Genomic DNA, 72,089 nt, shown 5'->3' on the forward strand with positions numbered 1-72,089 from the left:
ATGCAACATATATCTTGGTATTGTCCCAGACTTCCATAATGAAGACCCTTTCAATTCTCTTTGAACCAAAAATTTAAAAGCAAAACAAAACCAAACATACTACCTAGCAAAAAAACTAAGGAAAGAAAGCTAAGCACTGTGAATCTGGCACCTCAAAAAGTAGGATTGTAACATGAAATATATTGGAGTACAGCATATTCACAGTGTGGTCACTTTGCGCAACTTTGAGATGAGACAAATTTCTGAATCCTACATCACTGATTGAAGAGGAATTGTGTAGTGCTTGGGCACCAATTACATACCCTACTGAGATGATATAAAGAGCCCCAATTATAGTGGAGTACTTTGTCAGTTAAAATAGCATACGCATACCAGAATAAAAATCAGTAAGGCACTATTAAATGTATAAAAGGTATTATACAGTCTTTCATCTTACATTCCATTTTTGTGAGTACTGCATGGTAATGTACTAACAATTGCTATAATAGGTGTACATAAAATAAGAAAACAGGATTGTACACAGTGTTTTATGAAGTGTGCTGAACTGATAGGAGAATTTGGATTGTTCAGCCAGGAAAAAAGAGCTTTTGGGTGGTCTAACTGCAGCTTTCCAATTACTTGAAGGGAGCCTAAAAGGCAAATGGAAAGAGATTATTTACAAGGTCATATAATGATGGAGAATGGGCTTTAAGCTGAAAGAGAGGAGGTTTAGATTAGACATTGGGAAGCAATTCCCAGTGTGAGGGTGATGAGGCACAAGAACAGGTTGTCCAGAGAAGTTTTGGATGCCCCACCCCTGGAAGTGTTCAAAGCCTTGCTGGATGGAGCTCTGAGCAACCTGATCTAGTTGAAGCTGTCCCTGCCCATGGCAAGCAGGTTGGAATCATATGATACTTAAGGTCCCTCCCAACACAAGCCATTCTATGCACCTATGACTAAAAACCATAAAGACATTAACAACTTCTAATCTAATTAAACATCTGCCTGTTTTGCAGAATGATAATTCAGAGAACGTTGTCTTTCCAACTTACAGTAGCAATAGCCCATAATATTAACGATTTCTAAAGGAGAGAAAACGCATCCTTTTATGACACTAGCGCCAAATCACTGGTAAATAGCATAAGGAAGTGTTTAAGAGTAGGCTAAACTTTGTACAAGTAATCAACTTCACATTCAAGTGCATTGAGCACACTCAACAAGTGCACCTTGGAAGTGAGTGCAGCATATTATTTTTACTGAACTTCTTTCATTGTTAAAATTGAGTTAAGGTCTCCCTGCTCTCTTTGGAAATGCTAAGAGCTGGCAAAAGGTTCAGAAGGTAAGGGAAAACACAAGATTAATGTTTGTAGGATTCTAGAGCTACTACTGTTACCATCAACACAATGTCGAGTTTTCCAGTGCGTGGTGTACGCACTCTAAGACAAAACACTAGGGAGATATTTCTCTAATGTTTAACTTAATTTTGGCGCCAAGAGTAAGGTTTCAGATACATCATTCATTCTATGATCTGTCTCTTTTTAGAAAGTTACAAGACTAGAGACAATAAAAGCTTTAACATGGAGATACATCAATACAACTGGCACTGCTCTCCAAGAATATACATTAAATATTGCAACCATTAAAATAATATGAAAAACAGCCTAAGTGTGTGAAGAGCTCAGAAAATTTTCTCATTTAAAATATTATAAAATCAGTGATTCATCTAAGTCATCACACAGTTCTTATTAAGAGAACTATGACTGAAATAGAGCCATTATTCAATAGCAAAGCTCCTGAATGATCCTGATCCTTCTTCACAGCAGCCATTTTTTTCTAGAAATCTTATGTATTAAGGATGCTGGCTAGAGCAACTAAAACAGGTGTCAAATGATGCTGTATTTCTATGCATTTATCAGTTCTTTTACCAAAACAATTATTTTGGTGCACAGTCTCAATGCAAGACTTCATGATAAACACTCAAACACAATTTCTGCCAGTTTTATCGTCTTTCCTCTGCAATGGCCAAGAAGCAAGTTTTTTTGACCCTCTATGGCAATATAGATGTAGAAAAATTAGTGCAAAAGACTGCAGACATACAGTTTCTGCAGTTTTAAAGTAGTATAAGGATGTTCACCCTTAGCTTAAGCCAACATGGAAAAAAAATCATATGAATACTAAGAGCTGATTACACTCTTGGTTCAGCTTGTTTTTAGTAAACTGAAGACTTGATGTGGATGTATTAAAATAACTTTTATTTTGATAGAATTTAATAATTACTGTAATTTTACCTAATTAATCCAATTTTACCAAGGAATTAATTTTCCCTCTTAATGACAAACTTTTTTACTACTAGAGGTTCATGCTAGCATAGCTTCTAGTGTCTGAGTTGGCTGAGCTCCACTTGTAAGACAACGTGTACACTGGTTCACCCTCTGTGCAAGTCACCCAAAGGACAACACCTCTAGGAAGGGTTAAAGTAGAAGAAAAAACACACAAAGAGTAACAAGGCAAGACTAGAAAAAAGTTACATCCAATAGTTTCAAAATAAAGATCTTTATTTCAAAATAGTGTTTGCAAGTAGCACATCCAATTGATATAAAATACAAACAGCACGTCTTTCAAATGGGCCAGTTTGCAGAACTATAACATGAAACACTGTACAAGTTCACAAGAACTATTATAAAATAGACAAATTCTAATGTTTTCATTTTATTTAAACTCTATTTTCACATTTGACTTCTGATTCTGCTTTTTTTTATTACACAAGGTGTTTACAAAACTAATTATAGAGTGAAAATTACAAAAGAGAATTTAAGGATGTAAATATAGAAAGGAATTCCTTAAACTACATGCTAATATTCTCTGCTACAAAGATACATTTTTCAAAAGTGCTAATATCTCTATGACAAACAGTAGCAGATTACATTTAAATGTCAAACAAAATACATGATTTTTTAATTTTTTCAACTGTCTGTAATACTTTGATACTTCTAATCATTATGAGGTTTAATAACACTATTTTTATTTCCTAGTATTTCACAAATGAAGTGGGAAAAGACATATCTGTGTGTGTATGTCCATGTGTGTGAGAAAAACTATATACACTTATACATGAACAAAGTTCTCATAATTATTGTTTTTATAATTACAATAAATCAAAAACCCACTAAGTTCCAGTAAGTAGAAACAAGGGCTTGTGCAGGACAAACTCTGTAGAAAACTTTTACACAGGAAAATAACTCCCTAGATTGGTATTTTTAAATTTGTTTTTTAAAACCATATTAACCTGTGGTAAAAGTAATTTTTAGTAAGATCTAGCATTTACTAAAAGCATGATACACAAATGTGCATTTTCCAAGCACAGAACTGGACCTGTTCCAGCAGGGCATGGATATTGGGGCCGGACAAGTGACTGGAAGTCCTCTTCCCTGTCCCAAAAGCACAATCAGACAAGAAACAGCCATAATTCACCCCTCTGTGACCAGAAGGACATGAGGAAAGACAGTTCAGGGTGCTGTCTAGCCCCAGAGAACATGTTCCCACAACCACGGTGTCAACCACACACCTACAATGGACAAAGTACTGTCTAGACTTTTTCCAAGGTGCATTGAGTCCCAATGCTCACTGTGATGCCCCCAATTTCCCCAGAGGCATTATGCCTTACAAAGACAAAATGCCTCCAGGCAATGCCACTCAACCAAGGCACCTCTTCCCCCTTCCCAATGTGGTTCAGCCTTTTAGGAGTCATAATTGAGCCCCATGAGCCTGATTCTGAGCACTGGGAATTTATCAATTTAACTATATTATTCCTTATTAGCCTGCCTATTACCATAATATTATTGTGCTCTCTAACTGGAATTTAACCAATAGAAAATTCTGACATGAATGGAAATGCACTTAGTTTACGGAATACAGATCAGAATCTGGCCCAATATATGGAAAGAATAAAAACCATAATAAGAATAATACTTGTAGTAACTATCAAAAAACAGATTAGGAAAACCTCTGAGGATGAATCTGCATTGCATCAGAATACACCACAGTATTGCATATGTTAAGGCAAAATGTAACACTTCCCAGCTCCCTAGCATAGTTAAGGATTTGGCTTCAGTGATAACTTGCAGTAGTAGGCACTACTAGTCAGTGTTCACAAGAAGAAGCTTTGGTTAATATCAGACCATTTGTCGACTTAGCTTCACACTCCTGTGATCTTTAGCTTGTCACATTTGCATAAATTGAATTCACTATATAGTATAAAGTGACATTTATGGCCAATTCACTCAACACATGCTATTGGCTATTGATGACTCCTGTAACAAGAACTGAAATTAGGAGATCTGCAAATCTATGCTCTACAAATGGAATACCTGGAGTGTAAACAGGAAAGTTTCAGTATGTGAGATCAACATGTGTGGGAGGTTTACAAAGAACATTTTGTGAGCTACAGACATGGAGGGTAGAAATTAGCAGATGGTAAAGAAAATGGGTAGGCTGATTTCCTAAATCTGGGAATGCCACACACCTCTTTACGTGTTCCACAATTACAATTACTAAAGAGAGATATTTCTTGGAGAACCTTAATGGTGTAATAGGGAATATACAGTTAGGTCCAACAGATCCTAACTGTATTTTTCAAATATTTTAAATACCAGTCCTTTTATTTTTAAAGCATATATGTTTTTTTAAATTATCTTTTTCTACACAGTTATTTAAAAATAACATTTAAAATTTATCTGAGAATAAACATTTTTTCATTTGCTTTTTGCATTTAATGACAGAATTCCTTGATCAAGTCAATTTAAATTTGTTTTTATACCCTTTTTAAATTCTACTACCCTCTGCAGATATTTCTTACACCATAAAGAAATAAATAGTAAGTTATATGACACTGGCTCCAAAGCCACAAACACTGACCAGGCCACTTCATGTACTAGCTTAGATTCTTGAGTTAACATCTAATAATTTTCCTCTTACAGCCAATTTTTGAAGTATCGTTAGTCTATCAGTTTGTTAATCTGAGGATATATTTCATGTATTTCCAAAGTCTCTTTTAAGAGAAAGCATTTCAAGTAATAATAGTACTGAACTAAAATGATATGGTGTCTATTCTGTCTTGATTGATGACAAAGAAATCCTGGTATTCTTCTAGCCCAGGGGAAAACTTATATTTTATTTTAGATTCTCAGATATGGAAAATACCATAGATTCTCAGCAATGGAAAATACCAGGAACTGCTCTCTAATCAATGAGATATTCAAAACAAAAGACATATTGCTGACACGACCATTTGTAGCAAAACCAATGGAAGATTTCTAGATTTCTGATGCTAGTTTTTTAATTAACTTTAAAACAATAGAGCAAAGTTGCTTTCAACCCAAAGAGAGAGAAATAGAAATATCTTGATTTTCAGAATGCCTGTAAAGGCATGTTATGCATGGATGCTTTTGAGTGTTGAAACATTAAAGTAGGTAAAGGCAAATACTTAAGGTTTGCCTGGCAGTCTGTTCTCTGACCAAAACCTATCACTCAATTCAAATGGGAATTTTGCCTTCATATGGCCTGCAGTATCAGGCCTATAATTCACTTTCAATAAACTCTTCCATTTGCAAAGCCAAAAGGAAGCTGGAATGTAGCTTTAGTTTCACATAAAAAACTATACAATTTGCGTTAGAATACAGATCTGAGGATTGCTTTTAAAAAAATATTTATATAAAGGGAATTAACAGTGCAAGTGTGAAAATCTTACCTTGACTTTCTTCAAATGTATTTAAAGAAAAGCTCTCCAGTTTTACAGAGAATAAAATAGAAAGGGATAAATATTTCATGATGGGAAGCAGATCCCACAGCATTCCATGCAGATCTCCAAGCAATCTGCAGATTCACAACAGGCATCCATTATGCCACAGTCCATGTCACAGGGGCAGTTACAGTCATCCCCCATCTCGTCCCCACAGCAACAGCAGCATGCTTCCGACGTGCAGATGCCACAGGATGCTTGTCCCAGAACAATGTTACAGAGGGTGAGAAATTCACAGAACAAGCAAGCCAGGATACAGTGAACACAGCAATCTTCATAATTGTTCAGAAGCATGTCAGGAACAAACAAAACAATAAAAAAAAAAGGCAAAGAAGAAAAGAGAAAATCATTAATATGTAATTCTAAATCCAGATACATCACAATGTCATATAAGTAGCTGAATGAAAATGGTTCAGAGTAGACAAAATCTATGGCAAAAAAACCCCATTTTCTATCTTCATGGTCACTTCTACAGTACCTACATTCTACTTCTGAAGTATCTACATTCTACTTCTACATCTCATCTCCAACTCCGTGCAAATTTCCTGTCACCACTTCACTTCATACAAATCTCAAGTACTAAACTGCTCGGAGCTGCTTAGAAAAATCTCACTAGTCATTTATTATGTAAGTATCCATATATATTATCTTCAGTTATACATTCCTATAAAAACTGATAAAAAATAATTTTAGAAACAACTAATGAGGGAAACTAACTAATTTCCAGCCCTTCCCAGTTCATCTTGCCTTTCTGAAACTATTTTGTTTGCTTGATACATGTGAAGAAAAATGAAGAAGTTGCCTAAACATTGTTGCTTTCTTTATTGTTTTTTGGACACATTAAAACCAGCATAACTGCATGTCATATGCATTTTTTACTTTCAACAATATATAAAATATTCAGTCAAAACACAGATTCTTCTCTTGCTTTAATATACAAATCTACTAAATAATTGCCATTCTTTTAATGTACTACTTCAATCTTCAAGAGGTCTTAACTATACCTGAACATCAATATCCAGCTTTTAGAAGTATTACTAAATTATATAGATAATTAAAGTGTCCCCGAAACTATCTGCAAAAAATACACCACCCAAAGAATAAATATATGGAATAATTTCAAACAATAATACATCCATGAGACAAGACAGGAAAACAAGGATTGGAACTAAACATGTGCCAGTGAGAATGAAACTGCAGGGATATACTCTACTTACATAATGTGTATAAATTCATATGTATAAACATATTTAATTTGTAAGAGGCAGTGAATAGTCATTCAGAAACAAAACAAAAAATTAAAAATACAAGATCTGTTCAGGATAGAGAAATACATTTCTTTCTTAGCCTCAGTTTTTGTTCTTTTTACTGCCTGCAAACTTTGAACTCTTCAGCCACAGACAGGTGAAGATTGCAAAAATGTTCTGGGGAAAACATCCTGCACAACCTCACCCTATCTCTTGTCCCTACAGTCGAGTCCTGCAAGTCCCCGCAAGTATCCTCTATGAGAGTCTGTTAGGAACAACAGGATATTGAGCTATGTGGATGGCTGGTCTGAGCACCTACAGACACTCCGTTCTGTAGAGGTTAAGTTCTTACAGTTCACAGGCGAAGACTGCTGTCATAGGGGAAAATTCGCAATTACTTGCAAAAGTAATACTATATATGTAGACCTTCTAACCAAATTTCTAAATGTAAAAAATTGTGCAGTAGTCATGACAGGTATGTTGATTGATTCCAAATACCACTAACATTGCAGAAACTCTGACTGCATGATACTGCAGCGATAACTTACACAAGCAAGCATGAATACTTACAGCAATGCAGCAACAGAAGCTCACACTAGCCAAATCTGTCCCAAGAAGCAAAGGAACTACTTGAACCCTTAGCCCACTCCCAGTAACTATACTACTTCGATGCAAACTTAGCTTGGACATTTCTGTAGTGCAATGTGGCCACAGTCATAATGCACTACTGAACCCATTTGCACAAAAGGAAAAAAATGGAAATTTCAGAAAAAGCAAGAAGAGGAGAAAAAAAACCCCATAACTCTAACCTTAAGATCTCCCCACTACTGCGCAGGAAGCAAAACTGAGAGGAAACCACAGGTACATTTAAAGTGCTTTAAAGAACATTGTTTCTTGTATTAAAAAGCTTCTATTCCCAAAGACATAATGTCACTAAATAAATGACCTTCATAGAAAATACAGAAGATATGTGAAAAAAAGCTGGAGAGTATCAGTTCACTGAAGAGGACCAAAGCCAGACTGATAGCGATTAATTAGCTGGTTGTCATGGAGATGGTGTTAAATATACTCAGGTAAAATCTCCTTTCAGATTTTCTTTTAATATGAAGGAAAAAAATGAAGAAGCCAAGAGTTCTATCTAAGAAACCTTCATATTTGAGGAACTAAGGTTTTAGTATATCACGTCTTTAAAATACAGCTTGAAGAAGCTAATACAACAACAAATGTTGTTCTAAAAATTTTTTTTAGTACAACATAATGAAACTCTGAGTGTATACATATTGTAAATAAGATGTCTAAAAAAATCTTGCCTGCTTCATGCATGGATATGTAAAATTGTAGGAAGAGGAATACACATTCACAGACATTATAATATGTTTCTATTGATGGGCAAGGAATAGAGTTCATAGGTTATAAAACAGAGACTGTACTCAGAGAGCATTTTCTGGACCCACAAAAGAACTTTTCCCTCCGAATCTACAAAACCCATCAAATGAAGAATTAGAGGAAGAGGCCATGTTGATTGAAATGAACGTATTTCAAAGGTAAAAGGTATGAAAAATGGTCCAAGACACAGTAAAAAATTTTGGCCAGCAGTACTATTACAGAAACTCCACAGAGGGTCTTTTTTCCCATCTCTTCTTCAATGACTGAAACACTAAAAGGATTTATTTACCTCCTCTTTATTTTTATTTCCTTCTCCCCAGATGGCAAACCTAATATTCGATTCAAAAAATCTTTTATATAACAATTTTACTTAACCTCCACAAACAATTGAGGAAAAGTAGAGATACCCTTTAGTGCTCTCTTCATTCTTGCAATAACTCATTTGTACAATGAACATAAACTTTGATCCACATTTCAAGGACAAACCTGAAATAATCATGCTTTTATGTTCTTCATGTTATTGACTTTTAATAGCTATCCAGGTAGCAATTATTTAACACATGACAAAGCATGCTGTTACCTAGTCCTACCTAACTTGGTGAATTCAGAATCATGACTCTAAAGGGCTGTAATACAGTTGGATAAAATGGGTGGAAGAATAATTTCTTCCATGTATGACCTTTATTTCTTGGCTTCTGATCTATAGATGCAATTATAGAAAAAAGATACAGATACACTGTATTTTTGTAGTAATAACAAATGACCATGCCACACAAAACTCCTTCTTCTCTATTACCTACATTCCTACAGCAACCTGTCAGTTCCACAGAAGACCTCATACAGCTAAAACCGACTGCGGTTATGATCTGAGGAATCACAGCTGTGAAATACAGCCATGAAGGTACTATACAAAGTTCACTCCAAAAGAGATGATCACAGGTTTTTCATTACCATGTTGGAGACCACTGCAATATATTTCAATGCTTGCACAAGACGCTCCAGTAATTTTTTCCTGCTTCTAAGACCAAGGAGACTATTTAAAATTCTATATTATTCTAAACCTCACCCATCAAAATTTGATTTTTTTTTTTCAGGTGACTGAGGAGTGGATCACTTTAATCAAACTAGAACTAAACATATTTTATCTATTTGCAAACTTGGTGACTTTAATGTCTCACAACGTTTTTCCTGGAAACTTTGAGTATATTCTAGTCTTTTCTAATAAGGAAATTATACAGCATTACCAGTTACGACACTGGTGCCAGCTTAAAATTATCCATTTCTTTAAGCTCTTTTTTGTTTGTTTGAGAATTAGAGGGTCTCATTCTTCTTTTCCCATTAGATATAGTAACACAATCAAGAGGGCACATCTTTATTATGGACAGAACTCCATTAGTCTTGACATTCATGATGCACTATGATTGATAGTAAGTTAACTCTGAAGTTTCTGAAGTTTAAGTTTCCATTAAACCAATTTCCCTTTCTGTGGAAGTATTTAAGTTTCATCACATCACACAGGCAAATCATTAACGAAGATAAAATTTTTCTTAGGACTTCCACACTACACTCACACCAGTCTCAAATTTCCATTGTTTTTCAATTCTTACATTACACTTTTCTTTAATTGAGAAATGCTGCACTAGAAGCTATCACTACATAAAAGTGAGGATGTGGGGTGCGAACACTGTCTAGAGGCATACTTAAAAAAAAATAAAATTCCAAACCACTATATCTATCTTAGTTGTTTTACCAAATGCTTCTGATTTCATCCAAACACTCTATCACATTTGTTGATCCAAGCTCTCATAAATTATGCCAATAAATTAGAACAGTCTTGATATGTAGGCAGTGCTAGTACATTTTATTAGACCAACTTATGTTTGGGGAAAAACAGTGAGCTTTCAGACACTCAAGCTTATCTTCAATTATTCTTTCATTCTGTCTGGGATGAAAATTAGATCTGAAGTTAAAAGGGTCATCCCATCTGACATTTTTTAAAACCAATATAAGTGAAGGTGTTTCCTTAATCCTTTGGCACATCCCCAAAAGGCACAGATTTGTTAGGGAACTTCATCAAAACGTTTAACAATGCCAAGGCAAATAGAACCCAACCAACATATTTGAGTTTTTGCTGCTTTATATCATACACACACCCCCAACCATGTGCTGATTTAACCAAAAAGTGGATATAATACATGTAACATCTACATTAACTGGGTTTTAAATGTTACCACAGACAAGATCCAGACAAGAAATAGACCTAAGATCCCTTCAAACTGTTTACACAGTTAAAAAAGCCCAGAAGGCTCCATTTCTAACTTACCCCAGTTATAACAGCTAGACTCATTTAAGGAAAAGAAACAATATCAAAATAAAACTATTTTAATGTTTGTCCATTTCTTTAAACATTGGCATGTGCACACCACTTTTTACTTCTAAAACTTCTGCATACAGATATTACCATGGTATGCAATTTCTTTCAAATACTGAAATATAGAGTAATTTTTTTAATTTCAATTTCTCTTGTATTATCTCCTCTTCATTTTTAGGAAAAGATGCAGCTCTACTTAAAAAAAAAGATTTTTGAAGAGAACTATCAACCATCAAAACTGTACAGGAAATGCAGAAGGTAAACTGAAAAATGCACAGAGAAATGCATGTGCAGGCTGCCATGTGCTGCTTTTGTAATGTTTGACATTAACCTGTCACAAACTGACTCAAAAAGCTTTCATACCAAGCAGGCAGGTCACATATGATAAAAGTTTTTCATGTCTACAGTGATAAATAAGCTCACTTACAGGATGGTGACCTTGGTCAGCTTCTTACTAACTATATTCACCAAGTTCAGACCACTCAAAACAAATCTCCAGGCACTCTGCTGTCTCACAGAGAGAATCAAAAAGGGCAAACCCACAATCAAAGTGACAGCTGAGGTCTTCAGCAGGGGTTTAGTGCAGAGGGCCCCCGCAGAGCCCTGAACAGAAGCCCCAGCAGGCGCTACAGGCGTCCCGCAGTCCGGCAGCGCGGGCTGGCAGCGGCTGCGATGAGCACGCAGCCAGAGCGGCACAGCACCAGCCAGAAACCACCCCGGCACAAGGCTCCCAAAGGGCTGCAGAGGCACACAGCAAAATTCCCGAGCAGCGGCACACGCGCTGTCACACCTCCCACTGCTCCTGGAAGGGGGCTCCTGCACAGGGCTCATAGGCAGCCTCTGCGACCCACTGTCTATCTTTAGAGAAAAATCACTGCACCCAGGAAAATGTTCACAGGAAAATAAGAAAAGGCTGAAAGAACAAACTGACATGTTGTACGGAGTATGGTTACTTCTAGATGAAAGACTGACATTTATTAAGACAGTGGAAAACATAGTTACAAAGCCTAGTATACATTTCTATATGATATTTCACCATTTAAAATAAAAAACTATTACCTCTTTTGAACAAGAAAATTAATGTTACCTGAACAAACAAACTACACTGAACACATGGAAACTTTCATCAAAGCTTATATTCTAAGCCCTCAGTACAGATATAACCTCAGAAGTAAAATGAGCCATTTCAAACATATAGGTATACTAAGAAATCTACTAATTTCCAATACCTAAGACTGAGAATATGAACTCTTCATTGCCACTGCTCACCACTGCAACGACCAAGACAAGTTAGGTCTAGCCAGACTATGCCCTTAGGTGCTAGCTAGACTATGTTCTTATAAAACAGATGCTGTTGAAAGACCCTTTTTCTGTTACAGGCTCTGTTTTCCACTCAGTCCTGTTAAAAAACAGGTAAATTACCTTTCAAGATGTCTGTGCAAAAAAACTGATGTAAACCATACTTAAAACACATCACTCCAAAATGCATTCTTATAAAACACATTTGACCACATGATAATGTTATTTGCCCACTGCCTGATTGACAACTGTGTTCTGATACAACCTTTTCTAACAAAAACCCATGTTTAGCACCTTATGCTCAGATACAAATCCACTTGGAACCAATTTCTAAAACACAACAAACAAAATTTTGGCTAAAGTAGAGAGATTGCAGGATACTGACAAGTAGCTGCCTAAATACTACTTAACGCTTCAGGATGGATTTCAGAAGTGTATGTATGTTTAAAAAAAAGCCAGGTTGAGAGATGGCCAACAGATACTTCTGCAATGTTAGGCTATTGATGCACACTTTTACTGAATTTCAGTAAACAATACCAATCAAACGACTGAACAGTATATAAAAGAAAACTTAGTGCTGCTCTGGTGTCCCTCAAGAGGAAAAAAAACCAACACAATCTCCTACTGCAAATCATGCGCACTAAAGGGAAGTTTCCTGGAAACCATTTTTCCTTTATAAAGTTATAGAAACCAAAGTAAAACACTCCCACTTCAAATAGAAGTCTGCTAGCATGCTAAGACTCATGACTTTCCATGTACATGCACCTACTGGCTCTTAAGATCCTGGCTTAACACAAAAGCTATTTGTTGGACTTGCTTCATCTTCAGTTAAGCCATCAGTATCACTTGGGATACTACAGTACATTAATGTGGTCAGCAGCATGAGTTAAATAGTGTCCACCAACCCCATGCTTTGATTCAAAATCTAGAACAGATTAAGTTGCATAGGGGGAGGGGGAGAGTGATGTCTCCTTCAAATGTACCCTGAAATGTTGAATTTTATACACTGGATTTAAAAAAAACACCCACACTTCCTTTCAGTGAAATAGTTCATCACATTTCTAAGCTCAGCACCACAAGAAGCACAGTCTAGAAAGCTGAGGAAGGTTGCTTCAGGCTTTGTTTCTGGGAAAGCATGAATGGTAACTTCAATGCGGTGGCAAGTCTGCACTGGCTGTCCTTCCCCAGAGTGGCACCCCCATGCTGCAGACTTTCCTTATTAGCTCACTTCCACATCTAGCCTTATTACACTTCCTAAAGACCTCTCCTGAAAGATATGCATTGCAAGGAAGATGCCTTCTAGTGCTTTTCTTATTTAGACAGCCTGGGAAGGAAAGAATAGAGTAGATCTCACTGCCCATACGGGAGGCAGGCTCATGATCTGTTCAGCATAGTTTAACAATCTACTGTTGTCAAATTAATACAGCAATTGTGTATGCTCAAAGTCTTTTGAGTAAAGTACCACATTTAACTCACATTATTGAGTCACTGGAGTTGTGGGAATTTCCCTGCCAAACACAGTAACTTCTGAGGTCACAAGACCTTGACCAGAAGCAAGAGCTTCATGTCAAAAACAAATTATAACCTGTATTCCCTTTCTCCATCCTTAACTTTTTATAAATGATTGCTTTGATTCAAAAAATGAATAACATCAAGCTTCCTAAGGACTTGGTGGGAAAACATGGTTTGGTTTTTAGAAAATAATAAGCACCTACTTTGGCCCCTCACTCCCTTAATTAGATTGCTCTTTCATGCCTCCCCCTGCCCAACTTCTTTCCTTTCCTCCTCCAACTCTGCATGTCATTATTACTTCCCTTCCACCACTCTGATACACATATGTATGTATTCAGTCACTCATCTGTCTTCATTTCCTGACATCTAGATCTATAGTTCTGCTGCCTCACTGCTGTCTTCTTTAGACCTCCTCTCTTCTTTGAGTTTCTCTGGACAAGTCTGCGTCTGGATCTGCATCAGGGCTCTGGATGGTCTGCATCTGAACACAGCAGCTAGGCTGCCTTCCATTTTACTCACAATTGCTTTTTCATGTTTCCAAGGTGTTTTTCTCCACTGCTCATAACAAACTGGTGCAAAACAGTGCTAGTGGCCTACCAGCCAGAATTTTTGGAAGTACTGTGACACCTCTGGCATCAATAATTCAAAATGTTATTAAAATTTCTTTGAGATAAATTTTTTTATATTCCCAATATTCACTGAAATGTATCCAGTCCCTTTGAAAAATCTTTAGAACTGAAACAGTGTTTAAAAACTGCTTTTTAGGAGTGACACTCCAACTATTTCATAATTCCTTTGGTTTTTTTGTAGTCTAAGTTATGGAGCTGAGTAAGATTTCTTCAGGGACAATATGGATTAATAATAGATGTGGAGGAAAAGCAGAATTGGTGACTGCACGCACAACCTCCTAAGTCTCACTGGATGTGAAAGTGTTTCTAACCAGCATATTCTGGAATGCTGACATGGCCACATACACTACAGACTTATTTTAAAAAGTAGTTTTTAAAGCTTTTATACTACTGCTACTAAAATATCTGTTATATTTTAAGCCTTTCCTACACAAATTCAGTTCCAAAAGCTCACAAGATATGACCCACAGCACAAGTGGAGCTTTCAGTAGGAGCAATTATTAAAAGAGTTCTTAATTGTGGTGGGTGACTTTTTGAGGGGTGTCAGACTGGGAGGTTTCATAGCTTGTGTTAGGACTGCCTAGTACTTTGGAGATCAACAGGAGAAGCACCAATCTTCACAGGCAGATGTGCTAGCCAGGGTAAAGTAATACTGAACTTCATTTAGCTTTCTAGCATATATACTGAAATCTGCAGCACGAAGCAGCATGCTACATTTCAAATAAGCATGAGCCCAAATATGCTCCTGTGCAGGATGGGGGTCAAGCCCATCATGTTTCTTCATTCTATCCTGCTTCAAGCCCTTCCAGGCTTTCTGTTCTGTCAACAGATACAATATTCTAGAGCAAAGTACCAGATCTGGAGAAACTTTGCATTACAACCAAGTGTGGTGCTCCAGAAATATTAATATACTGTCTTTTAAGAAGAATCAAGAAGAATGCAGCTTTTAGGAAGGATAAAAACATTTTCTCTTTCCTATAGTTTAAACTCAGCTTGACAGACAAAATTTTTGCTTCTCTTCCTTCTGAGGACATAATCTACTCCTTTTCTCTAGCCACTTTCCTTCACTTAATTCCGCTAGTCTCCTGACTGACAACAGATCAAAACACTCAAGGAGGAAGACGAGGCAGATGAAATAAAAATACAGGGTATGTATTTTCAGGTTTAAAAAAAACCAAACAAGGCTAGCAATTAAGAGTATAAAATCCAAAGTACTACATAAGGAATAGCAAAATTAAAGTGAATTGAAACATCTGAAAGTGTACAAGTTTACCTTACTTCTTTCTACTAGAACTTTCTGGATGCTATAGTAAACTAAGCAGGTGAGTTAATCCAGGTGATTTCTTACTTAAAAAGTAAATATAGTTTGTCTCTTTTTCTGTAAGACCATTTAACAAACAGCCTAGAAGTTCTATTATTATACTATACATATATGTGCCTGAATACAAATATACACCTTCAAGTAAATTCAAACCCAGCAACTCTTCAGCACTAACCAGTGGCTTATGAGGTTAACACGGTACAAGCTAAAGCAAGGCCAAGTAGTTCAGCAATGTCACAAATAATTTTCAATAGCTTTGTATCTTTTCTATCTTCCTGGAAGCTGTGTCAATAGCCTCTACAGAAATTCATCAAATCAGAAGAGGCAACTATTCAGAAAAAATGCCTCTTTGCCCAAAAATTATACAAAGAAGCTGCAGAAGTTAGGTTCAAATTAAATTGTTTACATCATTTTGAAAGAATGCCTATGCAATCCTCAGTCACTGAACTTGATAATATACTCTTTTGGCTTAGTATAATTAGATTTATTTATCAAGCATATCTATATCTATATATGCACATATATATTTATATGCATATATTCCTGATTTAAATACAATTACAGTCCTTTAAACAAGTAACTGGGCTAATTATATCAGGTTTTTGTAATGCAGTCTTCCAGAAGTAGTCATAAGGGGTTAACATGACTTGTATTAATAACACAATCATTTTTAAGCTATCAATAAATCATTTTTCCTTTAAACAGTGTTAATTTGATTTAGATATTTAATGTTAATTTAGATATTTTAATTGACTGTTGTCAGACTTTCTGATTGTGCATCTTCTAAAAAATTGGGATGATAGAATAAATGAAGTATATATTGATACTTCCTGAGAGGCAACAGCTTGATAAGCTGTACTTAAACACTACTTATAGTTTATAGTTCTGTCATGTAGCCCCATAGGGTACCTTACTGAGAAGCTGAAGAAGCTGTCAGAAAGCTCATACATGTGTGCATGCAGATGTGTTTACACAAATATAAAACATGCCTGTCAGAGAACTGTAAAGGAAAATAAATTTCAAAACCAGAAAATCACTTTTAAAAACAAATATTCCCTTATGGACATATTCCAATACACCAGACATACTTTAATCATTGCATGATAAAATCTCTGCTGTGCTCAGACTGAGTAACAGAAAAGTTAGAGCTGCAGACATTTGCAGAATGGGACAAGCTACTCAGAGCATATATCTAAGTGCTTACATTCAAAAGGAGAACATTAAAATGCCAGATGTACAGTGTTGACTTTATTTAACCTTAGCTTTCAGGTGACTTGTGAAATTGCCTGTGAAAATAAGGACTATCCTGTATTTCTGTGCTTTCAAAGAATGCAAGTTATACATTGTGACAACACAATTTAATTATCTATATTCTAATCAGATATGCCTTTATGGATAACGAAATTTCTACTGCATATAAAAATATTGTATGATGGCAGTTTCAGGCAACTAACACAATTGTGTTGGATATTAAAATCAGACATTAGAATTTAAAGCTAAATCTGAAGATATTAAGAATTTTCTCCTCAATCACTTAGTAGTTTGACATAATTATATTTAGTTATTAGACAGGAAAAAAACCCCAATAACTGTTTTTATTACGGGATAATTTTAGAAGAAAAAAGGAAATGTTTGCCATAATTAATTGTATATGGGAATGAACAGGACAGGCACTGCCTCTGAAAAAACTTTGTTTTTTTTTATTTCGGAGATTGAATTTTTTAAAATTCAGAGGCCTGCACTTTGTTTCAGTCACATGAACAGATCTAGGATTCTTAAGATACAGTCTTTTCAAAGTGCACTAAGGATAACCAGATATTTCACGTAACATAAAAGGGAACACAGGAAGGATGAAGTTCTGATTTTGGAAAGAAATGTTGGAGGACTAAAAGTGCAACAGAAAAGTAACAGTAGGTTCTTGAAGATAAACATGAAAATAAACAATAGCTAGGGGGACCAGCCCATGGAAGGGTCTGACTGAAGCTGTTGTTGATATTACTACACAGATCCACTAAGTTTGACTAAAGTAGTTGAAGCCAAAAGGAATCACTCCACTGACATCAGTATCCTTTGTTCAGGCTGCTACATGCAATCCTTCTGATACCTCATCCTCTCATCTAGGCTGAGAATCCTCCCCATTTCACTGAACACTACCATCTCCCCATCTCCCATTTCTCTATGAATGTGTGTCTGTGTCCTCCCTCTAGAGGTGGCTTTTTTTAACCAGTGGCATCTATGCCTGCCTCAAGCCAATAAAATTTCTAGCGTCTCTACACTCTTGTTAAAGGCAGTACCAAAGTCCATTGAGTATACTAGTGCTAATGGGAAGGCAGTGGACTGAGGAGCTCAGGAACTCTGGAACCATAAGTGTATATGCAAGCAGTGAGAGCACAGAGACACACCTAAAACAAAAGAGAAATTATTTACTTTTGCTTATTTACGCTATGCAGGAGTATGAAGCTTTTTCGTGCACATTATCTACCTTCCAAACATAACATAAGGCACAGTGAAACACAGGTCACTGTTTTATTATCTAGTGTTTAGACCTCATAGCTAGTCAGGATATCAGCTAACAGAACATTTCAAAAGCAAAGTCTACCCTCATGGAGCCTGCCATTACTGGATTTAAATATTTACTATGCTTTGAACTAGTAGTACTTTAATGGGTTTTTTTCTGGTGTATGTGTGACAATGTTGACAGGAGTTTCTATCAGTTCAGGATACTGAATACAGAGACTCAAACATTATCAGATCATGTTGACCAAACGTTTGAAAGCAAGAACTCTTCGAATCCTTTCCTTTTCTTCAAATACTTAATATTTTCCTTTGGGAAAGAAGCATGTCTTTTATCTTAAAAAGTTCTGTTTGCTTCTGGTGCATGAGTCACACTCTTCAATTATTTTCAGTTGATTGTATAATTTTTACTAAGGTTTGGTTGGTCTTTATTCAAGTTTGGTATTTTAGTAAGAATATCAGCTTACCTTCTGGTGAAGTACCTGGCTTTTGAGAAAACACAGAGCTTATTTTACTCTTCTTACTGCTGTTGCTGTTGACAGACAAGGTGGACTGAATTTTTCTGTGCATTTTTTCTGAAACAGGAGACGAAAGCTTTCTGTTGTCTGCAGGCATATGCTTGACCCCATTGTGAATTCCACTTCCATTACTCAGGCCCGCATGGCCATTTTGGATTTTGCCACTTTCTTCCTCACTCCTTTCCAGTGCTGAAGCATTTGGCTGAGGCAGACGTTGAGGTTGTGCTTAAAGTACAAGAAAGAAAGCATTAATTGAAATTGCTAATTGATAACTGAACACTTTAGGCTAGACTGGGAATGCAACTTTCTGTGCTCTTATTGATCTAAAGAGAGACTGACAAGTTAACATTCCCCTATCAAGACAATACAGCAAAAAATATCTCTAGATTAAAAACAATTATTAGGTATTCAAAATAGTGACCTGGCTAAGTCTCCAAGAGTACATGCTACAAACTCATCCTAATGAGTAAGTATGAAACTTGGACATTTTGTTTTGAGCTAATGTATCATAAAGGAGAATATTTGTAATAACATGGAAAAGGGATTTCCTATGTATTCTTTAGTCTGTAACTAAAGAAAATATGCATAATTTTTAATGTAATGCTTTGTAATTAAAAAAAGGGGGTTTCAATGTAACAATTCTTATTTAGAAAAAAAAATCAGATTTCATGGGGGAAAACTAGTTAAACTGTAAACACAGTAACACAACAAGATTTCACAACTGAAAAGCATCAGCCCAATCATCTCTCCTAATCAAAACACTACTGCATCATGCTTGGAAATAAAGTTTCCAGACAGTCAAATCTTCACCTACTTATAATATTATGTTAGAGAAGAAGTCCAGACTCTATTAGATGCGCAATGGACGAGCAATTAGCACCAGAAGTAAGGAAAAACAATGCTGCAGTTCATTCTCTTTTCAGGTGATTCATATCCATTTTCTGGTGATTTCACAATATCAAGGTAAAAATACATAGAGATAATTATAGGTAGCTTTTTCTAAAAGAAACTACTCCACTGATCATTTCAGGTACAAGTTAACAAATTTTCCAACAAACACTACTGGGACAAACAGATCAACATGGTCTGTAAAAAGGACTAGGTTCTAAATTTGCATAACAAACCCTCAATGCTTTCTTTTTAGCCAGAACACTAACACCATTCTCAGATTCCTTTCTCCACAATCATAAACTTTTCCAGATTAAACTTCACACAAATCTTAAACTTTATGTTCTTATGTCACGCACACAGGTGACAAAGGATTATTTTTCATAATAGTTTAAATATTAATTGGTTCATGCTTTTCTTGCCACTTGATATTTTAGTCACTGCCACTAACGTTTTCAGAAGACAGCCTTGACTGCCCACATTTATCTAGGTCAGAGTAACCCTGCTTGAACCTACTTGACCAAAGTGATAATTTTCTGTTGCAGGAAAGAAAAAGAGGGCTGGGGGAAACATTCATGTTTTAGACTCCCCGAAGACAATACAGGGAATGCAAAGATCAAAGATCATTCCCTTCCATTACCGGCAGTAGCTGCTCAGAAACCTCCAAGCCAACAAAACGGGAGCACACTATCTGAGACCTGAAGAAGTAACTGTTACCCAAAGGTTTTTTCATTGACAACTCTGAAACTGCTTCTCCTAAAATTTTGCATTAGTGCTTGTAAAATCTATGAACAGAAGCATAAGCAAGACACTTTCTTTGCTTTGGAATTCAATTTGTGCTGTTGAGAGGCTACCTAGAACAGAGGCTAGACAGTGTTAAAGGAATAAAGTAGCTGTTTATTAAAAGGCCTTCAAAGGATACACCTTGGGCAGTACAAGAGCCTGGCTGAGGCTACACCCAAGATAGAACCTGGGTCGCACCTTTTCACACTTTTATAAGTTTTGGTCCATTTACATACTGGGGTTAATTGTCCAATTACAGCTTCAGGGTATGCCGTCCCATCCTCCCAAACTGCTCTCCTCAATTCCCTGTTGTTTATACTTTTTGGGCCTGAAGCTGCAATGGTGTCTCAGGCTGGAAAAGGATTGTTTTCTCTAACTAAACTGTGAGGAGAACCTGCTAACACTTTACATGAGGTTCAGAGTTATACACTCATGCAGTACAGAATCTGGGAAATATGAAAGCTAAAACTTAAGGCATCACTATATATTTGGTTGAAATTTCCAAACTCTCATAAAGGTCCCAAACCAATTTTTTATGGAATTTTCCCCTATTTCAAGAAATATTATTAAAAGTATACTACCAGGAACCCTTTTGTGTAGATTCTCTTTCCATGTACGTGCAAAATAGTCAAAAATCTTTGCCAATATCAGAAATTAAAATTTAGTCTCTAAAATTCAGTGTTTATGTCTACAGCACCCCATAGTTTTATATTCATTATCCTACTTAAATGCAAATTTTGTAATTAAGGAACAGTGTTTTTCACCTTTCATGTAATATTTCCTTACCCTGCATTGCCTATGATTCCCTGCTGCAGAATAGTGCAGTTGTACCAATGAACTAGAATTGCTGGGGAGCAGTTAACCTTCCTCAAGAAAGAAAAGCAATAGACTTTTCTAAAAATTCTCTGTGTCTGAATGTCAGTTTATAAAACTGGCATTTATGACCTTTTTCTAAGCCAGTTAAATTGGTGGTGGTAGCTTACAAATTGTTTGTATATTTTTGGGGCTTTGATACAATACAGTAACTTGACAAAATATCCAAAATTCATTCTTTAAAATCAGGTGTGTTTTTGTCAAGCTGTGGATAAATGGAAAGTCTTGGAAATCTGAACAGTTATAGTTTTTTGCTTTTATTATTATTTTTACTAATGGTTTAGGGACTTTTCTATGGTGGTTTTTTTTTTAAATTTTAATTTTTTATTAAGTAATCCTGTTCCCAAAGTGCTCTTACTTGCGTCTTTTAGCATTAACATACAACTTTTTAGCTGACTGGCTTTACAGTATTCACATGTGATACACAGGTCAAATCAAAATGGAATAAAACCCCAAATGGATTAGTTATCTCAATTTAAATTTATTTTAACTTTATTGATAATTTTGCACTAGGGAGACTTGAATCTTATGGTTAAAACACACTTGAAACCAATTAGGAACCATATGACCGCATTCTAGCATAAAGAACAAAAGCAATTGACAGTTCCGAGATTAAACCACAACCACTTAGTTTAGAACAGAAATATTTTTACCTTATTTTTTAAAGGTTGTGTATATCTAAAAAAAAAAAAAAAAAAAAAAGGTGTAATATGGAGAACGACACAATGCTTCTTAAAACACAGTGATACCCAGGGACTCTCACTCTCTCTTTAATGATCCACTGCTCTCATTCAGCTGTCTTTCTTTTTTCAAATCTTTACATATGTGACAGCTCTCAAAAGTAGACCATAGACCATCTGGCATTTTCCGAGGTGTAACTTGTGCAAATTCAGCTCTACTGGGAACACAATGCTATCTTCTGCCTGCGTTATAAAAGATACAATAGAATGTAGAACTTATGAGTTGTTTTGAATTATTCATTTTTTGCCTGTATATTCAAGAAATTTTACAAACTCTGCATTTTGTACTACATAATCACATGCGTTAAAGGTACAAAGAAACTTTTTGACACCTCTTTTCTACAGAAAGATGGCATTTTGTTTGATATGTGAACATTCAGCGCCTGTTATATCATTCTAAACAGGCCGTGTGCTGCTACAAAAGATCCCATTTTACACTCTATGTATGAGCAAAAATGTTATTCTTGATATTCACTAACTAATGCAATACACATCAAAATTTCAAATGTGTGTTGGATGAACATTCAGCATCATCAAATCAGGATGGTACTGGTCACTTACTCTATGTTAAAGATTTAAGAAAAAAATCATTCCTCAGACAACATAGAAAAATTGTCATTTCAAACATCTACAATGAGTAGTTTCAAAATGTCCTAAGAAATACCATGCTTTTCAGGTTAATATGTTTTTAATCTTTAGCAAAACCAGTAGATTTAAGTCAATATTTTATACAGTGCTAACACTAGTGGATTTTCAATAAGAATGATAAATATTAGATTAATGATTCAATAGACTGAATCTTTTTTGATAGAAAACTAGCAGATAATATAGGTAGTAATAACTGCACACGAATCTGCTGCCTTGGAAAAGCAATAAAAAGGCAATATATTGCTATAGCATATAATCTATTAGTGTGTTTCACACTTCCTTGTCATTGGTTTTCTTGCAAAGTGGGCCTTAATACACTAACTTCTGCTGTTATTTAACTGACTTTGCACAATAATTTAATTGTGAGGTTACTCTCTGGTGAATTCAAGTAGTAAACATGTGTTATGGTTTTTGATGGTTTTGAAGTAACTATGCATGTTCTGCTTCAGACTGTAAAACCTGTAGCACATTTTAAAGGAATATGCACATAGATATGCACCCTAATTGCACACTGATTTACACCTTGCAAAGTCCCAGCTGTTTTTAAAAGAAAAATTCTGATGCATGCATTTAACAGGAAAATGTATGTGAACAGAGGGAAACTCTCAACCAAAAGAGGACCAAAGGAAGACAGTCTAAGCTATGATTAGGGATTTAATACAAAACACAAAAACAAACATACACTGAATGCAGACTCCTCTGAGTCAAAGTGAATCAAAACAAAACATCAGGCGGGAGAAAAGAATTGAGACAGTTAATTAGTAGCTTAATCACATCAAAAGCAATTCTAAGGCAGCTGATACAGACACCCGTGGAGTTTGCTAGTCTGGCCAATGAAAGTGATGGGAAAAAAACTTTCCAGTTTACAGCCTGAGTTATCTGACTACACACCCAGAGAGGGAAGAACAATTTTTTTTCTTTAGGTATGACACAATAGTTTATGATAACAAATCAGGCCACAGTAACAGTATTTTTTCAGGTGGATGTGGGAAGAATAAAATGCACAACTCCTGGTTGTAAAAACTGTAATGATATTTTCAAATATTGAGAAAATACAACATATTGTTTCACTTGACAGTATTCTTAACACTTCTCTCTTCCCAAAACAGTAGCAACTCCAATAAGATGAGCTTTTTTGGAAATACAGAGGTCCTGATCTGTTCCACTAACATTGAAAGTCAAGATTTACATATTAATTTGAGCTGGAAGAAGTGTTTGGTCTCAGTGGACACTGCTCCTACTCCCTCTGCATGAATCACATGGAACAGACCATATGTAAGGCAGGTAAGAATCAGGCCTCTGGTTTTTATCAGTGCTTCTTCCAACACTGATTTAAGCTTAAGGGGCAAAAATATAGCAGATGACTTGTCAAGAGTCGCACAGTTAAAACAGGGGCTGCCTGAATTCCATTCAGAGTAAAATTAAGGTTCGATTCTAAATTACTTCTGGAGAAAACATGAATTCTTTAGATATAAAAGGCAACACCTCCCACTGACAAAAGCAAAAAATCTTAACTTTTCAAAAATATTATATATTGTATGTTATTGTCTCAATAAGAATAACATTTTACTGAAAGTGGGAGAACTCAAGTATCTCAATTCTTCTCCATCCCCAGTTTCTAACTAAATCCTGACTAGTCTCTAATATGATCTTCAAACTACATCAATAGTTTTCTCTGTCTAGCTATCCAGAATATTAACATTCAAATTACAAGACGTACCTCTGAGTCAACCTGTGAAGTGGCTTTTGTCAGCAATTATTTTAGAATATTTTCTGGGACATAAATAGCATATACTGCAGCTACCATATCACAGAAGGCATACATTAACTAAATAACAAGGTACCATCAAGGCACCATCTATCTTTTAAAATCATTTTTTTACACTGAATTTTTTATACCATGCTGACTTTACAAGGAAAACAAAGTATCAACTAACAGCATCAACCACCTTTTTAGAATTCCTTCTTGTAAGACGTGAGGACATCTTCAAAACGAATACAATATATTATTATGAAACAAGATGTCCTTTGTAATGAAAATACTGTAGTAAAATTGCTGGTACGAGTTTTACAGGACCCACACTGAGAACACTTTGTTAGAATACATCTGAGAGCACATCCAGGGAACACCTGGTATAACAGAAACAAGGCTGGCAGGGGACAAAGGGAAAAGACATTTTATCCTGTCAGCTTTCAGTTGGTTAAGGGTGGACAAGAATGGCAAACGTGTGCATGTGTGTCTCTGGGTTGAGAAGCAACACAAGTGCACAAGGCCCACAGTACTCTTATATCTGTGCAAAGACACCTGCAGTGCCTTCCTTTGGAATCACTGCAGGACTTTACACACTGTTTGAAGGGTTGCAGGAATTGTATAAAGATGTCTTTGACATACCCAGATTGATGCAGTTAGTACAGGGAAGCCTGAAAAGGGCTCATAGCCAGGGTTTACAAAGTTGATAAGCATTCCAACTGACAATATGGAGTGACTTCCTCTATTTACAAATCCTACCTCCTTCCTGATGTGATTTTGCAAAATGAACAAATACCCACTGATTTTCTTTAATGATTGCAACAGCAAATTTTAAATCTTCGTTAAACTGAGTAAATCCCCTAACATTTTTAGTTACCTATCTTGTAACAATTATCTCAGAATCAAAATACCCTTTGGCTTCTAATTACCATTAGACATTAGTCAGTAAGTTCTTCTTTATCAAACACACATCTTGCTGTCATTAGCAATGTTTTTTCTGAGACTGCAAATATTGTCACCTATGATCAACTTTGCAGATAATCTGGGAGTTTTTGGTAGATCACAATATAATTAGAAATAAAGAGAGTTCACATAATGCACTGATTATTAAACTACATGTATATAAAGCTGAATATAGTTCTTACTGTAGCATAGCTTGTCACTTCTTGAGAACAAACAACAGGAACTCAAAATGCCAAGATACCAACAACAAAATACCAAGAGCCAAACACAAACCAGGGCATTATAGGTAACAGACACGCATACACCTGGGGAATAAATCCCTACATAATGTTGCATTCAAAAGTGGGAAATTTTACCACCAACTTTCCACTTGCAACATTTCTGTATCCATTTTTTTCTCAAGCATTCTTCTAGGACAGGAAAAGAATTGTACTGTATTTGCTCTTATGTTTCATAGCATTACAACTATGTGCTACAGTGGTAACAGTTGCACAGACATGTGGAATGGCAGGTGTACTCCTGGTCACCATTCCAACACTCTTAGGGCATATTTATGGAGTTTAATAGATTCATTAGTTACTTCTGCAACTAGTTTGTTGTATGCTGTTGCAGCTAGTTTGTGGGTTGGTTTTGGGGTTTTTTAATTTAAGATTTTTTTCTTATTTAAGGTGAGATGTTTAGTTATTTTGTCCTGTGTTTTTTACAGAGGTAATTTATTAAGAGGCATCTTCATCTACTTGGGGGCTTTTTTGTTTGATTGGTTGTTGTTACATCTTCCTTTATAAAGCACAGTGGCTTGTAAAACACTGGATCTCAGAAGTGAATAGTCAGTGCATTAAGAATGAGAAAATTAGCTTTTCGCTAATTCTTCAAGTAATAAAATAGATCTATTTCTTGAACACAAATAATCCTAAATGCGAAGACAGGCCCTGAAATTATAAAGGGCACTAGAAGTGCAATACAATCCATCTTACTGAGGAACAGAATGCTTTGCTTCTGGAGCTCCAATTTTAAAAGTTTATCAACCACTAAAGGTAATCCAGGCTGTTGGTGTGACATTACAGCAGTTATGCTATTTGTATCTGCTACAACATACAGTAACCACTGCATAAAGACACGCTGGTGTCCCACACAATTTGACACATTAAGTCTCAAATATTTGAAATAGTTTTGATGCCCCTCACCATTGTGTTACTTGCTCCCAAATAAAGTAAAAAAGATCAAAGAGAAGCTACAAAAAACAGGATATCGCTTGCTGGGTTTTGCCTCATAAGCGGCACAGCAGGATGCACCAGACAGGAGAGATAACCTCAATGTCATTAACAGCCGTAACCTGAGCAAGTGCACAAACAGGTCCTCTTGCCTCCAGCACCTCCTGCTCTCTTCCTCAAAACCCCTGCAACCACTGACAAACGAGACTCTGTTTCACCACAGGAAAAAATGCAGGATGGTGAGGCAACAGCTTCTCAGCCAAGCCCATCCTGCATTCACCTCTGAGTGAGAAGATATTCTGAGGTCAGGTTTATTTTCCACTGACCATATGTACCAAGTGTCCACACGTCAAGATTATGAGTTTAGCTGACCATGTCAAGTGGTCAGCTAAACTCATACAAAAAAAAAAATGCATATAAACTGGCTGTACCTGGTTTAAAAGAAAAACTTGAAAGGAAATGCTTGGAATGAGCAATTCCCTTAATGTTCACTGCTCCCTTGATTTCTAGTCCTCAGCTCATGTAAGTGACAGAATTTCAGATGATTCTAGAAAGTGTTCAACCTCAAGTGTGATTACCTGCTCTCAGTGCACCATCTTTTGTAATCTCTATAATTTTAATACCCAATGTTACAATTAACAAAACTAATTGCAGAAATCAAAAACAGGAATGAAAACATAGTAACAGCAACAGAGAGGATTATATAAGTAATGGCAGGAAAACCCAGAACATGAGTACAAATATAGTAATACATAAATTGATAGCTGAGTTTTTGATTCCATTGCTGCACTTATTTTGTCTCTGCTATTATTTCTTGCAACTTACAGCTGACGCTAAGTTTGGCATTGGCTGACACAAAGTACCAGAAAACCAAAGAAAGAAAAAAATTAAAAAGCACAGCTGCAAGAAAAATATAACAGGGGAAGCAAATGGACTCCAAATAACAGGTCAAAACTTGGGATTTTACATTATTAAAACAACAGTAGGGCAAAAACATCAAAAGCAAAAACAGCCGATAGGAACCACCCAGAAGAAGAGAACACTGGAAGGGAAGGACACAAAGAGAAATAATACATAGTGAGCTGAACCACTTCACTTCTGTAAGGGCAGAAAAGAGTATGGAAGAAGAAACAAAAAAATTTCACAAGTAAAATCCCAGCAAATCTGAAGCATTTGCTACAGATTTTATAAGTAAGAAAATAATTAAATTATAACTCATTAGTTGATAAGCAGTGAAATATAACAAAGATAAACACTTCATACTTAAACAGTGATCAGGTGGTGAAGCAATAGCTCCCCTTCTGCTTGAGGTCAGAAAGGATCCTGGAGTCCAGGCCAAAAATCAGCCACACTCAGCATAATGGAAAATGGAAATTCTGTGTCAGAAACCAGGGTGAGGACTTGAGGTCCACAACAATAACTCTTCCTGACCCATCATTTCAGAACTGCAGACTTCATAGTTAACCGAGTGATTGCCAGTAGGAGAAAAAAGATGTGGAAAAATGGTTGAGAGAGCAGCAAATGTCCATCTATTTCCTGATCCTGAAAAGACAAAGTGGAAGGAGAAAGAGAAGCACCATCTATCCGCACAGACAACACACTGAGAAGATTTAGTCTCATTTATGGATGTTCTTCAGCTGCAAGAATTCCCTTAGGCAAGCAGGGTCCAGCAGATGGATACAGGATACCCCTCACCAATCCACCAGGTTTTCTAAGTCCATGGGCTGGATGAGTGGGGCTTTCCCATTCCAAAGCACTCCAGGGACCTCAGATCACCAAAGGATTTTGAATCATCCGCAAAGTCCAGGCAGAGCTCCTGTTGCCACTGCTGCCTCATGGGCCACTGAATGCCACTAATGCACCAGCTTGGCATCAAGATGACCCAGAAATGAGAGCTCTTTTTCCACCTTTGAACTAAGTCTTTGGTGTATCTTGAAGTGATAAGGCATCATCTAACTCAAAATTTTTTTTGTGAAGCTGTACATGTAAGATTCTTGACAATATACTTTGAAAACTGTGCTTTTTAGAGTCCTTGAAATATCTGCATTCTCTTTTTTTCTTCCTTAGATTCAAATCCACAAGCAACCATGGACTAAAAGGCTGAATCTCTGTATCAGCTCACTGTCTTTTCCCTTCCCCACCCCACCCCACAGGCAGTTTAACTTTGACTCAAAAATGGTTATTTCATATGCTAAGGGAAAAGGCAACAGAGTCTTTCTGAACATAAACCTTTTTCAACTGAGAGATTTGTGTGTTAAATTCAAAACTGAATGCACTCAACATGCAATCATTGTCACCAATACTAAGGAAAAAAGGCAAAATTTTTTTACCTAACTGCTTATTTATCACGTTCTACCAAAATGACCTAGCAATACCTCTTTCTGACTTGGCTGGAAAAATCCACACATCCTGGCCAAGTTTTTATAATGACCTCGATTACATGAATTCAATACAGTAATAAAAAGAAAAGCTAAATGAGCTTTTGCCAGTTGCTCACAGGTCCATCCCTTAAAGCAGAGCAAAAGTCAGACTGCTGGCCGTGCCTGCTGAAGACCAAACTTCCTGTAAAAACGATGCACTTGGTTTCCTGAAAGGAAGCAAAGCATAAGCTGCTCAAACAATACATAAGAAAGCTCTGATATCTGAGCCACAAAGTTACAAATCTGTCCTGTTAGAAAAATACAGTGTCACATCAGTGACCAACAGCAACAACCACAAAAATTCAGAGAAACAAGTGCATTAACTCAATGGGAAAGCATCAGATTAATTGAAAAAATAGATAAATTGTTTTAATGGGATGAAATTACCTGTAAAACATTTTTCTTTCATTCCACAACTGAGCTAAAATTCTGTTTCTCCACTCTGTTCATGAAACAAGATATAATTCCCTATGAAATTGTTGTACCCAAATGATATCAACAGTAAAATACTAGTTTTTATCTCTAACATGCAGATAGGGATTATTCTTATTCTAGCACATTTAAAAGCATTCAGTATTACCTATGGAATTATTTTCATTCTCTATTAAAAATAGTTCTTTCAACTTACAAAACAATGCAAATTGACCCACTGAAGTTTATTTGGTTCATCTTTTGGTTTAAAATATTTTTAACTAGCATTTAAATTTGAGTGAGCTCCATGCTTGGCATCAATGTGTCTTACAACACAGTTGTTTTGTTTTAAAACTTTTTGTTTTGTCTTATTTAGAAGACATACTTCTCTTTATTCACAGAAAAAAAATCCTTCTGCACTAATCACAATTACTTTTTTTTTTATGGAGTGCAGATACAGCAATGAAATCTGTGCTGTGTCAGTATTATTCACAATACCGAAAAATGTCCATTTATACATTTAAAAAACATTTTATTAGAAGCTTTTACAATAAGGTGAAGGATTTCAAGAAAAGAAACAGCATTTTAAGTGAAAGCATTAGAATTTAGCTAATTTGTCCTTTTACAGCTTAAGAGCTTTAAAAAGTCACAGCTGAGACAGCAAGTTTCTCTTACCCACAAAGATCCAACATACAGCACAACAACTCCATCAAACACAACCCACCTTCCCTTGCTGCTTACACAAGACTTCAGCCACACAAAAGCAAAAAAATTCGACAAAATGTAAATAATGAGACCTGAACTTCTTGCCCTGTTCCAGCTATCACAGCAGAATTTGTGGTGTGGATGCTGATTTGATAATGAACAAAAGCTTTTGCCAGGTTATTTTCTCTTGTTCAAGGAGGGAGCATAGCACAGCAAATGGGATCTTGCTGTTCTTCTGAAAATGCTAGAGTAGCAGATGTTCTATAATAACACAAACAGTCAAAACCAAATAGTGATCTACTTAAAATTAATCAACTAAACTGTAAGAAAAAGATTCCTCAGACATAACACTATGCTACAAATGGGAATCAGAAAATCAAGTGGACCAAGAAGTATATCAAGTAACAGTCAAAGGAGTGGAACAAGAAGAGGAGTGGATAAAAAACAGACACCTTTTACTAGAATTCCTCTTTTAAAAAATGTTCTGAGTTGTTTTTTTCCCTTCCATATTTCCAAAGTTAAACACTGTCTTATTTGTTGTAAACACAAAACTCACACTAGTTGCAAGTTTCCAGGATTTGATCCAGCACAGAACAGCTTACAGAAGGGCTATGCAGAAGGACAGAAGACTCACAAAGCACAGAGACCTTACAGCTGCTTCAGCTGCCTTCATGTATGCTGTCAGTTACTTCACAGCATGATTAGCATACAGTCCCTCTGAATGATCTATCCATGGCTGGACAAAAATATTTACCAATACTGACTTTACATTATAGATATGACAGTGATTTATCACTAAAAAGTCATCACATAGTAAAAAGAATGTGAAGTAGGGAAATACTTCATGAAGTCATAGTTACAAAGTGAGCTACAAAATACTAAATGAGATTATGTAATTTGATAAATTCACCTATAAGAAACTACACGTACACTAACCAAGGTTAGCTTTGTATCCAAACATTTTTCAAATAGATTTCATCACCTCTGTGAAAAACTGAGGTTGATCCCTCAGACAAGTTTTTCCAGGTGGGTTAATCCCATATCTTCCCACCAAAACTTATTTTCTTTCATTTTGAAATTCAAACAGAAAAAGTATTGTACACTGCTCTCCTGTATTCCTGAATTGTACGGACCTAAAGCATGTTTTATCTTGGTTTAACACTGCTCTTACAGCCAGTTCGGGTCAGCACAATAATCTTTCATTGCTTTTCTGTCAAAATGCGAATTTTATTTCAACTTGCAACTTATGGAATACAGTCAAAATATGCACCTGTCCTACTGAAGAAAGGAGACTTGAAAAGGTAGATGCCTTCTAACTGGCGAAGAGGTTTTATTTTTGAAGACGTACTACCGAGTTACCCATACCTGAAGACAGGCTTGCCCCTGATCTGCCGAAGATCAGGCAATAGTTTATGCTGTCTCTCAGTAGCAAAAACTTGCCCTGAAGGTCAAATCTGACTCATAGGCCATTTTTTAATAGGTTTGCCTAACTCCTTGCTCTACTTGACTTGTCTCAAAAGCAAACTCCTTAACATTTTATACAAACATTATACAACCTTGAGTTATAAATCAATAAAACTCACTTAAACGTAAGGAACCCTTTCAACAGGAAATAGTCTCTTAGCTGAAATTCTGCTTAAATTAACATTAGCATTGCTAAATTTTCTCCAAACAAGTGTCATAATATTTATAGTTCAAAGAGAAAACATGGTAATTGAGATACTGCATAGAATTGAGGGAAGAAAGTTTACAAGTAAAATTCAAGCCTCTAAAAATCATGGGTCCAGACAAACTCAGAATTTGAAAAGTTCTTCTGGTAGGATGTATGAGTTTGCATTTTATAATCACAAACTTCAAGAGCAGTCTCCACACAAAAATGTTTCTCACACACCAGGACACTACAGTTCACTCAAAATAGTTAAGGCTCACGTAGCAAATAATCAATCATTCTCTTAAATCAAGCCTCAACATATCTGGAAGCCTACTTTGCCAGTAAAATGATTTTAAAAAATTAGTATTACAAATAGCATGAGTGACCACAGCTGTTTGACATTTTAATGTTTTCCAAAAGGCTCCTTGGGTTTGGATTATGAAGAATTTTTTAAGGGAAAACAAAACCACACCACAACAAGACACCAATAGGTCATAGGCTCCTGTTTCTCCTTGTCTTTTATAAATACCTTCAAGAAAAGGTACTTGTGGGTTCTTTTGCACTATAGGTGTCATATTATCAGAATGCATAAGAAGTAAGCAGTATTCAGACCTCTCTTTCCTCTATGTAGCTACATAAAGGAAACGTAGCTACATAAAGGAAATGTTTAACTGTGATTACTTAGCTATGGCTTATCCTGTGTCCATGAGTCCCTCTCTCCCTCTTTAACTTTTTTTATCAGTAAATAAAAAATTTAAAAATATTTAAAACTCTTTTTACTCTTAAATTTGAAGAGTTTATTTAATTATTTTGATGTAAACACAATATACAATACTGCCTTTAAGCTGTATAAACCTACACTATGCTTTTCACACCAATGAGAGCAAATACAAAATTAAATGTAAAATGAGAAAAAAAGAACTTTTGCCATGGTTTAAAATTCATGACATTTTTGCCAGCAGACAGGTTCCTCAAAGTATGTCTCAGATGCTGATACTTTCTTACACTTTGTAATTTAGGGTTTTCTTCGCTAAATATGGCTAACTAAATACTGTTAGTACTGAAAACAGAAGAGTAAAACCACACTAACTCATTGGCTTGGTAGTATAATATTTCACGTAGAATGCAGTCGAGAATTTTATTATTCCTTCTCTTTAAGGAACTACTACAAGCATATTCTACTTTTTTCCCTATAAGAGGAAATAATTAGAAAAAGAACGCAACTATTCTTTCCCATATAGGCATAACAGCATGATTAATTCTGAGACAGTACCAATACAACACAGGAAAATATGAAATTAAGATACAATTTACTTCAGGCCCAAACACAGCAAGCACAGTAATCTTCATGTTACTTGAAGAATTTCACCTTTGTCTGGTACTGATGATTACTGCCATGCAAACTTCCTCAGCCTCAGACCATAAATTCAGATAACATTTTGAGAGTCACAAGTAAAATAAAACAGAAACTAAAAGGCTCCAAGTAATTCTGGCTATTAGTGATATGCAGAATACACACACCTATCTTACAGCCATCTGGAACAGTTTAAACTTCCCACTGAAGTTTGACTACTGTTCTGTAAATGGATCAACAACAGCAAGAAGTTTATTTCTTGACCTGGAGTGACAACCGAGTATACAAATTCCTCATCTATCTCAGTCCATCATTAGCTGCAATGCAGAGTTGAAGGGAAGAGAATACGCAGAAAACCCATACACCTGGCAGCAGCTCAGTGTACAGCAACACTCGGGTCATTTCACAGTGACTTCTGTACACACAGAAACACACAGGATCAATTAGGTTAGAAAAGACTTCTGAGATCATTGAGTCCAACTTATGACAGAACACCACCATGTCAACTAGATCATCGCACTAAGTGCCATGTCCAGGCTTTCCTTAAATATCTCCAGGGACGCTTAACTTCTCTACCTCCCTGGGCAGTCCATTCCCACACCTGATCTTCCTTTCTGTGAAGAAATTCTTCCTGATGACCAACCTAAACTCCCCTGGTGCAGTTTGAGACTGTGTTCACTTGTCCTGGGAGAAGAGACCAACTCCCACCTGGCACAACCTCCTTTCAGGCAGGTGTAAAGAGGGATAAGGTCTTCCCTGAACCTTCTTTTTTCCAGACTAACACCAAAGACCCAGTCAGACTCCAAAGACTGTGACTACAATGGTACAGCTACCTGTGAAAATCCCTCTCCACCCAGGAGAAGGTAAAGTGAAGATCAAAGGGAAAGGCTTTGATTGTGCCACTCACCAGGCCCCTCAACAGGCCTGAGAAGTCTTTCGAAGACTTTTGGAGCCGCTGTAGTAAAAGAACTGCCAGGTCAGGGGAGAAACAGAAACAACACAGTCCTGTGATGGGGAGAGGATTAGAAAATCTCTAGGAGAGGAGTTCTCAGGAAAGACCTTTTTACATCTACTAGCCAGATTTGTCAAAGATTAATCTTTTTTCAAGAAGGTTCTAAATATCAAATACTGTGCTGCTGTATAAATATTGAACTGATTAAGTTTTGTTCATTCATAGGTTAACAGATTTTTATACCTGGGTCTATTTGGAACATTGTACATAAATCACTTCTTTAACTAATAGAATACACCTTTCAAACCCAGTAATATATTTTGAATAATTTCCATTAATCTATTCTGCACAATTTCTGTAGTCACACACTGTATGCTGCAAGAAGACTGTATTTGTCATACTTTCTAGCTTTGAAAAGAACAATTCAAGTTAACTCAAGCACTTTGCACTATTTTATAGACAGAATAAACAGGATCATCTGAAATCACAGGAATTGTAAGGTGATTGTGCATCATAGAACAGCCAAGAAAAGATATCTAGATTAATATCAAACAAAACAGATTCTAACAGCAGATTAGCTACTTCTTGTTGGAAAAAAAAACAACAAAAAACAAACATAAACAGCATAACAAACTACAGAAATCACTCACTTAGCCAGACAAAGAAAGGAATTTCCAAACCTTAAAATTAAATAAATAATCATGTAAAGTGAAAATGTCAACATAAAATACAGAAAACAAAAAGATAAAAATATTTAGGTATTTAGGTTTTAACTCCAGAAGAATATAGCAAATAAAATAGTGCCCACAAGACCATGTAAAATTGATCCCCACAGAGCTGAAAGAAGCATCCCTTTCTCTGAAGAGCCACTCTTATCAGGAGGGTATTCCATGGAGGAGAAATAGACAATTGAAGCTAGAAAATGATGGATAGCAATGACCTTTCTACCTGTAAAACATGGGCATATTTTAGGTATTTAATCTTCAGAATTGGATTATTATTAATCAATTATTCATGACAATTTGAATCTATGGTAGATGTTTTTTGTTTTCTTAAATATCACATAGCTAAGCTTCTGCTTGAGAACTGGAAAGGAGATTAAATCCTCACAAGCAAATAGTGTTCAAGACTGGCATTTTACTCCCTCCTAAACATTCCCTTCCCTGCATAGCAACACACACTGAAGATAACCTAGTGCCCTCTGCAAAAATCCTGCCTAAATATTCTAAAATCCATCTTTATAGCCTTTTTTTCTCTAAGAGGGAAAAAAAATCCCATACCTCTTCCAGAGAACAAAGAAGAGCATTGTGGTAACACAGAGCAGCAAAAACAGCTATGGCTTCATTCCTATAGGCACAGGTGACCCTGCTGCATGTTTAACATGCACTCCTCCTCACGTGCCAACAGTGAGTGATAACAGAAGCAGAACCACACCATTATGGGCCACCAGACCATGCAATGAAAATAAGCAGAAGGTGTTTGCAGATATTTAAAATGTACTGCCAAAAAACGATAGCAGATGAAGTTGTTCTAAAGCTCTTTTGAAAAGCAGAACCCCTACATTCAGAAATAATATAAAAATACGTATGTGTCTGTGAAGAGAAGGGAACAGGTATCAACATTTTTTAGAAGAATAACTGTACTGAAAAATATGTGTCTTCCCAGCTGGGGGGAACCACTATGGAAAGACTCTCCTTTACTCAGGTTCTAAAATTGAAGGATATGGATAACAGTTGACAACTTATGATGACTAAACCAAATTTAACACACATAAATCCACCAAGGATTCAGCAGTTTTTCCTTTTCTCAAATACTCTGTTAAAAAAGTACACCTTATTCCTAGTCTAACTGAACTTTCTGACTTTATATTTAGTTCTCCCTTTGTCTTGCTATAGTTGAAGAACTGTTTTAAAAAATTTCTGTTTGTTGTGGCATGCTTCTTAGGGACTAGGCAAAGCCCCTCTTTATTTCCTTTGTTAACACCAAACAGATTGAATTCCAGGAGGTTTTCCACAACATGGCACATTTTCAACTACTCCAGTCATTCCTGAGATATTTGTGGTTCTCCCCTGACCCCTCTCCAACTGCACAGTCTTCCAGTAACAGTTATGCAAGTGTATTAACAATTACTACAGAAAGGTAACACAACTGCTTCCTTCTTATACAGCCCTTCATTGTTTATATGTCAGTATACAGTAATCTTTTGATTCTCAAACTCTCTTCAAAACCAATAAATTCCCTGGTTGAGGCTTCCTGTAAGATTAACTGTTTACCCAGGACATTATGAACATTTTCGTTAATGGGGAGAAAGGATGCTCCAAAGGAGGTAGGGAAAAGGCTAATCTGGAGGAAATCTCTGGAGGTCAAAAAAGGGAGCTTGAAAAAAGACTGAAAGGGCAAAGCAAGGTGAACATAAAACATCTTACTGTGGAAAACGGGGGCAGTGTTTTAGTTTATTGATGTTGCCTGGTAAACTGAGTTCACAAGTGCAAATGAGAAATCATACATAATGAAGTCATTACAGGGGCTCGAACACTGGACTTCGTTGTTAGTGTGCCAGTAAATCTGCCTGATTAATCTAATTCCATATAACAGCAGGATAAAACAGCTGCAAACAAGAAAAACCTTGGAAATTAAATGCTGGAAACATTTATAAAGTAAAAGCTAATGCTAAGACAAATGGAGTATGTATCAACTGTGGGGATGGAAAACAATCTGTATGGGAAAAAAAGAAACTGAATCATTAGGATAGTGTGGAACAGTTGTGAAGTATGCACTGTCTAAAACAATTTTTAGAAAGAGTTTTAAAATATACTGTAATAATCAAAACACTGTTTATTTCTGACCTCAAAGTTCTTTCAATATGCAACAGTCTGTGAACTTTAGTTTGGTGGGGTAATAGATCTGGTTGAATCAAGACCATTTTGAGCTACAATACTGATTTCTTATATTAAATACCCAAGTAGTGTTTGTGATAAGAAAGCTTATGTTTGCTGCACTTGTTCTAGTTTTCAAACTTGGCTACTAGGTATATTGAGTTGTAAACTTCTAAACTTCTGCAAATTTCAAAATGTGTAAATGAGTCAAGCACAGTTCCTCAGTTTTTAAAAGGAGAACAAACTTCCCTAGTCATAAGCTTCTCACCCAAAAAAAACCCAAAAAACAAACAAACAAAAAAAAAAAAAAAACACAAAAAAAAAAGAAAAAAGAAACTGCTTTGATTTCATCATTTTTGTTTCTTCCATCTAGAAGACTTTAAACTAAAGGTTATGTGAAGCAAAGAGAGAGGTTTGCATCATAGCATCTAATCAAATAAGACTCATAATAAAGCCTCTACTACAGTCTTATTAAGACTGTTTTAGAAACTTACAGCTTTCAGCTAAACTTGCTTTCCACAAAGTCAGAGTGCTACTCTAACTCAAAGTCAGAGTAAAACTACTCATGACTCCAGGATGAGGACAGTCATACACACAGGAACAGTACTTTTTACCTGTACATTTGGTCTTATCTTCCCCCCTTTCCCTGTTTCTTTTTTTTTTTTTTTTTAATTCAGCAGCAACTAACCCTTTCATCACAGAGATATAACAACATATAATCATCAAGTCACTTTATCAGGGGTTCCCACTATCTGCCACAAATTCTACTATATGTTGAAAAAAATGTATCATCAAAACTCCCTGGTGCAGCCACTGCAGTATGTCTTGGTGGTGAACAGACTAGAGGATGCACAGAATCACCCTACAGTCCTTGGTCCTTTCCTCCATAGTTTAGGCATGCTGCTAACTGCTATGAAATAAATCTGCTTTCTCACACATTTGGGAATAAGGAAACTTCTAGGAAGAGGGAATGAGAAAGAGGCTCCTCCAAAAGCAGAAGATGCCACACACACCTTTCCATATCATCAACATAAGCACAAAACAATTGCTTGTCCAAGGACAGTTAGGTTTAAAGCAATAATCTTTTGGGACAAAGTAAATTCTCAAGCTGTGCAGGACAATTCTCCCTGCTTGTAGCCCTTTAAGTATTATTTTAAATTGTCAGATAAATATCTGACATGTTAAATTCAAGTCTCCTGTAAAGGATAAAGATAACTATTCAACACATCAGAAGTGTAAGTATTTACCGGGATTAATAATTTAGGAAAAAAAAAAAGATTGACTAAGGTTTGAAAATAATTTCAAATGCTAACACAAAGTTCTAGAGAAGATAAATGTATAGATAAGACTAAAAAACAACTAAGCAAAATAACAAAACAAATGAAAAAACAACCTAAAAAGAAACAAATAACTGCAGCAAAAAATCACCAGTTTTGACAACAGCAGATTCAGAAATATGAATTTACCCCACTGTAACAGTACAGTGTGCATTGTAAAGAGAGACTAATGCTGAAATATGTGATCAGACAACCTCAAGAGAGCCAGAGCACCACTCTGCACTTAGTTCATTTTCTTTGTGAATACACCCAATAATTAGAGAATAGTTCTTCATGCTGCCCCTCCCTTAAGCAACTAACATTCAAGCATTCACAGAATTTTAGAGCATTACAGAGTATTACCTCTGGCAGTTGACAGAAATATCTTTGCCTTAAGAGGGTACAATGGATAGCATATGATCTTGAATCCAAGATAGGAAAATAGGAATGATCTTGCATACCTTTTTTATGTTTTAAAGCACACAGGACATACACTAGGAATGTGGACCTGTAAAAACTAATTTAAAAACTCCACAGCTCCATAGCATGGGTCTACTACTTCAAGACTCAAAACCCTTAAAAAACTTACACCTGACCAGTACTCAGTGCATCTGGAAGCAACTGCTCTCAGCATAGTTTACTCTGTTGCTTATATATATGCATTACCTGGGAAACTGAGGGTGATGACACCTAGCACAGCTGCATAAATGCAGTACTAACTATTGTACTATTAATGATCAGAGAAGAATGTAACACTAAGGCTTAAAAAGCTTAGATGCTACCGAGGTCTGTACCATACTGCACCACTCGAATCCCACCTTTCTTTATACTTGTTGCTTATGCATGCTGACAGGAGTCAATCTGGGAAATAAATTCAGTAGATGTGCATTACAGTTGCAACACAATTGCATTTGACACACATTTAACAGAGTCAACAGGCAGTATCCCATTACACTGTGAAAGCAAGCCTCAACGGCAGCAATTTGTTCTGGAAATACTTACTTCTGATGAGGTCACCATCAGTGCAATTTCCCCAGATGGACTGCTCTTGTATCTCTGCTTGTATACTTTGATTACTGGAAGGTTGGTTTATGTCTTTATCTCCTGCCACAGCAGTCTCTTGGTCAGTTTTTCCTAAGTCAAAAGAAATTTCAAAATATTAATTTCTACAGTATTTTTTCTCTATGTTAGCAAAACTAATTTTGAAAATTAAAAGTAAGGTGGCATAAATTATAACTTTTCTTAGCATCACCTTTTTTTTCCCTTAGAATTAGCTTCCAATAAAGTTGATTTTCCATTTGCTTTCTGGCCTAGATCACTATAATGTCTTGTTTAGAAAGACTTTTAGTCATATTATGCAAATTGACTTTTAGTCAATTATGCAAAATAATACTCAGCAACTCCGCAGCTTCTGTAAAAAATTAAATTTTGGTGGGGGTGGGTGGGGTATTTTCTTATTTAGTTACCTTACACAAAGCTTTCATATAAAAATTTTAATAGTTTTGTCACACAAAAACCATTACTTTTTACCTACATATATGTGGCTCTAGCACATAAAAGCTATAGTAATTTTACAAAATTTTCCTCTCTATTTTTTATAATTAAGCACATAATCAAAGAAAAATACAATTGAAAGTTCAAAAGTGACTAGTACAAAAATTCAGAAAAATTATTATAACACAATTACCTATTTTTTCTTTAAAAAAATAGTTTCAAAAGGCCATTGCTGATTAAAAGTTAACATTTAGCCAATAATGAAAAGAAAAAGTATTTCTTCTGTCCAAGTATACATAAGATGCAGGAAAAATTTCATAGTAAGGTTATTTGAGGGATTCTCCATTTTATTTCACAATGTAACAGATGTTGTTTTGATGATGTTGCCAGTTATCACAAGGAGACCAGAACTTCCTCAAACCAAGGCAAGTGACAGTTTTCATCTTCACTGTTATTAATGTTTCAATAATCAAATCTGCACACACAAATCTTTCTGTTCTTGATTGTTACACATTTTTTCCTACTGGCATTCAAGGAAACATCTTTAAATCTTGATTTACTTTGTTCATTATTCACAGCAACAGATAATCAGTTTATATTAATTACTCAAGGGATCTGTAAAACACTAAATATTGTCAGTCTCATGTATTTTTTTTTTGAGAATATCTATAACATTTAATATTTACAGTGAACCTAGATGAGCAACTGCTGAAAAGTCTATTAACTTTATTTATTTGTTTCAAACAAATACATTTATAAATCCCTTATTACAGTTTTATATACTGTATCCTCTAATAAAGCAATTATTCCAGTCCCAAGACACAGGAAAAAAATCACTTTTTGCTACTGTGGCATAGTAAAGGTTAGTTTCTTCATGTAACCCACAGCACTTTGATTTTAAATCCTAACTTTCTGCCTTTGTTATCCATCCTATCAAACTGAGGCACTGGACATCACTCAAAATAAAATATGCCATCTTGTGTGTATAGTAGCATATGCCTTCAAGCACTGCTGCTCCCCTTCTATCAATTTCTACCTCTGAAATGTCTGACTTAGCTACCTCCATGGTACTTTGCTCCCAGTCCTCCCTCCCACCAACTTTCCTCAAGCCCACCCTGAGAGGAACTGTTTCACTGGGATTGGTGTAGTTATTGAAATGAATGGGAAGATACTGACTTTAATGATTTTTGCCCCTTGCCCTGATGACTTAGTATTACCTATACAATCATCCTATTAACATTAAAAAACAAAAAACCAAACAAAAAAAAAAACCACCACAAAGCCCACAACAACAAAAAATAAAACAAAACAAAACAAAAAAAAAAAACAAATAAAAAACTCCCACCAAATTAAAAAAAGCAATAAACCAAAACACAGAGTGTTTCAACCCCTTTGACAGACATCAGATAGAAATTGTTTCTGTCCAGTATCTATCAAATACAAAGTGACTGCATTGAAGTATGACGATTTAGCCTGTGCACTAAAGCATTAGGTGCAAATGTTTATCAAAAGTGTTTGAGAAGTGTTCTGGAATAGACTGAATAAAAATAAGTAGTGTCCTGACAGAGCTAGTGTACAAGCACTCTGCTTTCCACAAATACTAAGATTAAATGAGCTGTTTTAGGAGATTTTGCTCTTAAATTACTTTACTACAGTGATGACACCAAAATTACAATATGTACCCAGCAGTGCTAGTTCAGACCCGGAGAGGAGCTGTATACAATACTCTCATATAGGATATGACTTTGCAGAACCCTATTATTTCATGTAGTAAACAATGAATGGCTATAAGGAAACAATAATGTTAATATTATGGGGCCCTTAGTGCTCTAGATTACATTTTTATCTAAGAAATCTGAAGGAGTGCAGAATCCAATCAGTCATCATTATTGATATGGATTTATTTTTCATCCCTCTGCTTGTTTTCAGTTCAGTATATTTTTCTCTTTTTTTCTTCTCATTGTCTAGGCTGTATGTGTATTTTTCACGTACACTTTTACTATTCTAGCTGGGTATAGTAAATGGCCAGTCAAGACCATGTAAGCAATAGCAGAAGTTAACAAGAAAAAAGAAGCACTATTAAGAAGTTTTAACAGAAGCACTGTTGCAACTGAACACCAAACATTTTTGATAGGAAGTTCAAAACAATTAACATTAATTATCTCTTCTTTGATCTATTGAATTCACATGCAGAATGCATAAATGTGAGTAACAGAAACCTACACCATTAAAAATGTGTTTGGTATCTTACTTTGCACTCCAGAACTACCCACTGGAGCAGCTCATCCTGAAAGGTGTTGCTCCATGGTGTGGTGAGCTCACCCTGGGCAGCAGCTAATGACCATGCAGCCTCTCCTCCCTTCCCCAGCCCCCAGCAGGTCAAGGGGAGAGAACAGAAAGACGCAAGGGAAAAAACCTGTGTGTCAAGATGTAGTTTAATAACTGAAGAAACGATGAAGAAAAGTAAAACATGAGATGCAAAGTCAATCACTTACCATCTCCCACAAGTAGACCAATGCCCAAGCTAGTCTCTAAGCAATGACTACCTCCCCTAAAACCTCCTCCTGTTTTTATTGCTGAGCATGACATTCTGTGGCATGGAATGGCTAATGGGTACCGTGTCCCCTCCCAGTCCTATGCCTACCCTCAATCTAGTCACTGGAGAGTCAAGTGGGAAAAGAGAAAACTTTGACGGATGCTGTGCAAGTGTTGCTCAGCAATAGCCAACCCGCTGGTGTGCTACCAACCTTGCTTGAGTCACTGATCCCAAACACAGCACCACAGGGGTTGCTATGAAGAAAATTAACCCCAGCACACCCAGACTTAGTTCAATGGGGCTTTAGATACAGTAGACCTTATGATCTCTTTTATATATTTGAGCATTTTTTCATTAATTGCTTCTGGTGCATCAGACTACTGAAAACAGACACACACTGGTGTCTTGATTCAGTTGCTTTTTCTTGAATATGTACCTTGTCTCAGTCTTTGTACAAAGGAATTTATTGATTATTCCCTTATAACAAACAGTTGATAATGGGATCATATTTTCTTTTCTTAGTAGATTCCACTAGAACATACCAGTTACAACCAATCACACATGAAGACAGCCTCAAGACCATTCCTGTCTTTTGTTGATGCCATTACTTTTATGTTAGGTACCTAAGAATTTTCACAACAGTAGTTTATGAAGAATCAACACAAATACCTTACTCTGACAGAAATACTAATGACTGGATCTGGCCATAGAAAAGTATGACTTTTTTTCCACTGCATCTTCAAGTAAATTTGTAACACCTTTCTGTTTCAATCAAGCTTACCCTTAAGAATTCTTTCTGTAAGACTTCCTTAGTATTTTAGCTTTTGCTTCCTTTAGCACACCCTTCCACTCTCATGTGGCTAACCTCCAATACTGACAGCCAAGAAAAAAAAGAGATGCTCTTCTTAACAGTTCAAATAATGGAAAGAAAAGACTCATTATGTTCTGAGTCTGGCAGAGCTAAAGTATAAATCCAATCTCTCTTCAAAACCACAGTAAGTTACTCTAGGTCATGTCACAAAAGCAACACAGACTTCTTACCTACCACAGTTCAGCTCCAAACCAGCAACTTGTGTGGCTCTGTACTTCTCCTAAACTAACAGCAGTGCCAGGGCTGAAAAGCTTCTAGTCAAAAGCCCCAGGGAGTGACACCCACACAGAACAGTGTGTGATTTATCCCGAAGGTAAGCACAGGCAGAAACTCTCCTTGTCCAGGGACTAATGCAAGATTTAAATAGTAAGAGATATGACATGCCTGTGAAGTATAGAATTGAGATGGCTGAAAGCCAAATCATATCTATGATACGGACAACTGGCGAGCCACTTAGCGAAAAAAAATTAAAATTTTAATCACATCTCAAAATTACTGCTTCATTAAATAAGTGAATCAAGTGAATTACTGATTTTTTTCTATGGAATCGTTTAAGTACATATAAATAATTTCTATAGTACATACATTCATTTTACTATAATTTTGTTATATTTATTTTTAAATTACACAGCAATACACATATTCCATAGAATAAAATTCAATTTTCACCTTTGAGACTATTGTAATATTGATTGTTAACTTTTGTTCTAGTTTGGAGAATATGCCTCTGGTTACACACACTTCTTTGCAACATGACAAATACATTCTGCAAGACTCCACCAACTGAATAATGTCAGCAGTCTGGATTAGCAACAAGGCTACTATTACAACAGCCCCATCAAAAAGTAAACTTAACAAAGAGTCAGACCTGTCAAGAAATACCCATGTATATTAGGCAAAACAGGTATACAGGGCAATCTCCCTAGATTCCTTCCAATTCTGCATCCTATGCCTTTGAGAAGTTGTTGGAACATATGTGAAACTAATTACTGAAAAATTCTTAGACCATCCCAGTGAATAATCTCTCTTTTCAGAGCTACATTTGTGTATCTTTCTCTACAATGTGAAGCACATTAAGTGAAGATTAAATTAATACACAAAACTGATAGAAAATACAAAAAAGATAGGTAATGGATGTGTACTTGGAAGACACTCCTCAAAGAGCTCAAGTCTTTGACAAATAACCAACTTTTCTTCTCCAAGGGTTTATCTATGTGCACATTCACACACCAGCTGGCCCCAAGAGCGTCACCACATATTCTTGTTCAGAAATGGGTCTCTGTGTGTTCATGCATGTGCTATCATATATCATGAAGTATGTAACATACACAAAATAAAAATGGAAACATATGACCCCATTAAGTGGATTGCACGTCCTCAGAGTTTAATTGGCAGCTGATTTCTGTTCATAAGATGACACATAACCTGACTCAGCCATCGCTTCCAAGAATGTCAATCATTAGAGTGCATGACTAGCAAAATGACAGACTGGACTTGAGAAACAGGTTTGGAGTTTGTCTATAAAATTTAGGAGCTTGTATATAAAATTAATTCAGTGAATTCTGCTGCAACAACTGAAGCCTTTGCTGCCATGACAAATTAATTTTCTGTTCACCAGCAACGTGGTGGACTGCTCCAAATAGCATATAAAGAAAACACAACTGATGGGAAAAGTTTATGGAAATTTGAGTGCATCATTCTCATCAAGGAGAGAGAAATAAGCAAAATGGACTGGCACAGTGATCACTGATGTCCAAAAATGCAATCACAAACAGTCCAACAGTTTTATTGCACAGGGGCACAGGAAAGATTTGGAAGCACAGGGCAAAGTTACTTAGGCACCTAAAGCTGACCTAGTTCTTGGGATGAACCATCAGAAGGCCTGAGTTTTTCTTCCAACAAGCAGATGCAGATTTAAAAATAAATGTGCCAAGTTCAAATTATCACAAATGAAATTTTGTCCTTCAAAGGAAAGAGCAATTACAAAAGAAAATCAATTGCCACAAAACACAAACATATAAGTAGATCTATGAGGAATAAAAAAAGTCAAAGAATGTTCCCAAAAGGAAATGTAACAATCAGTTCTCTGTCTCAAGCCTACAATTGTTGGGAGGGATTGAAGAGCATGTGGCAAACACTGTATTTCTAACACTTCCTTTGTTCATTAATAACCTTGCTGGCAAGGAACCACTAAGGATGCTACTTCCTACTGAAAATTCCACTGTTCACAACAACAACACAAAGAAACCCTGATAAAATCACATTTCACATCATTGTATAATCACTAACAGTAATGCCTGCCACCTACTTTATGAAATGCCTAAAACTTTTAGGCATTTTATACAACAAATAAATTCAACAGTTTCTATAACAGAATGCCTATTCCAGCATTTACCTGAAACAATCCCATTTCATTAAGGACATCTAATATTGATAATCTACAAATTATGGAGTTGGAAATCTCCAATTAAATGTTTGATTGTTTTAAAACAAAACAAAAAAATCCAACTTATTTGCATTCATTTAATTTCAGTGGCTTTCACTTAAATGTCTTGTTGCCACTTTAAATGGCTTCAGTAAGGTGGCTTCAGAAGTGCCACAGAAAAAAACAGTTTTTCAAAATTAGAGCAATGTAGCTGAGCAATTTTTTGGAAAACTCTTACAAAGAATTTTCCAGGTGCATGCTATGGCACTAGAAGTTTGACAGCCCTGAACAAATTTGAGTCAGGATAAATCAAAAATGAACAGCAATGTGCAAATAGGTATTCTGCATTATTTTAAGTGTTAAAAAGGTCAAATACATAAATGAAGCCTTTTCACAAATAATCATACTAATTATACAGTCAGCTATGCACGTATGTCATTCATCCAAAGAAGTTTCACATGTATACAAAACCACTTTCATGGAAGTGCTAAGCAATACTTGGCAGCTATGGCTGTATTAGCATGACTAATAGAACTGGGCCTGTACAGTGAAAGAGTTAACTTTAAGAATATTCCATGTAATACATGTTCCAGGGGCTTTTTACTTTGAACTAGTTCTCAGATATAATCTTAAAGATTCAAGGCTTACTAGTGGTCGGGAGTGTATTAGGCACATTCCTACAGCTTTCACATTATTTTGAGCTAAAGGAATGCCATCCAGGTCACTCCCTAGGATCACTCCGCAATGCAAATCAAAGTAGAGGTGAACAGATTTATTTCAAAACTGCATGGCTGATCCAAATAAAAAAAGTAGGATAACACACTCATTGCTGAGTGTTAATTACAAAAAAAAAAAAAAGTGTTTAAAGCAAAGAGAAATCTAACTTCTGAGAGCCCAAAGCTGGACTTAAGAAGAATTACTGTGATATAAAATAAACCTGTGATGTAAGATGGAACAAAAATATTTTAAACTTGATACAAGATCTTTACAGTCAACTCTATGAAATACAAGTGCATCACACCCATGAGGGCATGAATCACTTGACTGTAACCGTATGCACATGAAACTGAAAGCAGGCGTATGCTTTCATGACAAACTAGAGTCAGACATCTATTTACCAAAGTTTTAGATATTTCAGTCAGTAATATTAAATAAATGCCTCAGTACTGGCCCACAGCAATGAAATAAATTAATACAGATTCTCTCAACTCTTGTCAGATAGCAAGAGGAAATAAAATTATAGAGGAAATATTTGGTAAGTTTGAGCAATCCAAGTACACTGGTTAACTGTTAGAAAAATATATATTACTCATAACACTGAGGCATTGCTGGTAAAGTGCAGTAATTGTTGTGATAGCAATCACTGTTGCCTCAAGAATGTCCAAACATTCCCTACATTAAGTCTTCTGTCACCCAATCTCATCTAACCATCAGATTCCTTTCCTGCTCCTCATCATGAAAACAGTTAAGCAGGGAAAACATGAAGATTAGAATCACATTCTTGAAGAGGAGTACTTTGTACATTTTCTGAATGGAAGTATTAGTTGCTACATATGGTTTCTTGAGATACCAAATCAGAACGGCCTCTCCATCCAGCAACAGTGAGATGATTTGCACCAGAGAGAACAGTCCTTATAGAATCTGATCCTTTGTGTTTCTACTGTATTTCTCCATCCTCTCCACCCCACTAAAATAAAAAGTTCTAGTGAATTTCCATCATCTAAAGATTTATTATAGTGAAATTATCAATCTCAATTTTGTAATAAGTTGTTAATTATTATAGTTATTTTTACTTTCTTTCTTAATTGAGAAAGCTAAGTATTATTCCTTTGTTATTCTAGGTTACAGTTAGTTACCAAAAAGCAAAGATAAAAGCATTCCAAACAATTTATAGATGACAGCCCTGAATTTATCTCTTGTATTCCACAGTTTATTCAAATGCAGAGGATTTTACTGCCATAGTCCAGGCAATAATCACACCATAACTTCTAATATTTTCCTAAAAGCAGAGAGTCTAATGGTCATGAATTGTCACATTCCTTCCTCAGGGACATTATTCTGGTACCTATGGGTTGAGAACTACCTGATCACAATCAAACTGAAGTAGTCTGAGCAGAGACATGGCACTATTCACTGACTACATCACACAAGGAGATGCAATCATAATTTGGTTCCAAGGTCCATGAGCTGCAGCAAAGAAAGAAGACATCACAAAGATCTTCAACAAGGGTGCACAAGCAGAACTACACTTTTGGAAGGATGTGGCAGAAATTAACATGTTTGCAGAAATTAGATTAAACCTTCCATCCTGCAGTGTGTCTCTTAGAGCAGCAGACCACACTGACATAGATAATGGTTTAAAGACTGAAGTTGAATTTTGACATTACCACAAAAGAAGATCCCATGATTTCATTTGCTCTCTCTCACAACACACTAATTGTGGATGGGTGGCATCCAGATTGTCACTAATATTTATGCATTTATTCAAAAATGAACTAACAACTAAGAACAGTGACAGGGGATATGTTGAGAAAGCATAGTGGTTAAAGTAACACAGAAAAATTCTTTAAAATTGTGAAAGCCAGAGCATACCACATCTGTAGACCAAACTGCCTCAACCCAGTTTTCATCATGTCCAAACTGATGAATATCCCTGCATACTGCCTAAGCTTTATTAAGTTTGTCTGATCTTTAATTACGTTGTGAAATAGCTATTTTTGAATATTCAAAATTCAACTGAAGTTTCTTTTCCTTTAATGGAAAAATATAACTAATCTTCAGCATCAGAATGGATATGATAGCAAGCAAAAGGAACACTTTGTATATGTGGATTTCTTGATGATACCTCGCAGAACTACAGAAGAGGAAAAGTTTGTTCCCAGGATAAGATATCTGTATCAGTTAAACATTTACAGAGCACATTAAAGTATGCTGTTACAAATGAGAAATTCCTTCTCATTAGAATGCACTTAATACTTTATTATACATACAAGATAAGCCATATTTTCCTGATTAAGGAATCTTTATTTCTAGGTCAACCCAGATTTCAGGTATCTCACTGTAAACACATGAAGTAATTTATATATCAATAATATGAATTTCAATCAAAGCTTTTAAAATTCTCACCAAATTCTAGAGAAGTCAGTCAGTCTCCTGGGGGCAGAATAGATAGGGGATAGGGGCTGTTCAAAGTCCCAGACATACTATCTTAGTTTTTCAGCCCTGGAATATCTGAATTACCTTACCCTGTAACCACACACCACAAAGCTGACAACAGAAATGCTGGAATATAGACTGGAAATGTTATGAACTCACCTTTTCCTCTTTCCACCCCCACTTCCCCAACAAACTTAGACTAGAAAAAAGCAACAAATATCCACATAAAAAATCCATATTATCCTTAAATTTAAGTTCATTAGAATAAAAATAATGTATTTGAATGCTGAACTTTGCTTTGTCTTTATGTGAACTCTACATAAGCTTTAAAATTGAGCATGTGCCTTGATAGGTGTGGCCAGTGAACAAACTATAATCATAATGCTTGTTTGTATCTTACTGATCCCTGAGAAAGCTGTGAGGTTTAGTTGTGTCATTCAGATTTTCTGCACATTACTTGTCAGGGACAGATCAGTATTTGTTTCCCAACTTTTCATTAAAAAAAGAGCATGTATTTACAATCATACCTAGGACTTTCACTTCATAGTGAACACTCAGTTTGAAGTGGTACTGTGAGAAAGAGACCACTTCCATGCTAGTTAGTTCACTGACTTACAACTGCAGTAACTTTGATGTATGTCCTACATGCAGAATTTAACAGGTGTGGCCAGTTGACCACATGACAAATAAAAACAATACCCTGAAAATAAACACATATCACAGGTGCTGATGTTTCTGACAAAAATGTGATTCTAGCAGTTCAGTTCTGCATGCTTCATCTTCTGCATTTAATCTTTTTTATTATTATTTTTTACTGTTTAGAAGTTATGAGTCATTCTCTAGAACAAAAAAAAACCAAAACCCATGCAACAATAAGATAAGTATAAGCCAACTTGCTGGGCCCCCACGCCAAAACATTTTTTTATTTAGCTACAGATACTTTCTGGTTTCTATAACAAGTATTCAGCTTTGATTGCACATAGCTATTGATTTTCTTAGTTACAAAAACAAGACTGCATTTTTAATCCACAGTTGCACAACTGTATTACCAGGCTCTGCTCCTGTGAACCAGTCATGAATAAAGTCACAGTTCTTGAGCAAGATTATTTGTCTGTTTTTCAGAGACTTTTTAAACTCCTGTCAGAACTCTGAAAAATCATAGCTGTAAATAAATAAACAAAGAAAAGTCTCATCTTCACAGACCAGGACTTGACAGGCAAACATACTTCCCAATTTTGAGGATAACCTAAAATATACTTTGTCAAATTTCCCTACATGAAGGTTATCAGAGTTATCAGTGTATTTTGTTCAAAAGCAAATAAGACATATCTTAAATAATTTGTCTTTAAGATGAACATACTTTTAAACAACCTTTTGAACAGCTGATATGAAACAAGTTATATTCTCAGAGATTGATTTTAGCTGCAGCATCACAGAGTAATTAAGAAAAAAAAAAGCAAAGTGACTTCCAACCTGAACAAGGCTCTCGCTATTGGATCAAACTTTCGTAATTTACTTCAAGAGCTGGAAGGACAGCTTTACAGGAAATAATTCCTAAACATAAACACAAAGCTGAGAAAAACAAAAGCGATTTTTAAGGAGCAACATCTGCCTCTGAATGGCAGTTTTTCAAGTACTGAAAATCAGGGCTGAGAGCAACACATTGCTCCTTTTTATTTTTTTGTTCATTTTTTTCATGGGAATTTTGTGTTAAAGCAGTAAAATGGTGAAGTGAAAGTGCTACAGAGATACACTACAGAGGGGAGGGGCAAAAAAAGAGGGGTTAAAACCCAGCAGTCAAATCAGTAAATGTATCATTCAAATATAACGCGCAACAATTACAGAGAAACTTTAAAGCAACTTACCTCGAGGGAGAGAGATCAAAGAGCTGTTTTCCGTCGGAGCTTGCTCTGGCCCTCCAGGCCCCGGAGGAAGAGGTTCTCTCACTTGGGACATCTGCCAGCTCTCTCGCCGAGTAACAGAGAGCCTGCACCCCTCTCCAACAAAACTAACACGCGACCCTGAAGGAACAACCAAATGAAAGGACTCGTTAACGTATTTTATGCAGAAAACTCACGGCTCGGGGCGAGGGACCGAAGAGGGACAGTAGGGAAGCGGCGGCAACTTTCCGGCGCGGCGGCGGGCGCGCCCCCCGCCCCCTGCAGCGAGCACCCGCGGGGCCGGGGGGCGGGAGCGGCCGCGGGGGTGCCCGGGGGGGCCCGTCGGCCGCGGCGGGGCCGGCCGGCAGCGCGGCGCGCCTACCTCCGCATTTCTCCCGCTCCGCCGGCCCTGCGCCGCCCGGCCCGGCCGCCGCGGGAGCCTCCGCGCCGCGCCCGCCCCGTCGCCCGGCCCGGCCCGGCCGCCGCCTCCTCTCGCGGCGCGCCGCCCGCCCCGCGCCCGCGGGCCTTCCCCCGGCAGTGGCGCGCACAGCCTGGCACTCACACCGCTGTCCCAGCGCCGCCACAGTCACTCCTTCTCCATCATTTCCGGACAATGAAACATCCCGCTCCGGCTGGCGGCGGCTGCGGCTCGGCGCGGCGCTTGTGCAGCTCCTGCCGCCCGCCAGCGACCGGCCCGCGGGCTGGGCCGGGCCGGGCCGGGCTGCGCGGGGCCGGCCGGCCGCGGGGCGCCGCGCTGCCTCCGGCCGGGCCTCCAGCCATGGAAATTCCCCCGGGAGGCCATAACCCGTCGGACAGAAGTAGGCAAAAAGGGGAAAGAAAGGCCCCAGGAGAATGTGAAGGGAGGCTTTCCAGGCCGGGCAGAGTGTGCAGCTGCAGCGCTGGCAGCGGTGCGGGGCACGCAGCGTGGCGCGGCCGCTGGCTCCAGGCTGGCCGCTGGCCGCGGAGCGCCCGCCACCAGTTGCGCCTCGGAGCGCGGGGCGGCACGTGGGGCACCCAGGCCCCGGCCTCTGCACCCCGCCGGGCCCTGCCGCGCCTAGGAGCTTTCTGCCCCTGCCCCTGACTGGTAACGTGCATGTATATCTGTCTATATCCATTAAAAGGATTTCACAGCCGGCACACAGAAATACTCAAAGAACACAAAGAATAGAACAAGCAGTTTTCAAAAGTAGAACCCTAAAGTGCAAACTACTTCCTCTGCTACCATCTGCCAAGTAGTGTTACGTGGACTTTCTCCAAATAGGAAATAACATTTCTTTCCCATGGCACAGTCTGATGTGATCATCCGTCTTACGCTCTGTTCTTGTCCACAACACAGGGTACTGCAATTATTGCTCACACATGTGCTGGTGTCCATAAGCTACATGCTTTGCCTTGCTTATGGAAACACAGTATGTCACCTTTCTCAATTGAAGTGTGTCCAGGTCTAAAATATATTTTCCTTAAAATTTACAAGCAGATTATTTTATTATGGTTTAGTAAATATGTTAGCTTTACTGGTATGTCTCATGACAGTGAGATATTTAGATATATTTTTTGAGGAAAAAAATAGTAGGAACATAAGTTATAGACTATCAGCATCCTAACATAAGAGACTATAGCTGATAGATATTTATTTTGATATCACACATGTTAAGCAATATACTCAGTTTTTAAAAGTTAACTTCTTAAAGTTTGGCCTTTCCCTGACATGCTTGCAAAACAACCAGGACGAAGTGTAAATACCTGACTAGGAGCCAGTTCTGTGTGAACTCCACACCCTTCAGAGCTAACTCTTATGTCAGAAGTCATCAGTAATTTTGCAGCACACTACAGTTTTTATATTTTTGTGATTGCTGGTGCAGAAGAGAAGTGTGATGAAAGGTGCACATGCTTTCCTCTGAAAAATACTATAATTTTTTAGTATTTCAGTAACCTAAGGTGTTTTTTGGTGCAGCATAGTCTTTCTTTAAACATTTATATGGAAAATGTGGGGGGAAGAAGATGTTTTAAGTAGGAAAGAAGCTGTATGAAAAAAATCCATTTGGGGCAAACAAAGCTATTATTTAACTGTGTAATAATAATATTGGTCTCTATATCTACACTTTTCATCTATGAAAACATTGCATAACTTTCCATAGTCCCCTCCTTGCTGTCCTGGGGGCAGAGTGATCAAAACATAAGGTAGAATTACTTACCTCAAACTCCCAAGTGAGTCAGTAGCAGAAGAAAGGTTATGACTCACTCTCAACATACAAGCTTGTGTTTTTCCCTCTGAAACTGGAAACATAGCAGAGAGCTGTGGGAGGAGCAATAATTTAGCCAACCACACCCTGCTTCCAAAATATTTCATTGGATAGTAAATGCATATGGAGAGCTGATACCACCCCAGGTTGGTATTTTGGTGGGTTTTTTTAACCTTATCTATGAAACCCACATGGTAAACTCCCATGACGTTCAGTTTATCTTCTTTAAAAAGATCATGGGGCCGCTCACCCTGGCAAGGTTCAGTTGTAGAGTTTAAAGCAGCTAAGTGAATTTAAAGGATCTTCAGCAGACAGTACAACAGATGCATTGGAGGCAGTCCTAAACAAAATCAGATTAAGAAAAGGTATGAGAATTCAATACACGAAAAGCACAATTCACTGAAATTGTACATAAAAAATATTGTGCAATAGGCAACACATTGCATACCAAAGGCTGTGATTGTAAAAAGATGCGTCCAGATGTGGTTCCTGTTAATGAGATACCACAGATAGGCAAAGCTCATTGGCATACGCACTTCCTGACAGTACTTCATACTTCTAACAAATACTCAGCAAATTTCAAATATTTCTTGGATTACTTTCCTGTAAAATACATATAATTCTAAAATATTGACAATTCCAAGGAAATGAGCAGTTCAGATACTAACACCAGCAGCCTTTCAAGTAGGCTACAAATTTGAGATATACTGTATCTTACTGTAGCAACCAAGTTACTGGCTGATGCACATATGTATTCCAATATAGTCTTCCATTGCTAAACTATAAAATTCAGGTCTTGTAGGCAATTGATGGCAAATCTTGGGATTGCTGTGAAGAGAAATTCAAAACCTTGTAAATAGAAAATAAATACAGTTTGTAGGCAAGCTAAAATTTCATGAAAGAGAACAAAAAACAACAACAAAAAAAAAAAAAAACCAAAAAACCACAAACAAACAAACAAAAAAAAAAACCCTGACCAAAACAAACAGACAAACAAAACAGAAAACCCAAAAAACCCCTACAAAACCATACCTGGCAAAAAACTCCACACACCACCATTACCATGAAAAAACCCTCCAAGTGTCTTTCTCTATTAAAAAGATTCTTTAAAACACCCTTCTATTAAAAGTGCACAACATGTACAATATAATCCCATGTCTTCAGGACAAAATTGTTTTTCACCAGTTCCTAGACTGAGCTCCTACACAAGCTATACAAAAGATATTACCTGCAGTCAAAATAGACTCATCACTGAGCAGAATAAAGTTTTTTAGAAAGATGCAAGTTGTTTATTTAAATAAGCCCACAATGTTCCAAAAGTAACTGCTGCAGAGGTTGTTTACTCACATTATTAAAAATTCAAGCTATATTTCGAGCTTGAATTTTCCAAGGCAAACTCTTAGTGTTTGTGTGGTTTTGGATTTTAAATAGTTTGTGTTGGAGGACATTGTGGATAGCAGATGCCCATCTCAGAAATGCTGTAGGAAAACTGTGCATAAGTCTTCAAATAAAAATGTGGTCAATAACTATTACTTAAGGATCAATGAAAGTCTAGGTTCTCAAATTTTCCCTCCATCCTAATACTACCCTTTCCTTCCCCAAGGCTATTCTTTAACTGGTGCTGATTTCCTTCTGTCAGGAGGAACAGAGGAAACTGAAGATATTTTACTTGCCTCTTAACATCCTTAAATAGTTCTGAATAATGGGCAATAATATTATTGAATCTTTTTGTGATTGCTTGTACCTCAGTACCTGTGAGTTCAAGTTATTCTTCTGCTATGCCTGAGAACATGATTTTCAACTTTATAATATGTAATTTTAACATATGTGTATTGTTTTAAACTTCACCAGCTTTTTCAATATTAGGATCATGGCAGGATCTCTGTCCTAAATATTTTATAGCGCAGCAATGCTGAAATGGAAAGACAGTTATACTTAAAAGGCCTAAATAAAAAACTTGGAATTAAAACCAAATTATATTGTAAAATAACATAATTACAAGTGAAGCTTATAATTTTTTTAAAATATTTTTAAATATAGATTAAAAGCAGAAATACCCACAATATATGCATAAAAGAGCAGCAAAAGAGAATTTGATGATCACTATTATGCTTGGTTTGGAGTACTATTGGTTCCTGGAGTTCACGACCTAGCTTTTATATTACCCTTCTGTAAAGCATCCTGTAAAAAGCCATGTAAATTGTCAGGTGCCAGGGCAGAGCTGGTTGCAGCTGTGTTGTAGATGAGGATTTGTACTTCATAAAGCATTAAGTGCTGTGGGATTGATGGTACCTTAGACACCAGCTGGTCCTAACAGGGCAACCACCCCCTTTAAGGCCAAGGAAATCCACCTCCAAAGAGCACTAACAGAAACAAATAAACAGTTGAATGTCTAAAATGAAACTAGAGACATGCGGATTTAACTCCTGTAACTAGAACTGAAATAAAGATAGACATTATCTTTTAAAAGAGCATCTTGTTCCAGTAGTGCTGTACCTGGGAGCAAGAGGTTTTTCTACAATAAAGAATCCTTATCCAGGTTTGATGCTTTTCTGCCATGGGATGGACTCTGCAGTGGGGAGAAAGGGAATATGAGGCTTAATGATTTCTGCCAGCTCGAGGTATTTTTCTCCATTTTGTTTTTCTGTTTAGATCAAGTAGAAGAAATATACTAGTATAAGAAATAGTTTCTTTAAAATATTGTCTAACACAGGTGGTAAAGATTTCATTAAAATTGATAAACTATTAAGTAAAGCAAAGAAGATTCACCAAGATTAATTTTTTCTAATGTACCTCTAATGAAGTTCAAGAAGTTGCATGAAGATGAATTCGGCTGAGCAAGCTTTGTCCTGCTTAGGGCAAAGCACATCACATGGCCTGGCTTATGGTAGTTTCAGCTATTCCTTAGCAAGCTCAAGCAAGTAGCTCACTCAAGCAGGTAATAGATCTCATGAAAAATAACAGATCATATATTGAGGCATGGAAAATGATGTTTCATCACAACAAAATGTCAACTAGTAATTCATTACATTCCTACAAATAAGTCAATAAGCATTCAGTATACAATTACAGCTGTGCTGGATTGCAACAGTTAATTAATTTGCATATATTTCTTCAGTTATTCAGCTTTTCCCTTTACAGTTAATATTGTTCCTTCATTAATAAAAAACTTATTTAGGACATCAGAAGAAACAAAATTGAACAAAATCTAATTTTTCAAAATCTGTACTGATTTTTAAGGCATTGAATATTATTTGGAACTTTCAGTGACATTAAAGATCATCTCAGCAAAGGCAGGTGATGGACAGCAGCATCTTCTGAGTTAACTGGGTAGGAATTTTAAGAGAATATTGATTAAAAAGTGTAGCTAGCTTAACACAGAATATTGTAATATGAGTTTTATAGAGACATAATGAATTTATAATCACTTAATGAATTTGCCTGCAATATTTAGTCCTCATAATCCTAGAGGCTGTATTTATAACATACAAAAAAAAATTGAACTAAATATTTCTGATGCTTTTAAGGTTAACAAGGCTCCTTATGCTTTTGCACCCTGAGAAGTATCTGGATCTGGCATTATTCTACATTAGTATTTCATGCACATTCCTTACAATTGTGAGTATTCATGAAATTTACATTACCTTTTCTCAGCAGTATCAAACTAATCACCAATATCAAATGATGTTTTAAAAAAATATCTTATCTAGAATTCTACAAAACCAAAAATATTTCCATGTGAAAAGAGTATCTAATCAATCTGTTACCAAAGATTTTAAATCTGAAATACTAAACCAAGTATGTTTTAAAATAGTATAAATAATGCAGGGGAACAGAAGACTATATGTTATATTGCTGTGTAAGGACAGGGTAACACATCCTGAGATCTATAAAAATTTAGCTAATTCTGTACATCTTTAATACGAGCTCATAATGCAGAGTACAGATTCACCTTTTGAGCTGCAAGAGACTACACTGTGATTGAGTATTAAAAATACTGTGCATTCTATTTTATATTTTCATAATATAGAATGCTCTTACTTACATATTGTGTATTATTCCTCATACATATTCAGAGCATAAATTGTAACAGTTCCTTTGGAATCACTAACATGTAAGCTGTGAATGTGTATTAACAGCCAAATGCATTTGCATATTATGAGCACATAATACTGAATGCACAGCCAAATTGTTGATAAAAAGTCATTGCTATACATAGAAACAGAATTTGTTTTCTCATGCTTCTCACTTGCAACTGTACTATCATGCAGTTATTTCTCACCCATATGTTAATAACTGAAAAAAAGAAAAAAATGCCAATACAACAACAATTGGGAATTATAGTTTTCTTGAAGTAAAAAATTTTGGAAGGGTTTTTGCTCTGTATCATCAATATTTCTTTTAATTGCCTGAATTATATGCTCCTGGTGTTTCATTTTGGTATCCATATAGATGACTGGACCAAACCCTTAGGATCATGTGCTCATTCAGATAGTACATGTAAAATGCAAATCATAAGAATAAGCAAACATAAATATTATCTTCAGTCAGTTCCACTAGTATTTTTAACTGTCATAACTTTGTTTATTTGTATATTTGCCTAAAATAAGGCGGGGGGGCAGCCAGGAGAATGCAATTCTCTACATTGGACAGAAGGAAATTTACAGAATAATATTACACAATAACATAATTACAAAACTTCATTTGTATCAAAAAGTTATTGTCTGTCTACATTGACAGATGACCATTCTGGCAACCCAAGCAAGTAAGGATGGAAAAAGACACCATTTTACTTTTCTGAAACAGGGAATGGAGGAAAATAGTTTTCTGCCTCCGTTTCTTACTTAGAAAAATGAAAGTTATGCAAATCTTAGGTCCAGGTCTGATCTAATTCTGTGACTGTGCTGCTAGGATTGGTATTTTCCCCAGGAAGAAAAAGAAAAACTAAGGACCAATTGCCTTTAGTTCCCCTTTTAATTCTATAGAGTTGCTGAAATAACTGGAAAGACACAAGAGGAAATTACTTCCACCATTTCAAGGACTGCATAGTTGTCATACCGACCATTAGTTTTAGAATAATTCCAGATGTATTATTTTAGTAAGCAGTAATGAAAGCTACTTTATATTTCTGATATCACAACAGAGATATTAACTCCAAAAAGTATTCAGTTATACCTTCTGCCAATTAATGGCAATTCTAAACCACCTACCATGCAAGAACAGAATATTTACACAAAGTCTCATAATACGTCAGCTAAAATATTGATAAAAACAGAAAACACAAATGAGGTTTCACGTGACTCCCAGAGAGCTGGTAGTTTTGTACCCCATCTAGGAGATGCAGTTCTGCCTGGTGAATGGTGGCACAATGATACTGTTCACTAATATGTGCAATATCTGCCACATATCATTGAGAGAGAAAGAATGTATGCATGTATGTTTGTATGTGGACATAAAATCACTGAATTTTTTGTGGTTTGCCTTTAAAAGAAGTTATTACATTTTAGTTTACTGTAGGAGCTTATTAAAGTGTAAAATTCTTTTATTTCTCTTTTACTTTTTCTGTAGTTTGTTTCAAACATTTTAAATTATTAATGAAAATGCTGTGTAAGTCATAATGTTAGAGTGTAATTTTATTCCGTATTATTTTATAAGATATATAAACAGACTCCCATAAACTTATAAAGTCAATTATTTTGAGGTTGGAGCTGTGGGGGTTTCTTTCTTTTATTATTGTAAATAAAATAAGATTGTTTGTACTTGGTTGTTTTATACTTCTAACATACTAGCTGCTCTCTCAGAGAATGTTTCAAAATATAAATGCCAGCAGATGAAATTACCTTGATAACCAGTGCCAGTGATCAACATAAGCAAGTGAAATATTTTTTCTGAAGCTTTCCAAAGTGGTCTTTATAATTTCTCAATAAATTATTTGCATTTTTTGACTTAATTTAATTTTTTTATAGCCAAAGCAAAATTCTGGTAACCGTGAACAACAGACAAGGAAGTTTAAGCAGTTGTGGCATGGCTGCTTTCACTTTCAAGTCTCTGGTGTTCCAGTCCTGGATCTCTGACCACTTCCCTAATTTTTTGCCTAATTTTGTTATGTCAGTAATTTATTTTTTTTTAAAGTCAGATTTGATTGTTTAACAGTAGTAGCCAATCCTGACCTCATCCCGTCCTCTCCAGTGGCTTTTTAAACTTTCAAGCACCACTGCTCTGGTCTTCAAAAAGATTTGACACCTGTTTTTTAGAATAAAAGGTACATTTTTAGTCAGTTTGTACCATAAATATAATTAAGGATTAAACCAAGTGAGTAGCAAAAATGCTGGTACCATTTTCTCTCATGACTTTGTCACTTGCAGTAGTGGGAGCAGAGGATCCCACCCACTCCACTTTTCCAAAATATACACCTGGAAGTTTATGTAAAGGAGCACTCAAGGCTCCTTTACATAAATGTATGTATTCCATACATATTTCATTCTGCCTGCCATTGTATATGGGATCAAGTATGCTAAGAATTTAAAAAAAAAAAAACAAACAAAAACCTTGCTACAGTGGGAAAAATATGGAAGTTCATATTCAGAAACATAGAATTTATCAGCCATTTAATTTTCTTATTATAAAACTGTAGTTGGGAAATACAAAACATGAGGGTAAGCAGAAAAACTAAAAATGCTGGTTTCCCCTATTTAATACCAACAAATAACTTTCTTCTAGGGCATCCAAACCTTCTCATGTCTTAACACATATTGAATTCTCCTCTGGTATGAGATTTCTTATTGAATGAGAACTGATAAATAGCACCAAGTTGTCATGACACAGGAGAGCTTCTTAAAATAAAGCAGAAGATATTTTGTCTTTTTCTCAATGTAAATGGTTGAACTTGGTAACAGTAGAGTGACTTAGGCCTCACACTGACCAAAAAAAATCAGATTCCTGACCCCCGGATACAGCAATTTGAAAACTACTACAATAGTTTCCTCTACAGTTTGCAGGGAAATACACGGTTGGGGAATTTGGTAAAACAAAGTGAAGAAAATACATGTCAGATTTCTGTTCATGCTCTGTAATGTTTGTGTAAGTATCTGTCGAGACACCCGTAGTTAACTACTCTCACAGTGTGCATGCATAAGGGATATGCTACAGTAGACCATGAGATTATACATTTATCCTCATTTGTGAAGGTGGATGCCTAGAACTCACGAATGGAAAAGGATATGTTATAAAGTATTTAATCCTAATCAATATTTATTAAAGGAGACAAAGTAACAGTAGCACTTTACTAAAAAACCCAGCAATCTGGACTTCTTATCATGCAGTAATTAATGAAGTTTTATGATTTATTTTGACCCTGAAGTGGGTTTTTAAAACTCTAATTATATTAATGTGCTAAAAGAAATACAAAAGTCACTTAGTTTCATTAAGCATGGCAGGTAACAGTTTCAAAGACAAATACTGAAACTTGTGAAAATTACAAGTTCAGGTTGAAGTGACAGTATGGTACCAATGGGATGGAATTGTGCTTCTCACTGTATTAATCAATATTAAAATTTATTTTTTAATGTGTGAAGGATGTTTAGTTTCATTAATGACTAGGTTCTTTCTACTTATGTAGAGTTCTGCATTGGATTTCTGTCCTTCATTTTAAAAATATTTTGTCTGTTTATAAATCCACAGCCAGTCTCATAAAATATTATAACTCTTGGGAAAGAATCAGTTTTGTGCATGCCATCTGCAGTTTGTGATACTGATCACACAACTAAGTCAATTAAAGGAGACATAGTTCTGTTAAAACTGGAAAAGCGCTATTGTCACCTGTGGTATACTCTGCAAAAATCAGAAGATCTACATTTGTTCAGTTATGATATGTCACTCGTCTTTACAAACCACAGGCTATACCTGCAATTCCCTAGCTTAACCCAGATTTTTAATTTCTAGTTCTGAATACATAAACTACTGAACCAAGTCAGCATTGTCTTAGCTTAGCAGAGCCTGTATCATAGGTCACAGATCTGGTGCTCTTGAGCTAGAACTGAGAGGATCCTGCCATAAAATATTTTCATTACAGCTTTATGGTTCAAAACACAAACACACACATGCTGCATGCTGCTGTCCATAGATGGGGTTTCCTTATGTTGCACTTTGTGATAGCCCATGTAGTGAAATTTTAGTACTTTGGGATAAGTGAGCAGTTAAAGACTTTAATTTCCAATGCAGTTAATGAGCAGTGGTAAGGTGTGTGTACGGTAGACTTTTATGGACAGCTATCAGAAAGAATGCTTACAGCACCTGAACAGAATAGAATAAACAAATATTTGCACTATCTCTAAGTGGGGGTAAATAATATGTGGATAATTGATACATAAATTTAAAATTCAGAATGACACCATTTAATCAATTTCTTCCACAATACTATAAAGTCAACACATGAAAGGTTTCTAGAGCAAATTATTAGTTCTGTGTTGGGATACAAGGGCCTTTCCAAGTGAAAATATAGTTAGTACCAAATATCAGACAGTACTGAACTTACCCCTGTCAACAGGTCTAAGCTTGCTATGGGCAAGACATAATCTAAACATTTTCATGTTGAATGTAAATGACTATGAACCTGTTGGTAGCTTTCTCTGCTAACAGCACGTACTTCTGCTCTCTGCAGGCTGTGTAAGCTCTAGGATATGGACTTACAACTTATATTGCTCTTTCCATTTTCTGTATATCTAGCTCACTATTCCCATAAACAGCCAAAATTCACATATATTGCATGTATTGTCTCTTAAACGTATTAATCCCGTTTGTTTAAGAGACAATGTTCATAGTGGAGGAGTACATGGGGCAATTTATGGCTTTTGAGAGTGATTAAATGCTGAAATGAAGCTGAGGCATTTGATAATCACAAGAGCTATTTCGTGTTGGAATATTCCAGACACATGACTGTTTTCCCATCAGCCAGTAAGGAAAGCACATTTAAAAAATAACATTAAAAAGACAGATTTTTCTGGGTAAATGAAGGTCTGAAAGCAGTTGAGAGCCCCAGCTCATCTCCCATGAAGGGCGGGCATCAGTAAAGTTTGTCTAGAATTTGGAAGGAGTATGTTCCTCTCCCTAAAAGCAGGGGTAAGGACAGATAATTGCCCAAGGGAGTTACCTGCATAGAAACTGAGGGCTGAGACTGAGGTGTGGACGTACGTGATTTGAGGTAGGATTCATGACTCATTTTCATATTGCCACTGCAAGAGGGTAACAATTACCATCCACCAGACTGGCCTGTTAGCACATGCTGGAAACAAGTCCAGCGTGGTGGCAATTCTCCGGTCTCATGGGAACAAGCCTGTTTTGTTTATAGCCCCACAAGTATAGATGAAGTAAGGATGACACCTAGGAAGAGGCCATTAGAGAATTAGAAGGGAGGTTCTGGTGGAAAAATCTCCTAAGAGCTTGGAGAGGAAAGTTGAAGTTGAGTTTGAAGGATATTTTTTTTTTTTTTTAAGTTAATGTTCTGAGTTATAAGTAAAAGGCCAGTGCAAGGATATTACTTCATATTTATTTAGACAGCGAATACCAAGAAACTCAAATCATTCCCACACAGTAGTCTGCTATATACAAACCAGCCATGATTGGTTAATATGGGGGTTTCTACAAAGAAGGATTTGCTGGTACTCAGGTTAAAAGGAGGTAATGTCTTCTGCAGTTGAACAACTAAACCCCAGAACATTAGTTTGTAATCTGGTGGTTTCCAGAACTGAGGAAACTAATCTGATTACATTTCTGATCATTATTCTCCCTCTTCCTCTGAACTCATATGGATCTGTCTAAAGCTATATAAAATTCGACCCTTTTAATTTAATGGAAATGAAGAAGGAAAGTGGAATATCCTGAAAAGTTGGGCACGCAGGTTTGGAGAGTCTCTCTAAGCAGGAAACAGGTAGCTTTGATCCATTGGCAAGCTGGCATTTCCTTGCATGTTAGTCAGAAAAGAAATATAACATGTTTGTCCTTTTCACTGACCATTATGGAAAAAAAAAAGAATAGAAGGCCTTCAACACTCCAACAGTTTTCTGTCTTCAGCGTTCTGATGTTCTCACTTCATATCCACAAATGATTCACAGAGACAACAGGGAGGAAATCTGAATTGGTGAACATACTCTAATAGTATTTTTTTAAAAAGCATACTGGCAAGGACAGGAGATGGACTTCGACTGCACAGTAAAATAAATAAGTACTTTTATTATAAAATTCTGAGTCCCAGCTGCATTTCTTTAAACCTAGTTTCTTCTGCATTTTTTTTAACACGGGAAACCTCAACTCTTCTAAAATCTACCACAAACTTTCACTGCATCTATAAGCAAAACACTTAATCTTTGCATGTCTCATTTAATTACCTATAAAATAAAAATGGCAGTATTTGCTTCCTAGGAAGGTTAAATTTGCCTGGGATCCTGGGATGCCATGATCTAATGAATTCCAAGCAGTTATTATTTGTTAAAACTCTCAAGGCAAAAATTTGCAGAATTGGTGAACACACCTGTAAATAATCTTCACCAGGACCATGTCAGGGGGTCTCCATTAGGAGGCATCATTACCAGATTTTTAGTCTTGCCTGACTATCAGCGTTCCAGTTTGGCCATTCTCAGCTGTGGTATTATTGACAGAGGGCTTCACCCACTTTCACTTTCCTCAGGCAGTCAGAAAGGATGTGGTGACAAAATCAGAGCTTCCACCAAGATAGCAGGGTAGTTATCTCTGAAAGCATACTGGGCCACGGTTTCAGAACAATCCCACAACATGATTTAGAAGTTGACGGGGCTCTTGTTAAAGACATAACAAATCAGCTTGTTCATTCTTGGGATGATAATGCCATTTCAGTGAAGTACAACTGAGTTCCTTTTACGTTTTTTGTGTGCAGCAAAAAACTCCATAACAATGCTGTTGAGCCTTCTGAAATGAATGCCTCTTGAAGCAATAAATCCGTTAAAGAAAAAAAAATAGTTTCTGGGCACCTGGGCTCTGTGTTGAAGGATTTGAACTTTCCTAATGCCTAAAATCTGGGGGAAAAGTCCAGAAAGGACACCCAATTAGAAAGATATTGACTCATCCTGACAAAGAGGTGGGGGGAGGGAGAAAGGGAGAAGGAGGGAAGAGATCAAGGCTCACAACAAAAGGCCTATTCATTTATAACAGCTTGGCTGTGGAACCATTCTAGCATGCTTAAAAATACTTTATCCATTAGTTGGGAGCTCTTTTCTAAATGACGACTTGCTGCCCACATCTGACCACAACCAGCTCCCTTTTCACACTGAACACAGTAAGGTTCACGTTGTCAAAAGCAGCTTGCCACCTCTTCTGGACGTTGTAAGGAGGTGAGGCAGAGTAAAGCAAAGGTGCTCTGTGAGAAACAAAAATCCTTGACCTGCAGCATATAGCGAGGGGGAGGACAATGACATTCAGTTCCTCCCAGACTATTTAAAAAAAAGAGAACAAGTGAATACGGTATTTAACTAGAGTCTTCCTTGCACAAAAAAAAAAAAAAAAAAACAAGGAAGAGCATTTTAGGTCAATCAAGTTATTAAAAATAAGATAATTTATTGCCTCAGTGTATGAACTCAGCAATAGTCCTTTGCAATTTTATATGAGGCTTTTTATGCTAAGCTCTGATCACACACCTGAATAAAGTAATCAAACATATCTCACCAATGTTCCTACATATTAGCCAAGAGATATACATTTTTAATTACAAATACTAAATACTTGTTGAACATCAGGATTTTTTTAATCAAATTATTCTCTCCTAGGAACACTTCCTTCTCAGTTATAAAGCAGTATATCTGGAACTATTAATATTTTATGCTGGGGACTGTGGGTACAACTTCATACAAAAGCTTTTCTTTATCTGAAATGTGACTCTTGCTGTAAAATTTCCACTCCTATCTTTTTCACAGTATTTTGTTGCATATGATTTCAGAGTGTAGTTTGAGGAAAATGAATGTCTGGTTTAATGTGTGTTTATTTCTCTTGACACATACGTTGTGTCCTTATGTTAGTTTGCATTGAGACTCTGGAGAAGATTCTGGGAGAATACTGTGCAGTTGATCTTCTCATCAAAGTATCAGCTTTTCTAAATGTGTCATTCAGCTACAGCAAAAAGTACTCTATATTACAATATATGCTATCTGATTCACCTTCTTACAAGGATCATCTTTGTAACCTTCTCTCATGTGGATATTCTTAATAACACCAGCTTTATGAAATGTAAAAAGACTACATCTGTATCTACAGTATCTGTTTAAAGTAAAAATATGGGGAAAAATACTTAGGTTCTTATAACAAAGTATTCAATAATTTATATTTGGAGTTTAGATTTTAGATATAGAACAATAAGGTTTGTGAGAATTCCTTGTTTTCTTTTCTTTGTTTAGTTGATTACTTTCAAGCTAGCATACAGAAGCAGTGGTTAAAGTTGACATTGTAAATAAATATTCATATGTGTCCACTTAGTTACTCCTGAACATGATTTTAGTGTAAAGAACTGAGTGTACAATAGCTGTCTTTTCAGTTTCCTAAGACAAGGTATCTCTTAACCTAGGTTTGCAGGTACCTTGATATGTGTATGAGCAATACAGTATGGATTCTAAAATATATTTCCTTTAATGAATACTGGCATGTTGTAACCCAGCTTTGCAGAAGGCGTAAGAAAAATGGCAGGGCAAGATCAAACATTTATTTACATCTCACTTCCAACAAAATATTTTACATATTGGCTGGTCTTTAAGTGGATTACAAAATTACATAATGCAGTAAACCACAAGCCAGATAGGAAAGAGAGACCACAGGTCACACTATCCAAAATGAAGAAACAAAGTCTGGTTATAGTTTTATCATGAGAAGTGCTATCTATGTTTTATGTGCAGTGCTGGGCTTGTAAATGTTTCTAATTTAATGGGGCAATGTATCCAGATTTTAATAGCTCATTTCATTTTCTAGACTACATCAAAGAGCAAGATGACCTCTATGCAATAGCAGGAATGAAAAGATTTCCTGAATTCTGAGCCTAGATGCAAGGCAATTTCAGAAGCCTTCCTGTCACTGCCTGTCTCCTGTCTTCTGATGAGTTGGCTGGTTGGGTTTTTTTATTTAAGAGCAACATTTACCTACTGCATAGGAATGCTCTGAAAATTAATGCATTCCCATGACATGTGAAATATGAAATATGCTAGGAAACAGGTTTCAGTTGTGGAAGTTAAGGTGCTTCTATCAAGCTGTGAAGGAGAAACTATCTGGTGGTGTCGCTTGACTTCAAGGTCCTTGCTCTGTCACTTCTCAGGAAACGTTCAGGGCAGAAGGAAGGGGTCTTGGAGACAGTGTCCACTTTCTAATCCACAGTGGGAAATGCCCTGTGCCCCTCAGCCAGAGGGCATTTCTGCAGACTGCTTCCATGTCCTTATGGCAGGTGAGGTGTTGAGCCTTGCATAAAGTTCTCATTCCCACTTGGGCTTCTCTGTCAAAAGTACTTTTGGCTGAGGTTGGATCTTAATGTATATGCACAGATGTTAACCAGACAAATTGGACCCTCAAGCAAAACAGAGTATGATCAGCTTGTCTGTATAGGTGTAGCTCATATATCATGTTCCACTTTCTTATTGAATTCTAATTTGTGGGGATAATTAAGTCCTTAAAACAAAGAAACAGTTAGAAATCCCTGACTCATCAAACCTAAGCAGTCTTAAACCATATCTTAGTACCAAAAAGAAGCTGATTATTAATACCAATATTACAGTGAATACCTCAAAACCAAAATGTCACTATTCTTTTTGTCTACAGTAACAATGTCCTGTTCTCCATCCATAGCATGAGACTTGAGGTGCATTTGCAGATCTTAATAAATTAAATTAACTTTTCTAGAAATAAAACTATACCAAATACAACATGAAGCAGAACTGAGCACCTATTAATCCTGTTTATAGGAATATATAAGGAAGTCAATGGTTCTTTTAATGAAATATGTAAAATAAGGAAAGAACATAATAGAACACTCATCCCTGAATCAGGTAAGACCAAGTTCAAAGTACCTCATTACCTTGTCTCTAATATTAGCCTAGGGAAGATGCCTCTGTAAAAACAATTATATTTCATAGAATAATAGGATGTTAAGAGGTTGGAATGGATCTTAAAGATCATCTATTCCCAACCCCCACTGCCATGCACAGGGACACCTCCCACTAGCCATTACTCAAGGTATTATCCAACCTGGCCTTAAACATTGCCAGGGCTGGGTCACACACTGCCCTCCCTGGGCGGCCTCTTCCAGTGTCTCACCACCCTCATAGAAAATAATTTCTTCTTAATATTTAACCTAAATTAGAGGACTGGGCAATCATCAAACATATGAATTTCAACCAAGAAAAGTGACAGATTCTGCACCTGGGATAGGGCAACCCTGGATGTAGGTACTATCTGGGGAATGGAATACTGGAAAGCAGTGTCATGGAAAGGGTCCTGGGCGATGGCAAGTTGAACTTGAGTCAGCAGTTCAACAGCTGGCAGCCTCCTGACAGCCAGGAGGGTCATCTGTGTCCTGGGGTTCATCAGGCACAACATTGCCAACCAGGCAAGGGAGGGGGGTGCCCAGCTCTACTCTGCACTGGGGCAGCCTCACATTGAATATTTTGTGCACTTTGGGGCACCACAGTATAGGAAAGTTATTAAGCTGTGAGTGTCCAAAGGAGGGCAGTGAAGATGGTGAAGGACTCTGAGGGGAAGCCATGTGAGGAGTGGCTGAGATCACTTGATCTGTTCAGCCTGGAGGAGACTGAGGGGAGACCTCACTGCAGTCACAGCTTCCTCCTGAGGGGAAGAGGAGGAGCAGGTACTGATCTCTTCTCTATGGTGTCCAAGAGAATGGCCTGAAGTTGTGCCAGGGGAGATGTAGACTGGGTATTAGAAAAAGTTTCTCCACACAGAGGGTGTTTGGGCACTTACCCAGGGAAATAGTCACAGCACCAAGCCTGATGGAGTTCAAGATATATTTGGGCAATACTCTCAGGCACTTTGTGTGGCTCTTGGTCTCCTGTACTGGGCTGAGACTTGGACTTAAAAATCCATTTGGGTATCTTCCAATACAACTTATTCTGTAATTCTGTGATTTGTACCCATCATTCCTTGTTCTATCACTAAAGTGCCTGATCAAGTGTCCCTCTCCAGCTTCCCTGTAAAACACTTTCAGATGCTGGAAGGTTGCTGTGAGGTCTCCACCCAAAATTCTCTTCTCCAGCCTGAACAGTCCCAGCTTTCTCAGCCTGTCTTCTGAGGGAAAGGGCACCAGTTCTCTTATCAGCCTCAGGCCCTCCTCTGGACTTGTTCCAACAGTTCTGTGTTCTTATATTGGGGACGCCAGAACTGTATGCAGTACTCAGGTGGAGGCTCACAAAAGCAGAGTAGAGCAGGGGAATCACCTCTGATCGACCAGCCACGCTGCTTTTGAAGCTGCCCAGGATTTGGTTGATTTTCTGCACTGCAACTACACACTGCCAGCTCATGTTGATTTTTTTATCTAGCATCACCCCCAAGTATTCCTCAGCAGGCTGTGGAGAAAGTTATTACATTATATATCCTAAGTCTATAGCAGGCCACACACACTGGCAGTTTATAAGTAGCCCAACTCAGTAATTGTTGTTATTCAGTAGCTTTTTTGAGTAGATCATTCTTCCAATTCTTTTTCAAGCTTATATCAACTTCTAACACCACAAATGTCTTGTAATAACTTCATTACATGAAGAGGATTTTTGTTGTTTCAAACTTGCCTTATTCAAACTTCATCTCATAGCTGCTATTTCTCTATGGAAAAGACACTGTGTAATCATGCCCTTTTTAGCTCCTTCATAATCTTGATGATTTTATAAACTATTGTTACATTAATAATGTCCTTTTTTTTTCTAGCCTGAAGAGTAATAAGATGTTTAATTTACAATCATATAGAAACTGTTTCATACTTCTAATCATCCTTGTTGTCTTCTCTGTATCTTTCTGATTGGAGAGCAAGGAGAGAAAACTGAACAAAAAGTATATACAGTGTTCAAGACAAGCTCACACTGTGAAATTACAGAGAAGTGCAACAATATTTTCTGTTTTGAGATGACTCTTTCTTAGAACTGCTTCTCTACAGTTATCTACTCTTTGTAACTTGGAGATATCATTCCTGATTTAAAGGTTGTGTTTGTTAAGTTAGGGTTTATATAGGCAGGTAGAGCTGAAGTTATTTTTCTCCATGAACATTACTTAACATTTATTTGCATTTCATTTCAGTTGTTTTTTTATTAACAAGGATTATGTTCTTCAACTCTTCTCAGTTGGTCCTCATCCTTGTTGTCCTGAATAAATTTGTAATACTAGCAAACTAGCCTCTCTTTCCACCCACTTCTTCACTTCATTTTCTACTATGTTTAAGATCACAGATACAGCACACAATTTTATAGTTCTTTGCTAGCACACATCCTCAACTGAGAAAGTAGACTGTATAAACTTATTTTGTCTCCAACTTTTCAGCAATTATCCATCTATTCAAAGACTTCCCCTGCTACTCAGTGGCAGCATAGCCTGTTTTACAGGAGCATTCTAAAAAGGGCAAGGAACATTGTAAAAAGCTTTTTGGCCCTGTAAGACAACTTTGGCAGCTGGATTGCTCTTGTTCGTGTGGTTGCTGACGCCTCTCGTGAATTGTATGCAAAATTTTAGATGTGGCTTTTCTTTACAAAAGCAACACTAATTCTGCCCAAATAGATATTTGTTGCATGTCTACTAATACTTTTCTTCTATTCTGTTTGTAATTCCCCAGTTCAAATGAGAAAAAATTGATTCATTGATCCTCCTCAGATTTTTTTTTTTTTAACAGCAGCATATATGTAGATTCCATTCATTGGGTAGCAAAGCAGTTTAAAAAAAGGTTGCACTCTGTCGTAAAGAATCTGGCATATGCATACCTAAATTACTCTAAGTTCTTAATTTCAGAAATGCTAATTTGTCTTTTATTCTTAACTTAGTACTTTTGTTCCATGAACTCTTTTGTTGAAAGAGACACTTTGATGTCAGAACCTGTTTTTCAAGGTCTTCAGACATGATACCAAGTTTCTCCACAGTTAACACAGATACTAAAAGTAGTTTCATCTTTATTTTCCCTATTTTTTCACATACCCTGATTGTATAATGTCTCTACAAACTCTTATTTACTTCTTGCAAGCTTCTTGTTCTTTATAAGTGTAAAAATATCTTTTTATATATTTTGCAAGTTAGTTTTTAATTCATATTGTTTCCAGTTCATTATTTTTTAGAAGTTTCTTCATTCTCCTGTAGTTCCATTTTTCCAAAATTAATGGGGTTTTTGCTTTGTTTTTCTGTCAGTGATTTTGAAATTAGGTGCATTATAGCCACTGTCATGTTAAGCTTTCTGTGATGATTGCAAAACAAGACTAAGCAGTTAAAGCCTGATATCTTTCTATTGCAAAAACATTTGTATTAATACCTTTTAATATAGGGGGAGATTAAATGAACTCCTGATATACCTAGTAAAGAACATGCTCATAGTGAGGCAGTAGTGGGAGATCGTGGTACAAGGCTGTTAGGACAGAATACTGGAATTTAAAATTGTTCTTAGTCATTCCAAAGATAAAGAGTGACAGTAGCCAAAAACTAGTATGACTCTGTGCAAGTGACCTTCACATCAGCTACAGCCAGTGGCAGTGGGACAGTGTCCCATGCATATTGCTGAGCTGAGGACCATTGTCAGCATCAGTTTCCAATTCTCTGGCCCAGGGATGAACAGATGATTGCTCCCAGAGCAAACACTTGGATACTGCCTCAAATGACAACACATTCAGTGCTTTCCCAGAGATCTGCTTGGTTTTGACTCCTTCCTCTGATCTTTATTGTCTTGCCACACTATCCTGGGGCAGTCAGGTCACTGTGGTGGTGAAGAGCAGTGACAGGCAGAGTACCTCTACAGAGCTGCTTGCTGAGGTGGTGGGTTGAACACAGTATAGAAAATATGTCTACTAAAGAGATATAAAGAACAACATGTTAGAGCTTCAGCTGTTGTATTGGGCCTTTCATGAGCACAGCCAACCTGCAGTCCGGATGTCAATATGACCCTACTGCATAAAAGAATCTGTATGTGGCCTCTCACCCCCACAGATGGGACAATGAATGACCTCTACAGATTAAACTGTGTGAAAGTGGCCAAACTATTAAACCAAATACAGTAGGCAACACTGACTGTAAAGAGGAAATTTGGATTACACTGGCAAAACTAACATCACATGAGTCAGAGATGGCCATTGACTTTTATTCAGAAAGGTTAAACAAAAATAAGGGTTGCTACAGTATGGTTAGTACCTGACAGGGTGCTAAATTTTACTCACCTTATAGGCAAGCCAGAATTTGGACACAGATGTTTGGCTGATGTGATATCATTCAATGTTCACTGCGACAGTGTCACTCTGTATTTAGGAGGACTGCCAAAGAGAAGTTTGGAATTTAGTCGGTCATGGAGCAGGTTTAACATTTGGCTTACAATCTGAAGAATCACAGCCAGATCTACAACAGCGGGCTCTCCATGACTCATCCTTGTGGCTGTTACCTGCATCATTTGCAGTCTCAATCAGCTGTTAATGCTTCTCCTGTAAGATTATAAAATAATTGCAAATAGCTCAGATTAGGAGGTGTAAATGTCACTTAAAGCTCATTTCTGTTTCATGTTCTATCCAGCATTCTCTGTAGGCAGCAGATGAGCATCTACAGAAAAACAGGATCCTAGAAACAAACAATAATAACAAGACCTAATCAGAGTGTAATAATCTTTTGAATTGCACTTATGTTGGAAGGTAATCACTGATATTCACAAGAAGCTGAATAAGTAGCGTTTCATATGGACTTCATAGTTACAGAAAGAAAATAAAGAATTTGATTTCCTAAAGAGCATCAGGAACAAAATATGAAGAAAACACAGCTCTGAAGTTTTACCACTGGCTTTCAGAAGAGCTGTATTTTCTCTGTTATGCCATAAGATCTGGTGCAGTCCTAAGCAAATTTTGTGTCAGTTCTTTACAAACACTGTGCTCGAACACATTTTTCAGTTGCAATATTGCAGCAATGGGTCCACTGGGTCAACAGTTTGCCTATTTGCAAACAGGCATTTAGGTATCTTAGCTGGTGGAAACTTTTGTTAGGGAGTTATAAGCACCACCCTGATTAGATCCCGCATGGGGGATTGCCAGGATAGGTTTCACGACAAAGGTCCTGAGAGACATCACCAAGGTAAGGAGTTGTCACCCCATGTCTCTTGTTACAGTGGCAGCAGGGTTTGCCATCCACAGGAAAGCTGC

At 36.7% G+C, this 72,089-nt stretch overlaps 1 protein-coding gene across 1 annotated transcript; it reads right to left on the minus strand.

Moving 5' to 3' along the window:
- Nucleotides 1-2,513: 2,513 nt before the first annotated feature.
- On the minus strand, nt 2,514-51,606 carry MDFIC (MyoD family inhibitor domain containing). The gene is made up of 5 exons (XM_064422342.1): nt 51,039-51,606; nt 50,462-50,617; nt 39,117-39,248; nt 18,523-18,798; nt 2,514-6,048 (listed from the first exon to the last, which is right to left on the minus strand). The coding sequence occupies exons 1-5, from the start codon at nt 51,589-51,591 to the stop codon at nt 5,801-5,803; spliced, it is 1,365 nt and encodes a 454-aa protein (XP_064278412.1). The 5' UTR covers nt 51,592-51,606; the 3' UTR covers nt 2,514-5,800.
- Nucleotides 51,607-72,089: the final 20,483 nt, after the last annotated feature.

The sequence above is a fragment of the Passer domesticus genome, chromosome 5 (assembly GCF_036417665.1).
Source record: "Passer domesticus isolate bPasDom1 chromosome 5, bPasDom1.hap1, whole genome shotgun sequence".
Lineage (NCBI taxonomy): Eukaryota > Metazoa > Chordata > Aves > Passeriformes > Passeridae > Passer > Passer domesticus.

Bases quoted from the DNA above. Each gene is read 5' to 3' on its own strand.
- MDFIC (XM_064422342.1), bottom strand. From the start codon at position 51,591: ATGGATATAGACAGATATACATGCACGTTACCAGTCAGGGGCAGGGGC. The intron at 50,618-51,038 runs GTGAGTGCCAGG...TTGTTCCTTCAG, and splicing joins GGCGGCGCTGGGACAGCGGT to GGTCGCGTGTTAGTTTTGTT. The intron at 18,799-39,116 runs GTAAGTATTTCC...TTGTACTTTAAG, and splicing joins TGATGGTGACCTCATCAGAA to CACAACCTCAACGTCTGCCT.